The sequence below is a fragment of the Mirounga angustirostris genome, unplaced genomic scaffold, assembly GCF_029215605.1.
Source record: "Mirounga angustirostris isolate CCGP_5_RB_7025 unplaced genomic scaffold, mMirAng1.0.hap1 SCAF_4, whole genome shotgun sequence".
Taxonomy (NCBI): domain Eukaryota; kingdom Metazoa; phylum Chordata; class Mammalia; order Carnivora; family Phocidae; genus Mirounga; species Mirounga angustirostris.
Genome location: NW_026991712.1, coordinates 7,269,982 through 7,342,070, shown reverse-complemented (window position 1 = coordinate 7,342,070; position 72,089 = coordinate 7,269,982).

Genomic DNA, 72,089 nt, shown 5'->3' with positions numbered 1-72,089 from the left:
CCAGAGAGAACGTATTCTTCACAGGGCTTTAGAACCACGTAACTAAGTCAAAGTTTATTCCACTCTTCCTAAACCTGTATTTGGTATTACTCATTAAACTACCCTACATCCCATCAAATAAATGTTAGCTGTGGAAAAAGAAATCTCAGCAACCATATTGTTCACTTTTATTGATAAGGCCCAGAAAGGCAAATGATTACCCAAAGTAACCTCCAAAGAAATGGTACATTGGGCCAGAACCAATATTCTGGAAACTCTTCCGAAACCCGGGATAGAAGTTCTAGTTCAAGTATTAGGTTACTTTTTTTTTTTTCTAACAGACTCTCTTCCCCCTGCCAAGGAAGAATATCCCCCAGTTAACGATACTTTATGTAGGAAAATGAAATAGAATTCTTTCTATAGATGGAATTACAGATGCATCTTAATGCATCTTAATGCATTGTCTTATCGATAAATGATAGATAATTCCCACGTATATATGCACACCCCCCCCACCACCACCAAAAGAGAAAGTAAATAATACCCAGTATTTGAATGCTTTCTTACAGAAATAAATATTAGATATAAAGGTTGAAATCCAAAGTATGGTAGGGAAGAAAAAGGTTAACAGCTGGTCTTTTAGCCATCCTTTTTACCAGGGAGAAATGAATAAAGAAAAAAATAAAAAGAAGAAAGAAATACAAGGTCAAATCTTGTAAATATGTTACTGGTGGAATGATAACAGAATTCTTATCAATGGAATTCTTCCAGTAGGATGCACTCAGTCAGTTTGGGTTGCTTATTGTGAACAAAATTTATAGATGAAATTTATAGATTTCTGGACCATAGTCTGCTGGAAGATGTCAGTCTCAGAAAGGTAATAGAGTATAAGATGGAGCTACTTCAGGCTGAAAAGGTTTCTCCCTTGGGAAAGTGATGGCCCACATGCATCACTTAGAGACCCCATAAGTTAAGTCAGTGGTAGCCTGACGGGATGAGGAAGAACCCCAGAAGCAGTGTTGATGGTCCTGTACTTCCCATGCTTGGTTTGTGTGGCACAATCACCTATATTGTCTGAATTATTGGTGAAGTTTGATAAGATCTCTGATTTTCAGAGTCTGATTTGACAATGTGACCCATTGGTGTCATCTTAATAGCACATATGGTACAAAGCAAAAAAAAAAAAAATGGTCACAAATTCTTGCCTTCCCTACATGTCCCTGTCCCCTTCCCCACCTCATAGTGTATTCTGCCTCTGGGCTCAGGCACGTGACTTCTCTTGGCCAACAAGGTGTTAGCCAATGTGACACAAGAGAGGCTTGAAAAGCACAAGGCAGTAGCTATTATTCTCTCTTGCTGCTGTTGGAACTCTGTGCCATGTGGAACCTGGACCACTTCGCTGGAGGATGAGAGACCATGTGGGTGAGAGACAAGATACCTTAGCGGAGGCCCTAGCCCAGTGAGCCCCGGCAGCTGGTGGGACGTGCCAGCTGACTACAGATGTGTGAGTCCAGATGAGCCCAGATGAATCGTTGCCCTACAGAGTCATGAGATAAATAAATGTTTGGTTTTTTAATGCACTTGCCTTTTGGGGTGTTTTGTTGCACAGAAAACGTTAATTGACACAATATATTCAAAACCCACTGTGATCAGACTCAAGGCTTCTTTCCACCCCTTCCCTGCCCCTACTGCTCATTCTTCCTTTCGTAGTCTGAGAGTAGGGCTCACAGACTGGTGGCTTAGGGGCAACCCAAATGTGTTTCATGTACAACCGATCTTCTGCCAAGATTCACTGGAAAGACCATACTTACTGTTTATCTGCAGTGTACCTCTGATGTTTAAGTGTCCTTGACATACCAACTTTCAACATCAGCCCTGGTCCTGTGAACACAAAGTGTAAATCAGGAGATTTTTCCATGGAAATCTGAATTCCTAGTACTCTAAAACATTTTGGTAGGGTACCTGGGTGTCTCAGTCTGTTAAGTGTCTGACTCTTGATTTCAGCTCAAGTTATGATCTCAGAGTCCTGGGATCAAGCCTCGCTTCAGACTCCATGCTCAGCAGGAAGTCTGCTTCTTTCCTTCTCCCACTGCCCCTCCCCCTGTAGTCTCTCAGTCTCTCTAATATAAATAAATAAATATTTTTAAAAATGTTTGAAGAAATAAAGATGTGGGAATATTGGGCTAAGATTGGGCTAAAGAGAACTAGATTTGAGAAGTGACTTCTGTTCAGAGGGGTATGTGTTGCCAGTTCACCAATGTCCCCATCACTCCTGGGTGTACTACGCACACCCTGTTTCTCTTAGTATATGTCACCTGATTGGCCTTAGAGGAATCTGATTGCATGTAGGTCACACTGGCTGATCCCCAGCTTTAGGGTATAATCATGAACTCTCATCTTTTCCCACATTCTGGTCTCCTTGCCTCAGTGTTCATCTCCTTAGATGCCTCCTGAACATTTGCAAATTCTTCGCACCCAACTCAAATGCCTCCTGTTCTGTGAAGCCTTTCATGTGACTCTAGTTAAAGTTGGTCCACCTTCCTCTGTTCCTGGGAAGACTTTGCACATAATCTCTACTAGCAGCCTCATCCTCACATCCATCATGATCGGTGTTTAAAGAGCTGTCCATACAACTAGAACGTGGCCTCCTTAAACACCAAACTGACCTCTTCCCATCTTTATCCTTTAGATTTGGCATAGAGCAGCGCCCCTTTATCCTGTGATGAATGAAGGAGTCAGCCAACTAGACATTCTGGCTGAACTTCAGAGAATAAATTTGATGCAATTTGTGTTTTGTGTAAAATCAAACTTGCAATTCTATTTTTGGAATATTCTCTGAAGATTGCTTTATAATCACCAACATTCTGTTCTGCTTTTAAGGAGCCTCTTTGGCTTTAGGGCTAGTAGCTTATAAAGGAAATAAAAAAGTTGTTTGAAGTTTAAGAAAATCTGAGCCACACAGATTTGAAGAAGTGTAGTGGAAGGAACCAAAAGGATATGGACAACAGAGTGGTCAGTAGAAGCTCTTAGCTTCCTGATAAGAGAGCATCCACATTGACCAGTGAGATGATCTAGTATCAGCCGCAACAGGCTGGACTATACTTGGATCACAATCCCCAAATTGAAGTGTGTCAACAGCAAATGTTTGTTGCTTTACTTGTGCTACTTGAGCACCATGGGTGGGCAGAGAGTGGCCTCTTCATCTTGATCACTCAGGGAGTGAGGCTGGTAGAGGCGCCAACTCAACACATGCTTCCACGGTTACTCAGGCAGAATATGGAGAACTTGCGGTCTACACATTGGGTGTTAAAGCCACCATCTGGAAGCAACACACATCATTTCTACTCCCATTTCATTGGCCAGAGCAGGTCCCATTGCCAGGCCTTCTTCCCCAGGGCATGGAAGAGCAAGACTTCCTGCGTCAGGAAAGGGCAAGTAGAAGCATCTGCAAACCAACAAGTGACTGCCACAATCAGTGATTTTGCAGAAGGACCTTCAGGTTTCAAAATCTACTGTCATCACCTACCTCATGGTGACCTCTGCCACCGAAGTTAGAATTTAACATCAATCCATTGGATCCAGGTACTTCTCCACAGATGTTTCATAAAACAAGTGTCCTTTGTTTCAAACGGCCAAACATAAGACAGTAAATAAAAGGAAGGGCCAGAAGTCAGCCTCAAGATTATGCCCACTCTCCAAGATGTGTCAACGGGGCATGGCAGTGGGGTGGAGAAGCGGTTGTGTTTTGTGGGAACGTTGGGTGCTATGAGGGACAGATTGGGCACGTGGAACTCGGCAGAGGGCAGTTGAGAAGGAGGTGTGGAATCAAGGAGCAAGTGTGCCCAAGCAGGATCTCGAAGGGTCCACGGGTGTCTGCCCAATGGACAAGGGCAGGGCAGGGCAACAGTGGGGGGCACGATGAGTTCTGGAGAGACAGCACAGGGTGGCTGTCCTGGAAATGAATGATTTGCACATTATAATACAGGTATGACCTTGAATAAATGCTGTCCTCTCTCTGACCTTAGTCCCCCTTTATAAAATGAAGAGGCCAGAATCAAAATCCCATTTTTAAAACTAGAACTCAACAATCAGTTCCTAAAATTCATCTACCGAGTAAATTAGTGAGAACCGCTGAGACTATTTAGAAGAAGAAATGCCATAAGATCAGCTTGCCCTATCAGAAATAAAATCACATTCTAGAGATAAAGGAATTAATTTTTTCTCAAAGACTGACATTGCCCAAAGACCAGACAAATCAGTTAGAAAACCAATTAAATTTAAATTTAAATTAAACTGAAAACTTGGGTCTTTTCACAAAATCACTGATTGTGGTAGTCACTTGTTCATTCACAAATATTTCCACTTCTCTTGTTCCCGACACAATGAAAAAATACATATAGAAGAACAGCCTTATTGCCTTAGGTTGAATGTTTTCCTAAGGAAAATCAAAACTTCTGACACCATAAAGAAAAGACCAACATACTTGTTTGTAAAACACTTCTTTCATTTCTTTTTTTGTGAGAGACAACATAACAAATTCAAGAGAGAAGTGAAAGAGTAAGAAAAATATTGCAATGTATATAAATGATTAATAATCAGAACATACAAAGAACTCTTTATAATCATTAAGAATCTTTGTCGGAAAAATAGGCAAAGAATATAGAAGGACAAATAACACACGACATATAAAAAGCTAATAAACACATGAAACACAAAATATCAATGGGATATAGGTTGAAATAAAAAAGGTATAATTTATATTAAGCTAGTAGAAAAAATCTAGCTAATTAAATCTAATGTTGGTTAAGTTGTTTGAAAAATGGATATTCTCATTCAATGTCAGGAAATTCAAGCTGGTTGGGAGCATGTTCTGTGAAGCCAGACCACCTGGGACCCCATCGTACTCTGTGACTTCAGGCAAGTGACTTACCCTCTTTGTGCCCTATTTTGCTTTGTTGTAACAGTGTCTTCATTATAGAATTTTGTGAATTAAATGTAATCATCCATAGAAAATTCTGAGAGCGGCTCTTGGTAGATAGCAAGTGTTCAGTGATAATTAGCTTTTATTTTTCCACTCTCAGTGAGAATATCAAAATTAGAAATTCATGTGCATTTTCATTTATAGGCTTTGGTCCTACAGAAATAACTACCTAGGAGCATACATTTCTTTTTCCAAGAATATCCATTTCCATACTTTGAAAACAACTTAGGTGTTAGTTATAAGGATAGGCGTCACATAAATTAATGTTGCCTCCCTTTTATAGAATTCTATGCAACTGTTTACAAAGAGTAAGCTAGATCCCTATTTACTGAGATGGAGAGATCACTAAATATATATTATTATATCAAAAACAATGTAAGTCCGAGAATAATTTGAATGGTACTATCTCTGGAAATCATTTAAAAACATAATATTTGTAAATACCTTGACAATTTTTGGTAAGGAATTACACCAGACATTTGTAGTAGCTATTTTTGGGTTAGGGAGTGGATTGAAAGATCGTAAAGGCTGATTTAAAATTTTTATTTCAGTAGTATTTATATTTATCTGTAACAACTACATATTTCTTTAGGCACTTTAAAAATAATATTTTAAAATCAAATGCTGGACCAAGCTATGTATATGACAACTAGACAAACTTCTAATCAAAATATTCTGGTCCTCTAAGTTTATCCTCCAGGAGATGGGGAGCCATTGATGGTTCTTGAGGAGGAGACTGACCTGGTCACAGCTACAAGAATTCTTGAATAAATAGCGTCTTGTCTTGTTCAGCCTTATTTTCCTCACTTACTCTTCCCAGTGCCTACATACGCCCTTCTTTTCTGCCAGAGTCTGTGGTTTTCCTTTAATTTTCTCTTGGCCAAGCACTCAACCCTCAAGTTGTTTTCCCTCTGGTTTCCTCTTTACAGACAAAAATTGGTTTCTGAAACCGTTTCTTCTCTGCTGCCATTGAGCCTCTGGAGAGGTCACTTAAAGTGGGTGGGTTTTATTTCTCGCTCACCCAACGCAGTGGGAAATACTGGGCCAAGAGTCAGGAGTGCAGGCTTCTAGCCCTGGTGTGGTACTGGCCTTGGGATCGGACCTCTCTGAGCTCCATTTTCACACTAACGATGTGGAGAGGTCAAAGCAGGGATCCTCTAAAGTCTTGTTCACCTAAGAGCCCATGGCTGTTACAGTACCTTGGAGCTCAACTGACCACAGAGAAAGACCTATGATCTGGTGCCTCCATGCCTTTGCCTGTCTTAACACCCTACCTGGAATGCAACTCCCCTCGTCCTTCACCCAGCTTATTCCTTCATCTACTCATTCCTTCATCTAGTTATTCAACAAAAATTGAGCACCTACTAAGTGCTAGGCACCACCGGAGGCATCAAGAATGCAACAATGAATAAGATGGATATAACCTCCAAATAGCTTGCATTATAGTGGAGGGGACAGGCATTACTCAAATAACCACGGAATAAAATACATATTTATGACATGTATTTGGTACTGTGAAGGAACATAAATGGTGCTAAGAGGGAGAAGTAAAGTCTTCTAGACTGGGGATCAGGAATCATTTCTTGGAGGAGATGCCCCTGGAGGGAATACCTTCCAGGCAAAGGAGGGAAAGAGCTTCCCTTGTCTGAGGAAGAGGAAGAGGGCTTTTTGGTTGGAGTACAATGAACACAGAGATGATGGGCCAGGGAGGTAGGGAAGTGGATTAGATTAGTGACCCTAACACTACCATACTAACCAGAGCTTGAGGCTACTATAGACATCATGGAGGGGTGCCTCCATGATCTTTTTAAAAGATAGAGTGACTTGTCCAAGGTCAAGTGGCTGGGTTGGGGATGGGGAGCCAATTCATCTAACCAGAAGCTCTAGAAAGGTGGAACATTCCCACAACCTGTGTCTTCCCATTCACCCCTGTTCTGCCCTCCCTCCACATCTGTCCATCCAGGGAGAATGTTTTCTGGAGAACTGGCTTTGGAGTTAAACACATCTACGCTGATCTCCTTGCATCCAGCCTTACTCCTTCCTTGCATTAGCAAGGCTTTTGCTACAATAATGCATAACTAACAACTCTCCAATGCCAGATGTGTTCAAAGCACAATTTTATTTCAGGCCCACAAGTGTCAGGTTGGCTTTTGTTCAGTTGATCTCAGCCAGGCTCAGCTAGGCTTGACTGATGCCAGGCTTCAGGTTGGTTCAGAGGACAAACGGCTTTATTACAGAACACAGGCTGAAAGAGACCACCTGAGCATGCTCCTTTCACAGAAGAGGATGAAAGCTCAAGAGGTAACAGACACATGTAAGCTCATTTATGTGGCACATACAAAGCTGCTCACATTAGACTCGCCAAAGCAAATGGGTCAGTCGGCCAGAGGTATATATTCCACCTTCTCTGGAATGGCAGTTCTCTTTTTTTTTAAAGATTAAAAAAAAAATTTTTTTAAGTAATCTCTACATCCAACGTGGGGCTTGAACCCACAACCTTGAGATCAAGAGTCACATGCTTCACTGACTGAGCCATCCAGGTGCCCCTGGAATGGTCATTCTTAACTAGGAAGGCAGGGTGGGTGATGTCACCTCCTAGGGCCACTTTGCAAAGTCTGAGATATTTCTGGTTCTCACAACTGGGACAGGGACCAGGGTAAGCGGTAGTATTACTGGCATCTAGTGGGTAGAGATCAAGGATGCTGTGTAACTTCCTGCCATACACAAGATGCCCCCACAGCAAAGAATGATCCAATGCAAAATGCCGAAGCTTGAAGTTAAGAAACCCCACCCTAGAGGGAGACACGGCAAGATGGCGTAACAAAGGCTGTCGATACAGAATTCTAGTACAGGGAGAAAGTGAAGAGTCTGGGACAATAATCAGATGGCCACACCCTCAGCCAGAGCAAACCTCACATTTTCTTTCATTCCTCTGCTTCAAAACCTTTAGTGGCTCCCTGTGACTCAAGCTTCGGAGCCAGATGTTCGGGTCCCATGATGAGCTTGTCTACTTCACCAACCTCACCTCTTGTTAGTCTCTTTCTTCCCTGATTTTACAGAAAAAGTCATTTTTTGATTAAAAAAAAGGCGGCTCATATCTTCACACAAGCTGCTCTCAGGCTCTGATGCTGTCCCTCTTCTTTGCCTATACCCATCTTGCCCTTGTCCTTCACATTTCAGAGGTCTGCTCCCCTCCTAAGCCCTTCACATCTCCTTCAGGTAGATTTGCCCTCCCCTTCAATTTTTTTGGTGCACCCATTAGTTAGTGCATCATGGGGATCTTTTTTTTTTTTTTTCCCCTTCGCCACCTCCCAGGTGAGACTGTGAGCTCCAGGCAGAAGAGAATCTTGCCTTATAGTTCTCTCCAGCAATGGGCACAGAGTAAGCTCTTCAAGAAAATGAAAGGTGAGATTTTACAACCCAGGACAAAGGGCAGTGAGAACACAGGGGACGAGGTGTACTCAGAGCATGCTCCCTGGATTTGTAAATTCCTTAAGGACATGGAATTTGGTGCCCAGCACTGTGCTCTGCATAGATTGTTGATCTCAAAATATTAAATGAAGATCTTCAGATAGGAGTTGCTTCTATCAGTCATTTACACCTTAGTATGAAGTTGACTTATGATTGCCTGCCTCTCAGGGTTGTTGGCATCTTAAATTTCTCTCCTTGTGGAATTAAAAAGCTTGTTCAGGATCAAACATCAATAACTAGGAGAGAGAAAAGGAGATGGGGAGTCTGGAGGATAGGCTAACAGGGAGTCAGCTTCTAGGAAAAGACCAACTTAGCCCCTGGGCCCAAGCTTCAGGCCAATAGTTTCTTTGCCTGTGCATTCGACTCATTCTGTGATCCTCTGGGAGACCAAGGATCTTAGCAAGACAGTTTTCTCACACTGCTACTCCATTCTCGGCCTCCCAGAGGCAGTTTATTTAGTTGTTTATGTGCCAAGACACACAGCCCTTATTTGGAGGGAAGTGTGAACAAACAGACCTGAGGCAATTTCTTTTCTCCACTGCCTCCCGACTAGAACAACTGTCACTCCTTCCTTCCTCCCTCCCCCTCCCTGCAGCATGCTTTAGTGCTGAGAACCAAGTGGAGCTCACAATTCTGGATTTAGTCCTAGTTTCACTAGCTCTGTGACACTCTGCCTTGGTTTCTTCATCTGTGAAAATGGGCAGATTCCCTGTTCCATCTCCCCTGTGCAGCCAGTGGTGATAAGTGTATCAACCCACATAGTGAACTTGGTTGATGCTTTACAACTTGGTTGACAGCAGGCACTGCTATGGAAATACCCCAGACAAAGTTTGTGGAAAACATTAAATGAAACAATGTGGAATCGTGACAGAGGTGTGGCACGTTATTTCAGAAGACATCGTGTCTGGACCTGCACCTTCCTGATCCATGGGGTTGGGTTAGCGTCCGGGAAAGCACTGTGGCATGGGGATGGCACGCATGCTTATGCGTCCCTCCAGTCCCAGGGTACTGTAGCAGACATCACTAATCAAACCCAGATGCCATCTCGGTGTTTTCCTCAACACAGGGCACCTGGATCCACTCACAGTCAGAAGCTGTGGGAAGATCCAGTGTGGCTTTGGAGTCAAGCCAATGTGGTTTGCAACCTGGTTCTTAAGTAATAAGCTCAACATTCTCCTTAAATCTCAGTGTCCCTCCACATCTGTGTAAAGAATATGTGTTTACCTATCTCACAGGCTTCCTGTGATAAATACATTACACTAAATATTATAGAAGTCATTATATAACACATAGTAGGTGCCTAATAAATACTCCTTTTCTACCCCTTCCCTTCCAGTTCTAAGCAGACCCTTTCTCTGATCCTCAGTTCTACCATCTATAAAATACTATTCTTAGTGCCATTTTACAAGCTTGTTTTGGATTCAGAGTGCTGCCTGTAGATCATATTGAGGTAGGAGATCTCAAATCAGACTGCGGCCCTCACGGTCCCCTCTCCAGAGCTAGACCACTTGGCTTTCAGCTGAAGGCCCACCCTGCCTCAGTTTCCCTCCATCCTCTCGCCAGTTTTGAGAATCAGGGAATTTGGGGAAGGATCATTATCCTCAAGCTAACCAAAGTGCTAGATCTTGGTATGAAGTGTGTGTGCCTTGAAGGGTGGGGGAAATGGGGGCCAGGGCCCAAGTGTACCTCAGAACTCCTGGGAGCCTGTCCTTCCCTCATTCCCCAGGCCTGTTAGGAAATAAGTGTCCCCACTGCATGTCCCTTTGGGAGGGAAGACCACAGAAGAGGCCAGCAGTGCCCCACCTACTCCCCATTCCAGTGATTCCCTCCATATGGTGGATTGCACTAGGGTCTGGCCAAAGTGGATGCCGAGAGGCTCCTAGAACCAGCATTTAAGGAGGCCCTCACTCTTGGGGCGTGCAAGGCCAACCGTGCAATGAGAATGAGGACTTCCTTCAATGGAGCACACTCAACTTGCTGCTCACTACGTGCGAATCCTGGGAAGGGATTCAGTAAGAGTATCATCTACCACATGGAGTCAGACCCTCTGTGTTCAAACTCCAACAGTACCACTTGAGTGTGGAACTTTGCATAACTTCACTACAATGTTTTCCTCACCAGTAAATTAGAGATAGTAAGTAATAGTGGTGCTGGGAGGATTCAATGAAGGACTGCATTAATGATAACCCAGGATGCGTTAGTAAGAATAAAAGCACAATTTTTATGAGACTGTGCAACATTGAAAGTCACAGAGATCCTAGGAGATACAAAAGAGATCAAGTTCCTACCAGGCGCAGAAATTTGAATGCATGTTTTTCCTAACCTGAGCCTCAAAACCACTTTCTATAGCACTATGAACCCACTTTACATGTTAGGAAACTGAGGCCACAGAGGATGAGGACCTTGCCCCAGGATGCTCAGTTGATATGAAGAGTTTACAGTATTTAAACCCATGTCCCCAAAATTCCAAATTTTTTGCTCTTCCCTTCCACCCTGAAGTCATCTCTAACTTGAAACCCATAGACTAAATGAGTGATTCCTTCAACCACCCATTCGTTAGATCACACACATGGCTTCTTACACACACGCCTGCCAGCACACTGCTGTCTGATTAGAGTCAGCTGGGAATCTGTATTTTTAACAAGCAGTCCTGGGATTGGCATGAGCTGCCAGGTTTGGGCACCATGGGAGGCTGGGTGACCTCAAAGGTCCCTTCCACCTCCAATTTTCTAAGTATAGCCTCAGGAGGAAGCGAGAGTAAAAGTGGTTATCAAATTGCAAGAATAAAGTGCCTTGCTAAGAAAAGACTGGCGCTTTCTAAGGGACATATAATTAAAGCTCAATAGATTAAAATTCCTTTAAGAAATGAGCAATACAAAGATTAAGGCACATCTGATACCGCTTCTTGAAGGGCTGCTCAAAGATTTATAGGCAGAGGATAAATCAGCTCTGGCAAGAGAGAAGAGAATGCACCTTATCAGTCCTATCTCACAGAGGAAGGGAAAGTGTGCAGAGAAGGAGAGCTGGTGATCATCAAGCAAGGCACCAGAAGGATTCTGCAAATATATTCCCCACAAAGAAAAAGAAAATCCCCTTGAAGTGAGCAGGGCAGTCTTGGTTGTCAATCAGGAGTCGAGTGACTTGGCATGTCAAATCCCTTTCTTGGGCATTTTTTTTTTTTTTAATCACACACAGAAAATGAGCAAAGGAACTTGGAGTAATTAGGAGGTAATGAAGTTGTCAGAATAAGCTATTGACCAAAGAGCAGACAAGGGAATAGATGAAAAATTTAAACGTTTCTAATTTAGCTGATCTGGAAGCTATGCATCCTTTGTCCATATGGGAATTAGCCTTAGTGCCTAATGAATGAGTTCTTCTGGGCAGAGTGGGGAGCATCTCAGAAGACAAAGGAAGAAGGAACTGAAATCAAAGTCCAAAATGGTAGTAGTGATTGTAATAGAAATGATAATTAATCCCTTACATTTTTATCTGGCTTTACAAGGCACTTGAATGTATATAATCTCATTCAATTTGTACAGAAACCTGAGGGAGAATGAAGCACTCACAGACATAAGTATGGAGATTCCAGGTCAGAGAACATAACGCCTTGCCTAAGGCCACACACTTTACCCTTAGTAGTACAGCATGGAGACTTGAATTCTGGTCCTTCCAGCCCAAAGCAAGTGTTCTTTCCATTACAAATTAACCTGGGGGGAGTCTGGCGGGTAATTGGAGTAAACAACATGATAGGCCAGTTAAACTTGATCTATATAAAGTGGCCAGACCCTCTTTCCTTTCTTCCTGAGTCCTTCCTTTCCCGTTCACTGGTCCCTTCTTCCCTCTCTTTGTTGTTCAGAAGATTTAACTGGGGAAGTGCTCTCTCTAAGAAGAACCTGGCCTTCTTCTGTCTATGCTGGCGAGTGCTGCTAGTGGGGGACAGGACACCAAGAAAAAAGCCATGTATTCAGTACAGGTGGTATGTTTGCCCACAGTCTCTTTCAGTCTCAAAATCGCTCAGCAAGATAGATATTGGGGCTCACAGTTAAATGTCTGACTCTTGGTTTCAGCTCAGGTCATGGTCTCATGGGTTGTGGGATTGAGCCCTGCACTGGGCTCCTCGCTCAGCCAGGGTGAGTGGGGCACGCGAGGGGGGAGTCTGTCTTAAAGATTCTCTCCCTCTGCCCCTCCCCCCATTCGTGCTTGCTCTCTCTCTCTCTAAAAATAAATAAATACATCTTTAAAAAAAGAGATACATATGATTATACCCTCTCTTGGGTATGCACACTAGGACCCCAAGGACTAGGCAACAGGCCCTAAGACAGCTGCCCAGTGGTACAGCCCCAGTGGGACATCCAATACCCACATCCATCATGTTCTTTTCCTTATTATTTCCATTTGTCAGACCGTCCTGACAGGCCGCAAAGATTACAGTTCAGCCTGGAAAGGAAAGGCTCGGGGGAGGAATAGGGTTCCAGTTGCAGGTCCTCAAAGAGCACCAGGATGTTGTTTGCCCAGGCTCTTGGCTTGTCCTGTGATGGGAGTCTCCAGAAATCTATGCTCAATGCTCTCATCTGCTGGGTCCACACCCCTCCCCACTCATCTTGTCTGTGTTGCTATGAACTGACTTTTGTCACCCCCCCATTTACATGCTGAAGATCTAACCCAAATGCGTTAGTATCTAGAGATGGGGTCTTTGGGAGGTAATTAGGGTTAGATGAGGTCATGGGGGGAGCAGGATGGGATTAGTGCCCTTGTAAGAAGAGACAGGAGAGCTCCCTGTCCCCCTCTCTTGTTCTCCGTGTGGCACAGAGAAGAGGTCATGTGAAGACACAGTGAGATGATAGCTGCCTACAAACCAGGAAGAGAATTTGCACCAGAGATATTAGGTATAATAACTGAATTGATAATATACACACCCATTGAAATGGCTCAAAAAAAATAGTATTGAGTGTTAGTGAAGATGCACCACACCTGGAAACTTCATATTTGCGGGAATTTATACATGTGGAAATGTTAGACTTATGGGAATTTTGCATGTGGGATGCAAGATAGCCCCACCATTTTGGAAAACAGTGTGGCAGTTTCTTATAAATATATACTCTCCGTATGACCCAGCAATCCTATTCTTAGATATTTACCCAAGAAAAATAAAGACCTAGGTTCACACAAACCCTGCATGTGAATATTTATGGTAGTTTATTCATAAATACCCAAATCTAGAAATAAATCAACTATTCTTCACCTGGTGAACGAACGAACAGACCATGGTGCATCCTAACAGTGGATTAACACTCAGCAGTAAAATGGAGCCAGCGACCTACCCCAGTGGCATGCTCACTGCTCAGTGGAGACCACAGGCATCAGGGCGCTTTGTGAGCATCACAGCACAAACGTGTGTGTTGTCTCTTATTTTCAGCGTGACGAGCATTCTGAACTAGACCAAGACAGTGGGGGAGGTGGTCCTCCAGGGAGAAGGAGGGCGTTAGTCCCTGAAGAAGCAGATAAACCACAAATACCCACTCTGGAGAGCTCCTCAGAACTGGGGGAGGAGAAGGCTGGAGGTGAGACCTTGATGGAGGTACCACACCTGAGTGGCAGGAGCCAGTATTGGCATGCTTCTGCTTCTGAAAGTCACTCTGACAGCAGGGGAGGATGGACTTTGGGGCCAGGAGGGTAAAGGGAAAGTGGGAATCCAGGCTTTCCTAATTGTCCTTGTGAGTCACACCCAATGAAAGCCTGGACTAAGGCAAGTCCAGGAGTTGGGAAGGACAGAAAGGATTTAAAGTACTTCGGTGTAAGATACTATGGACTTGAAGACCAGTCGGTTGTAGTGGGTGAGGGCAGGGGCCATGTTTGCAGGTCACAGTTACTCATGAGATCCATGGGAAGTGCTGTGCTTCTCCGGGGCTGGGTCTGCTGAGCTGCCATTGGGAAACATTGAGGAAGGCGATCTACCTGCCCTACCCACTTCTAACCCGTGGCCCCGGTCCATTTTGTTCACAGACTTACTGAGACTTTCCTGTATATTTATTTTTGTATTTGTTTTTTGTCTCCCATCCTATCAGACCCGTGTCTGAATTGAAAAGTCATGAGAACAGGGCACATGTTGGCTTTGTTTAGGGCCACAGACCCAGAGTAGTACCTGCCACGTGGAAGACACCTGACAGTTGTCACAAATATCTGCTCTTTTTTTATCCCAAGAAAAAGATCTCAGTAAAGTACCACTAACTTTAAAAGCAAGGCAGGGAAAGCACTAGATAGACTTTTACTGCCATACAAACTCAGTGTCCAAGAGCCACAGAATTCTAGAACCGTATCTTCATGGTTTGCAAGTTATTCAAGTGTCATTTTTGCACCTACAACCCTGACAGCTGTCACAGGAAACCCAGCTCCTGTGGAGCCCACAGGCTTCATGCACCATCAGCAAGGTCCCTCCAAGATGTCCACTCTCCCCCCAGCTCACCATCCATGATGCCTTTGTATATCTGTGGCCCAGCTCAGCATGGATGGAGACCCTTGGGCCCCAGGGAAGCTTGGTGGAGATACCACCTAGAGGACAGTAGAGGAGAGCCTGTAGGGAGCAGAGTATGTGCCCAGATGAGCCCTGAGCAGGACCCAGGGAGGCAGGAGGGGAACCAGGAGGGTGTGAGAGGCCCACACCCCCTGCTCCCTGCTCGTGGGTGGGAGCTCCACCAGCACCACCTGCTCTGAGATGGCAGCTGGACTCCTTCCCGCAAACGGACACCAGGCACAGTTACTGCAGGACGGGGAAGAACATAAGAGACATCTCACGCAGGTGGTGTTCTGAGTAACTTTTCAGTCCTAAAGCCCTGTCTTCAGGTGCTCCTTGAACCTCATTCCTCCTGTGATCTCTTCCTACACCTTAACTCAGCCACTCACACCCACGGCATCCGCTAGAACTTCACTTGCCCATGATCTTCCTGCATCTATGCCAGCCGCTGACCGCCTTGCAGCTCATTCCCAAATGCCCCGTCACAGCCACCTTTCTGCAGAAGGAACTCCGGTCCATGTGAACCCATTTCCCACCTCACTGATTTCCTCCTGTGCCTTCTTTCCCAGCTGAAATTCCACATCGATCATTGTAATTCCTCTTGCACGCATTTTAGATTTCTTTGTCTCTCTCTCTCTCTTTCACTTGCTTCACTGTATTCACTTGGAAGAAGTGTAACTGGTAAAATGCCGCTTCCCTAGCCCCCCTCACACGCACTGTATGGGGGCTGCCTGGAGACAAACCCACAGACGCACTGACTGGTCTCGTTTAAATCCGTGGACTCCAGGTGGCCCTCTATGGATGCCAGGGAACCACAGGAAACTTCCCCAGTCTTTGTATTCGCCCCTCCTAGCCAATCACTTCTCACCTTCTCTCTGCCTCAAGCCCATAGCACCTCCCCGTCCTCGCTCTCAGGGGACAGCATGCTCCCTGTTCACTGGGAATAGTGAGGTTAGGAAGAACTTCCCCAGACACCCCCTGCTCCCACATCTGTCACTTCAACCCCATCTGCCCACACATGAGCACCTGCTCCCCCACCCTACATTCCCCCTGGGCTGGTCCTGGTCCCATTGGCCCCCACATTCTTTTCAGGCACATCCACTGCTGTGCTTTCCATAGAGGGGGGCTGCCCTAGAAATTGACTCAATGGCTTCCATGTAAGTCTGGTCAGGAGGAGGCCCCGGCAGGAGGCTGAAGTGTGGTGGGAGGGAGACACAGGGTAGACCCACCTCTTCCCCTCTGCCTGGGTGGGTCCCTCCAGGGTCTGTGTCTCCTCTGTGATTCAGCTGCCACAACCCAGGCCCTGGGTAACTCTGACATCGCCGGTTCACCGCAGACCAGGCCATCTTCCATCTCCTCTCTGAGTCCCTCCATCTGGGGGCTTCCTGCTGTGGCTCAACCAGAGGCTACCTCAGCATCATCTACTTATCATCTCACCTCTTCCATCATCTGTGTAACTAACTCCCTGCAGCAAACTCCTAATGTTGTAAGTATGTAAAGTGGTCTCTGTTTTCATGGCTAAACCCTGAATGATTCAGTTCTTGTAACCAGAAGATGTTCATTTTCTACCCTCTGCAACAGGCATCTTACTGAAGTATCTGAATAAGTAGATCATAATCTGAAGTTGTTCTCAAAAATAATTCTACTTTTTAAAAATTAATTTTTTTTTTTAGACACAGAACACATGCAATTGAAGAGTTCATTGAAGTGTGTGTGTGTGTGTGGGGGGGGTGGTGAGGTTGGGAAGGGCCGAGGGAGAGAGAGTATCTTAAGCCGACTCCATGCTCAATGTGGAGCCTGACTTGGGGCTCGATCTCATGACCCTGAGATCATGACAGGAGCCAAAATCAAGAGTCAGACTCTCAATGGACTGAGCCACCCAGGTGCCCCAAAACTCATTCCACTTTTTGAATCAGCTGAAGAAATAACCAGCTATGGTATAAATAGAAACGCCCATTCTTTGATGTCACCAGTAGTGGGATCAATTTCTGTCATTCTTCTAGGGATGAGATATATGCTTTGAACCAATGACAAATGACTGGCGTTGTTTCTCCTATAACCAGAACACATAGATTTGCGAAGCAAGGGATGGAATTGGGAGTGGCCCTCTCACTATTATACTGTATGACCTACTCCCAGGGTTTTTGATTCCATTCCCCTCAATCACTGGCTCTGTTGGTCTAGAGATCTTCTTCTTCTTCTTCTTTTTTAAGATTTTATTTATTTACTTATTTATTTATTTGAGAGAGATTGAGTGGGGGGAGGGAGAGAATCTCAAGCAGACTCCCCTCTGAGCATGAAGCCCATCGCGGGGCTCAACCTCACAATCCTGATATCATGACCTGAGCTGAAACCAAGAGTGGGGGGCTTAACTGTGCAGGCATCCCTGGTCTTGAGGTCTTAATTCCCATTAATTCCCAGGAAGGGAAGTCTTCCAGGAGACATAACACTGTTCTCATTAAACTGGACATTGAGACTACCAAATGGCTGTTTGAAGTTCCTCTTGCCACTAAACCAACAGGCTGAGAAGGGGGTCCCTATACTGGATGGGTGGTGGATCCTGACTGGGTATTTGTCACAAAATGGGGGCAGGGAGAACGACAACTTGTACTCAGGAGATTCATTGGGATGCTTCTTTGAGCTTCCTTTTCCAGTAGCAAAAGTCATTAGCAACCAATAAGGGAACATTTGCTAAAGACTCAACCCCTCCGGAATGAAAGTTTGGGTCCACCATCCCCAGAAAAGAGCCAGCCAAAGAGTTCATTGAAGGCAAGGGACACACAGAATGGGTGAGTTGAAGAAGGAAGTTATAAATGTCAACAACATTATAACAACATTATAAATGTCAACAACAGCCTTGTGACCAATTATGGAAACAAGAACCCAAGTAGCTATGCGTATCTTTGTTAGGTATATAATAAGCAGTGATTACTTTTCCCTTCTCTTTTCCCCATGATTTTGTATAAAGACAATGTTTGATGCTTCACCTTATAACTTAGATCTTAGGTCCCCAGACCAGGAAGAGCCATGTCCAGACCTGGTGGCCTTGATGGGGATTTGATGACTGATAGAATTTTGTGTCTCCCCTTTATTAGGGAGAAGATGAGAGTGCCTCCTTGTTAAATAAAATATTCTGCTTCTGCATTTTCCATGAGGGGAAAATGCTATCACAGCATAGTGAAAACCAGGTAGAAATGAGAAAATGGGTGCTGAGTAGGAGATGGATTGTTTTGGTCTAAAACCTGCCCTCAGAGACAGTGAATGTCATGACTTTGGTTACAAAGTGGTTCTCTAGTGAATCACTCCTACACCTTGCATGGCTCCCTCCCTTTGAATATAACCAACAGAAGGTAGCAGGTGTGATAGGGTGCAAATTTTAGGGATAAGCCTGGCATTTCTGTCTTCACCTCGGGGAATCCAGCTGCCACGGAAGAAGTCTGTCTGTCTTGAGACCACCATGCTATGAGAAAGTCCAAGTTACCCACCCAGGGAGGCCTCGTGGAGGAAAACCAAGAAATCCAGTGACCAGGAGACCCAAGGTCCCCCAGGCAGACAGTGTTAGCCTGTTCCCAGCTGGCGTCCAGCACCAGCGTGCCAGCCATACCGTGAGCCAGCTCAGTGTGGCTCCTCTAGCTGCCAGTCCCAGCTGCCACTTGCTGGCTCAGCTGTAGCCTGTGCTGGTCAGGCTCTGCCCAAGTGGTAGAAAAATGAGCAAGTACTACGGGTGTGTTTCCAGCCACAGAACTTGGGGATGGTTTGTTCTACAGCAAGAGATCACTGGAACACCCTGTCAGGCACTGTTCAGAGGAGGACTCACCCCTGCAGGCGATATTGTTCGAGTAGAGTTTGGCTAATGGAAGCCATTGGCAAGAGATTGAGGGGCAGAAGGAAGGGAGAAGCCCCGAGGGGGTCTCTGGCACAGGACGCTTCTCCTCTGTGGTTCTAGCTCTTTCCAGAGGGATCTTCTGCACTTGCAGTTTTGCCCGGTGAGCGCAGCCCCTGTGATCCATTACACTGTGTCCCTTCGGTCCTTCCAGCCTGGGAGTGGGCGTGGCCTCCTGTTGTTGCTGCTCATGGGCCCTGTGCTCCTAGCTCTCCCAGCAGCTGTGTGATTAATGCCCACGTTAAATCTCTCTGTGGAAAATCACTAATTTCTGTTCTCTTATTAGATTTTGATGGATACATCATGGGTTACAATAAACTCTCTGTGTCCTCTTCTACATGCTCATTCTTTTGCTAAGCTCTCGAGGCTCCACGGGAGTACAAACACAACTATCCCTGATCACTGACCCCTCTCACCACTTTGATCCATTAGGCACTCTGTCCTGTACTCTCCACTGTGCCTCAGGGCCTTTGTACTAGCTATTCTTGCCACCTGCCCAATCCTCTTTTCTCACATGTGTGGGGTCCATCCTCTCCCCTCCCTCCTTGAATCTTTCACTCAGAAATCACCTTCTCACAGAGGCTCCCCTCAGTTCCCACATAAAAAATCACCCCCGGATGGCCTGGCACTCTCAGTCCCCCTTATCCTGTTTCTTTTTCCTTTTCCTATAGAGCTTATCCTCTTTGAATATACTTTGTTATTTTGTTATTTATCATGTTTACTTTCCATTGTGTCCTTCTATAACAGCTTCCATGAAGGCAGAAGCCTACTTTTCTCTAGTCTCTGCTTTATACCAAGTGCCTTGAACAGGGTCGGCACGTGGTGGGTATTGAGTAAACATTTGCTGAATAAACAGATGAATATCGTATGCAGAATCTCAATGTCCAAAGCACAAAAAGCTGAACCTCTCTGGTGGCGCAAGCAGAAAGGGCCTAAGTCCCCGGACTGCTCACGCCCTCCTGACCCGGCAATATTCTCTTTCGGATCTAAGGAACGGAACTTAAACCCACAGCCACAGTGGCAGGGACCCCTGACAGCCTCAAATTGCTTTGCTGACTTACCTAGTGTGGGCTCCTAACTTGTTATTGATCTGTTACAAAGTTTGTTTGACAAAGACTGCCATCCCCAGAGAAGATTTGGTGGGAAAATAGAAACAGAGAAAGAGGCAGTCTCTTTTCTTCTTATTTCTCAGACTGTTTTAATGTGCTCCTGAATGCTGTGAATTTCCAGGAGAGACTTCAAGTATTTCCCAAACTTATTTGACTATGGAATCCTTTTTCTATGGAACTTTTGGTAAGACACACTTTGGAAAATACAGAGAGCTACTGGCTCTGGAGGTATCAGCCTCCAACCTGTTCCTATGATAATTTTAATCACCATAAATATTTCACTCATAACTCTTCTCTCGATTTCTAGTACAGTTAGTCACTCTGCATTAATATCAAACCTTCATTCACAGGATCTTAATTATTAACCATTAATTATAAAATGATTAACTCTAGGTAAACCTTAGCCCACGTTAATTACATTTCAGTCCTGAGCAGGGGTCAAGATAGTAGACATGTGAGTTGAACACTCCGTTGGGATTCCCACAACCTGGACCTGTCCTGGCTTTATCTCAAGTGTGTGATTTGGGACCAAGTAATGAACCTCCCGAGCCTCGGTTTCTTTTTTGTTAACAGAGCTGCTTCGATCCAGTCTGGGTGTTTAAGCTACTAAGGTTCCTCAGATCTATGGCAACAAGGGTAGGAAGCACATCTTTCCCCATCCCCACCCCGAGTAACTCTGCGGCCTTTATCTTGGTGATAGCACCTGACATGCATTGTTCACTCGCTGTCTGCCAGGCTCTGTCCTCATGGTCCCTGCCCCAATGCCCACAAACACCAGTGGCAAATGCTCCAAAGATATCAAATAGTAATGAGGTGGAGACTGACTACAGATGCTTTATTCTACGACATTTCTAGCTTCAACATTCTCTCCATAACAACACCTTTACACGCACAAGCACACCAAATGTGTGTGCATTGTATGCACGTGTGTGTATGAGAGTGTGTCAGTGTGTATCAGGACTGAAAAACAATATGTTGCAAGAGCTTAAAATGAGATCAAGAGACGAGGCAGGCAAGCTGAAGGAGCTGAGTGAGAGAAAAGGTTATTTTCTCCTAAGGAAGGTTGTCAAGTCAGCAGCTCGCGGGTGTCCTCTCCTCAGTCAAAGTATTTCCATCTATAATGAGAAGCAGGTTCCCAAAGGTTGAGAGTGAGTCAACAGCCCAGAGGTAGGATGTCAGTTGGATCTGCTCCATTGTTTAGAGATCAGTCTGGAAAAGAGGCAAGAATGTTTCCTTCTCTCAACACTGCCTGGAGTCCCTGAGAAATCAGATACTAGTTTGATGTCCTCACACTCTTGGTCTGGTCCTTCCATGGGGGACAGCTAATGGCTGAGCCCGTGTCTCAGTGGAGGAGAAACTGAGCACTTGAATTGAGGCAATGCAACCTTCAGTATTTCTGAGTCTTGAGGACTCTCTGAATCCTGTAAGTGACAAATCAGATACATCTAGAGACAAGCATCCAGCACTGTAAACTTGCAGTCATCTGGAGATTATGAGGGATGCTTCCAGAAATGTTAAATCGAAGGGTGTAGATGAAATGGCCTCATATAGATACTTACTCAAATTCCCTTTTCAAAAACCTGGTGAAGTTCTGGCCAAGGAAGAAGGTAACCAAGATTGGAGATAAGGGTAAGCTGTCTTCCCTGAGCAGCAAGACTTGAGGAGAGATTCTGAGCTAAAATTCTTAAAATGTGCCATAAATCAAAGCCAGGGAAATCAATCTCAGTATAAGAGACAAGTGCAGGGTCATGAATCTGAACCCTATGCCAAATGGGGATGGGGAAAATATTACAAACACATCGAGGAGGGTCCTTTAGACAAGACCTGCCCCCCCTCTCCCACTAATTCCCCTCATGACATTTGGCAAGTCCTTTGCACAAACTGGGTTTCAGTTTGCCCATTTGTAAAGAGTTGGTATGAGAAAAATGTGGTTGATTCTTACATTTGTCCTCTTGTTGCAAAGACAGGCATTGTTGTTCAGTCAAAGCAGTCTTTCCATCACGCCCAGATGGTAGCCTTCCTCAATGCTGGGCTCCAAGGAACCATGACAGAGATGGGCTGGGCCTCCCTGAATCACTAATATCAAAAATTCCTTCCAGTGCAAACGTGCTTTTGAATTCTACGAAAAACAGACTTCTTCGTGTGGAAGCATTTTGGTCATTGCATTTTCCTCTCACTATATTACTGCCACCTCCACAGGGTTCCTTCCAGCTTCAAAGTGCTACCCTGAAAGTCCTCACCATGCACCATCCATCTCAAGATATTTGCACCTGAAGGTCACCTGTGACCTGAAGTCCTCCGTGCTGAGAGCAATCTTCCTGATGAAGAATGCATTATGAAGACAAAGTTAGAAGTGCTGGCAGGCATCTTAATGACTAAATCTCGGCCGCTTTTACAACCAAACACGTTTTTAATTGGACTTCTTTAGAGACTACCTCCTTGGTAGTGTCTTGAGGAATGTTTTTGCCTGGCATCCTTGTGTGAAGGGCACTTCTCAACTTTCAGTGCTAATTATCCTCTGGAGGAAAGAGGAGAGAAACCCTGGCCAGCAGCTGGTTCCATAATCTAGGTCAACTCTCTGGAGTTGGTCTTTTGTTATTTCAATTTCCTTAAGCTCGTTATCAGAAGGAACCTATAAACTCTTGATTAACTGGGCTCTGACTGAACAGAACACTCAATTTCCAGTAAACTTTCCAAAGCCCTCTTCTCAAAGGGCGAGAGGCAAATGACAGCAAAACAAGTTGATATGAAAGAACTCAGAACAACAAAAGATGCCTAAGGAAAAAGCATATATGACCTTATGGTATTTGTTGTATTATTGTGTAATTTTTTTGGTTTTAGTTGTTGAAAACATCAGCCATGTTTTCTCCCATGCTCTGGTGGTTCAGGAGTTCAGGCCAGGCTCAGAGGAGATGGTTCATCCCTGCTCCACATGCTGTTGGCCCAGCAACTTGACTGGGGCTGGAGCATCCAAGATGGCCTCTCTCACATGTCTGGGGCCTTGGTCTGGCTATTAGCTGGGAGCCTTGTTTCATCTCTACCAGGCATCTCTTTCTCTCTAGATGGTCTGTCATGAATCAGGAATCTAGAGCAAGCCTTTTTACATGGTGGCCTGCTTCTAATTTTAAAGCTTGCATTTGGAAGCTCTCTGAAGCATCGGTCTAAGGAGGACCACCAAGAAGTTGTGGGCAGTGGTAAGGAAAGGTAAGGAAAAAGACTCTGGTTCTTACTCCTACCAGTGGAATCTGATGACTCCCACCTCTCAGGCTTCTTTTGGTTCAGAGATTCAGAGTAACTAGGGTGCTCAAACTGAGAAGACAGTGGGTAACCTTCATGAATTTGTTTTCTTGGTGTATTGTTAGAAGAGAAATCTCAGTGTGCCTCAGTGTGAGCTCTCTAAACTTCCCTTCAGTACATAGCATCGTGGAGTGTAAACCATACGTCAGTTGGAAGCCCATCCTTCAAGTCCACTGCCCACACAGACTGTCTCACAGTTTATCTCATTACCCACCTGGCTACAGATTTCAACAGCTGTTCACTTCCCCCCAAAGAATCCACTTGTACCAAAGCATTAGTGAGCAATGTGGATTCACTGACAATTACGGAATAGAGAGCATTTACGTAGCACCACCCTCAGCAAAATTCAGAAAATATATACATCCCCTGTTAGACATTTCTCTTTCCCAAATTCCACTCTCCTCCACAGGATCCCTGAAGGTTCCCTCCCTCCCCTGCCTTCTCCCACTCCACCTAGGCTCCTAGGGTCCTCTCACATCTCTGCCACATGTAACCAGGTCCTTCAAATTTATCTTGCCTCTGCCATCCAGACAGTGCACCTCTTTTCTCTTAAATCCTTTACCTTTCTCAGTAAAGATTTCTTTTTTCTTTCTGTTTTGAGAGCTCAGGCCATGAAAACCGCAGAAAAGTGGAGACTGTTCTGATCCAATTCTACTCACCTGTCCCACGATCGGTGCCACCACCATCAGCATGACCAAAACAACAACATGACATGACACTGGAAGTCATTTTGGTGGCCCAGGTCTGTTCATTTCCTCAATGATTTTGGAGAGCCCTACACTCTGTCAGACTTCGTGCTAGTCGCTCATACAAAGGCCAATAGCATGTGTCTACATGGATCTCACATTCTGGTGCATGAAAACAGATGGTTTAAAAGCACACATAAACAAAGAAATGCATAAATGGACTTCAGTGGTAGGAAAGAACTAGAACACAGTGACAAGAAGTAGAAGAAACTTTCTTAGATAAGGGGGTTAGGAAGGGCTTCAGGCAGATGGGCTGTTTAAGCTGAGATCCGAAGGATGGAAAGAAGCATCCCTTCTCTTGCCAAACTCTTTCTTGCCTTCATCTCGTCATCTTCTTGCTCTCAATGGAACAAGCCCAAGGAACGTTCAGTAACAAGACATCAGCCTGAAAGCCTTTAAACTGGCAAAGACCTTGGCGTGCGCTAGGGAGAGTGGAATAATGTAGGCCAGGTGTGCCTTCCAGGGTTTAGTCAGGGCAATAGAGCCCCAGCCAGTGGCATGGAAATAAGGATTTGTTGTAGGATTCAGACCTTATACACATGTGGGAGGCGCTGGGGAGTGGTCATCTAGAAGGAGGGAATCAGAGGACCAGAGAAACAATCATGGTAGCACAGGCAAGGTGGACACATCAGAGCTTGTGGGAAAGCCCAAATCATGAGCATGCCAGGAACTCTGAATGGGGAGCTCGGGAGAGGTATCTGGGATCTGCTCTCTCTGGGGAGCAGCTGAATTACTATGACTGCTACCCCTATGGAGTCACAGCCCAGTGCCTGTGTTGAGGTCAGCAGCTGGGCAGATGAGCTGGTTGCTGAGGAGTTGAGGACAGGGGGACTGCTGGCCTTCCATGTGCTTGTTCATTGCCAGGGACGACCACGACAGCCTCCTGAGAGTAATAACTGCTTTCCTTCCACCCGCAACGTCCTCTCTGTGCATGTCTAAACCAGAACCACATAGCAAAGGGGATTCTGGGAAACCCAACTCCCGCTACTCCAGGTTAGGGTTTAGATTTTCTACTCATGGGGAGGAAAGCACATTGGCCTTTAGGACTCCAGAGCCTCTCATGGGAAACAAAACTCCTTCTCTGCCATGTACCTGACCTCCCTGTTGTCTCTCTGCTACCACATTCCTTTTATATTTGATTGTTACTAGCAAAGTTCCTAAGCCTCAAATCCCTCAAGTGTTCTTTTTCTGGGAGACAACTAGCATATCACACATTCTCCTCTTGGGTGTTTAAGTTCTCTCTGCAGTCACAGAGGCCAGTCCATGCACCAACCCTTCAGGCTCAGAGCTCAGGGGATTGGAAAGGACAGACTTTGTAGATTTGAGTCAGGACACCAATGTACTACCCTCTAGGTGGTAAGCAGGGGCAAGTTACCTGTCTGAGCCATAATTCATCCACCTGTGCAAGGATATAGCAATCTCTACCTCATAGAATTGTTGAGGGGATTAAATTTGAAAATGTGTTTTAAGTAAATGGCATATATGCAAAATGTTTTATTCATAGCAAGTGCTCAGTTTAAGTTAATTCACCTTTTTTTCCCTCTTCTGCATTGCCTGGGCTAACGCTGATACAACTTTGGGGTTAGTCATGGCCCCATTGACATCACTTATTCCTATTTCTCTTTATCACACGCCACAAATATTGCAGCCATTATTAAGCTTCTAAACAGGATAAACCAACTCTTTCATTTTTCACTCTTCCCCAGTATGGCAACACTACAATTAGCTCCCTCAACCTTAAACAGGTGTCATAATCATGGTACCTAACTCAGGTTTCTTGCAAGGACTGAAGAGATGATGTGTGAAAAGAACACAGCCTGGCCCATGGGAGGAACTCAGTGAATGTTAATTATTGTTACTACTACAATTGCTATCACCAGGTGCATCCTTGTCTCAAAGGTATTGGGTCAAGTCCCTGAGATGTAGGTGGGGGTACCCAGCACAATGATGGACTCAAAAGTGTCCCTCTCCTCACACAATGAGTCAAATCATGAGATAAGTCCAAATACCTTAGCTGTTTCCTTTAGGAGAACTCTAAGCCCACTAGGGCATCCCCAAGAGCTCATGAAGTGGACTTCATTGTGTTTCCCTCTGACCTGAAACTCTGGATCCTGTTGCCTAGGGCAGATTGGCAATTTCAAGCTCCATTAATGACTCGTCCCAAGAGTCCACTATGTCCTCATGTAAAAAATCCAGAAATGTTAGCCAAAGAGACAGACCCATCATTGTTCCTTCCTAGGATTCTCTGAGATGTTTATAATCACCTTTCCAAATGCATATGTCTTGTTTCAACAATAGCAATAACGATGTCCAATATTTATTGAGCATTTACTATATGGCCGACACTGTGTTCAGTGCATTAGATTCATTGTGTCTTTTATCTTCACACTGGCCAATGAGATAGAAGCTATTATATCAGTTCTATAGAGGATGAGACTGGGATGTGTATGTATACATTATTCAAATACTGGCTACTTGGCAGTCTGCAATAACCCAGAACCCTTTGTGCTACATGCATACTACATACAAATAAAAATGATGGATAACATATAATAATTTCAAAAGCAAAAACACATGGGCATAGCTTAGTTTTCAACTTAAGAAAATCATCAAGTGCCAGAAACAAAGAGAGAATTGAAAGCCAGAGTGGTTAAGTGTAAAATCTCATACTGTGGCAGTCCTGGTGGGTAGGAGATAATACTGGATCTAGAAAAATGCCCATATGTTTGTGGGATTGGGTTCCAATCTCATCCAGGCACAAAAGGTAAGTCCTGGAGGCCAGAGATGAAACATATGAATGAAGCATAAGGAGACCTACTGCACAGAATGACAACATCCGTCATTTAACTGGTAGGGTTTGTAGAAGTAGGATACAGAGGGGTTGGGGGAAAGGCAGTATTTAAAAGATATAACTGTGAACTTTCCAGAGTGGATAAGACATAAATTCCCAGAACATAAGTCCTGAGCAAGAAGGGTTAGATAACCTTCTCAAGACCCTGTAACCAGTGAGCAGAGGAGTCATTCAGATTGACTCAATCTGAATGCAAAGCCCTTCATTTTAACTAGCACCCCCATGCTGCAAGCAAATCTTTGGTATTCTCCTTGAGGGCTTAAATCATGACAAATTCATGGTACCTTACTGCTGTAACAAATCTCAAGTTCTGTCTGGTCCAAACCAATGACAATCACGAAGCTGTCAACCTAGTATTTCCTAAAACATGTTTCAAAAAACATTTGTACCATAAGATGTTGTTTTGGGATTGGTGAAGGGTAGGAGTGAGGAAGATTCTCTGTTCAAATAAGTTTGGAAAACACTATATATGCTACTTGTTTTTGTATAGGCATAGCAAATATCAATGTATTAAACTTTCTGATAAGTCTGGAATAAGGACATCTGTTTGACTCCAGAACTCTTTTTTCCCCAAATACCAAGAACTATTGACCTTCAGAAGACTGTTTCAACACTGTGTAATATTGAAAACAAGTAATTATTCAACTTTGTTTGAATACTTCCATTATTAAGAGATTCATTATGAGCCAAGGCAGTCCTCTATTTTTAGACAGCTTTTATCGACAGAAAATTCTCTTTTATATTGAAAGGAAATGTTTCGTCCTCTACCCATTGGTACTAATTCTACCCCTTAAGGTTACAAAGAAAATGTCTTGACCTGGTTAATTTATGCTACAGTAACAAACGGCTCCCAGATGTCAGTGGTTTACAACAAACATTTTTTCTTGCTCATGTACCTATCAGTTCCAGTTGAGCTGAGTCTCTGCTCTTTGCTCTTTTTCATTTCAGGGCTGAAGGAGCACACTCCATCTTGGTTCTGGGGCCAAGGAGAGGGTGTGATGGAGGACTCACACAGGGGTCTTACAGCTCAGGTGTGCAATCACCCCTTTTTCTCACATTTTGTTGATTAAAGCAAATCACATGACCCAGCTGATTATCAAAGAGGCTAAAAGGTATGATCCTTCTATGGAGAGGATAGCCAATACTGGGGAACTATAATACAATCAATACCATATAGTCAAATCTGTCTGTCAGAAATACTTGAAGATAGTTACTAAATAGGTGTTGGTATCAATTCCAATATGTATGAAGGGGTTCCCCTACACCAACAAGAAATTCTTGGGACACCAGCTGGGTGTCCTACAATTCAACTCAGTTCTGACACTCTACCCAGAGATGGCATCAGATTCTACAGGTTGAAAGCTCAGTCCTACAAGACTGCCCTCCCACCCCCCACCAACTTCAGGCACCTATTCCAAGTCCAGATTGTTACCTGTACTTCTGACCAACTGGCTGTACATTACAGGTTTCCAAGACCTCTCCTCAGGTTTGATTAATTTTCTAGAGTGGCTCACAGAACTCAGAGAAACATTTGACTTACTAGATTACGGGTTTATTATAAAAGGATATAACTCAGGAGCAACCAGATGGAAGAGACGCATAGGGTAAGACATGGGGAAAAGGGTGTGGAACTTCCATGCTCTCTCAGAGTTCATCATTCACCCCAAATTTCCATGTGTTCACCAACCCTGAAGCTCTCAGATCCCCCTCCTTTTGGGTTTTTATGGAGGCTTCTTACATAGGCATGATTGATTAGATCATTGGCCATTGGCAATTGAACTCCATCTCTAGCTCCTCTGCCCTCCCTGGAGGTGGGGTTGGGGGAAGACTGAAAGTTCCAACCCTCAAATCTCAGGGTTGGTTCCCCTGTCAGCCAACCCTCATCCTTAAATTACCTAAGGGCTTTCCAAAGGTCACCTCCTTAACATAACAAAGGACAACTTTATCTTACAGGAAATTCAAGGGTTTCAGGCGCTGTGAGCCAGAAATGGGGAGGAAGACCACATATATATTTCTTATTATAAACCACAGTATCCCAGCTACCATGTGCTCTACAGCCTGCTCACCCCCAGCTTCTCCAATTTCCAATTCCTTCTTTGTTCCTCCGTGACATGGTTCTGAGTCTCTTGGGATCTCCCTTCCCTGAATATGTTCCAGCTCATAATAACAATTATTATAATAATAATTATAATTAATAATAATTATTACAATTATAATTAATAAGAACAACTGGTAAATATAAATATAAATATAAATATAAATACTTATAAATATAAGTCTGCTCCACTATTTACCAGCATCATTTCATAATCCTCCCTGGGGACAGATATTATACTTAACGTACAAATGGGCAGATGGGGAAACTGAGGCTCAGAAAGTTTAATTAATTTAACCAAATTCACACAGCTGATTCCTTACAGAGGCTGTTTGACTATAAAGCTCAGCTCTTAACCTCTAATGAACATGCTGCCTCCCTGTGTAGCTCTGTTTCCCTAGATGCATATGAGAAGCTGAGGATGGGCTGACTCCTTTCTAGTCTTAAGAACATATGCTGTGGGGAGCAATGTCCAAAAGTGAGATAGAAATTCTATGATTCAACATTGAAGCAAGAACAAGAATATGTTGGCACATCTTTCAGAATCCCATGTCCTCCAAGCACCTGGAGGTCTATTTGTGCATTTAATGTACATCAAAACCATCTGTTCATACTGGGTGCAATAATCAACAGAGTAATTTATGGACGTGATCTGGATCACAAATGGAAAAAATATTTTGCTTTATATGTAACTCTGATTTTTTTACAAATGACCACATTGAGGGCTATGTTGAGAAGGATCCTGAGGGATCCTTAAGAAAGAGTGGCATAATCAATAAGCAATGTCTTCTAAAAGAAAGTAAGAAGGAAGCTGTGCTATGCATACTAAGCATCTATAATTCCAGTCCTAGAGAATACCACCCATATGATCCAGGGAATAGAGTTTCTTGGAAAAATAGTGAAGTGATATTTAATTTTATAAAAAGGAAGGAGAAGATGAGTATTATTTTAGCACCTACCATTGGGCATATGCTTTAATTCACTTACTCCTAGTGACACCGTGCAAATGGGTACTAGTGTCCCCATTTCACAGTCAAGAAGATGAAGGCTCAGAGATGTCAACCAACTCCTCCTAGGAGCCACAGCCAGTAAATGGTAGAAACAGGATCCAGTTTTATGTCTGAAGGACTCCTGATGCTACCCCATGACATGCCACCTTCTAAAATGCTCAGAGCACAATAAAATGTCCCACTAGTTCAACACATTGTTATGCCAAAACATGGCCCAATTCCAGTCTATCCGCCACATTTCTGTTCCTGTCTTTCTGCCTTCTCACTGGCTGAAGACTCACTCCTCTCAGAACACAAATGGCTTCGAGACAAGATACTTGGTGTTGGACCAGATCGTGCTTCCTAAAGGTGCAGGTTTGCATCACAACTCTACATAAATGCTCTTGGCACTGACAGCAGGAGGCGGGCAGGAGTGTGGCTCCACCATGTGACAAATATAGAGCTGCTGTCCTGAAAACTCTAACAAGAGACTAACCCTCAAGGGAGATGCCATGCAATAAATAATTTTTGCCATAACACATTCCTTCCCTTTGCATAAATTTAACACCCGCTCTCTGTACAATATGTGATCTTCCTGCTAACTCCCCATAGACAGAAATAGCTCTGGTAAGATGTGATAAAGACAAGTGACAGAAAGGAAGGGAGACACGACACATTGGAGAGCCGGGCTTTACTGCCGGCTCTTCTACAATGGATCTTACTATTTGCATTCTTCATGATGGACAATATACAAAGGATGACTACAATGGGGCAGTAGCTTGGGACTGTAAGATGCCAGTTCCTTGTTTCCTCTGCCTAATGCTGCTTGGCTGCCAGTCTCTGCCTTCCTTCCTCTCCCCACAGCAATGGCCATAGACCACTTCCCTTACCCTAAACCTGCAGCCCAGGCACCAGCCTCAAGAGCCAAATACAGCCTCCAGTGGAACAGTTCTAAGAGAATGTAGCAAAACTCATATATTCAGCTAGTATATCTCTGGATTTTTGGCTCAGTTAAGATTGTTGTGGAACTTTGGGGCCTGGGTGGCTCAGTTGGTTAAGCGACTGCCTTCGGCTCAGGTCATGATCCTGGAGTCCCGGGATCGAGTCCCGCATCGGGCTCCCTGCTCGGCAGGGAGTCTGCTTCTCCCTCTGATCCTCCTCCCTCTCATGCTCTCTGTCTCTCATTCTCTCTCTCTCAAATAAATAAATAAATTCTTTAAAAAAAAAAAAAAAGATTGTTGTGGAACTTTGAAGGGACCCTACAAATATATGTGAGGCCGTTTTTTTTCTGGAGATCAGACCACTAACACAAAAAGTCTGCCTTAGATGTTTCAAAGCCACCTAAACATTTCCCCCCCATAGCTTATTCCCCCCAAAGAGGACTTTTCAGTACCTGGAAAATCTTGAATTGTTGGGTAGTGCCCTATGTTACATTTGATTGAAACAGCCTGCATAATCTTGGTGTTCCCATCTCTAAGGAGGAAGCACACTGAAAAAAATCCCATGTTCCTGTAGACAGAGGCACCCTGATTAGGTAAGGGCATCTGCTCAGGATTCCCCAATTTCCATAATTTTGGTAATGGCACACTTTCCCTTGCATTGCTCTTCTCCCTTCCATGTCAGTTTGTTGGGATTGCCAATTACAGTAACTCACCATTCTCCACCTCCAAGCTTCTGTGTGGCCACATGATCTACAGACTCCATCCCTGAAAATCAGACAGGGAACACTCCAAGGGACAGATATGTCACTAAAGTAAGAGTAATCAAATAATAGGCATGGAATTGGACAGAAGGTTTTTCAATTTCAAGTGACCAAATTGCCTACCCAAACTTGTTTAAGCAGAAAATACAATATATGGGTCTATGTAAATTAGAAGCTAAGAGTAGATGTGCTCCAGAAACAGTTATATCAAGGACTTCAAATGATGTCACCAGATAGAGGCCTCTCTCCATTGGCTCTTTGCTTTCCTTCAGCCCCATGTCTGGGTTTTTGCATTTCTCTGTGTTGGTTTCACTGTCAGGCACCCTCTCCTGATGTGTTGGCAAAGGTACCCACTAGTAGTTCCGGACTTGGGCTCTGTCACACTGGCAATCTGGAGGAAGTAGAGCACTTCTCTCTCAATGGATGCAGCCCCAAGACTGACTCTCATTTGCTACGGGTAGATTCCTAACCCCAGTCAAATAGCTTAAGCTATTTTTAGGTAGAGTTGCATCATAGGTACCTGGACGAGATGGACTACTACTAAGATTCCTTTCTGATGAGCTATTGACTTAGACTTCGATATATCAAGAAGGAGATAAGGCTACCAGAAGATACACCAAAATATAAATAGTTGAATATGGGGAGATGATACACAAGACATAACTCAGCTCCAGCTCACTTTTCTTACCTCTCTAGACAAAGGCACCAGCTGCCTAATATGGGAAGTGTGAGAGGGTCTGTCAAATGTCACACTTGCCTGGCATGGTGCATGCCTCTCTATGGTGACCACATGGACTTGTGGTTCAAACATTTTGCAGAAGTTTACTCCTGAGCACTGAGCTTGATATCACATTGCCTCCTACCTCAACGCTGGTCAAAGAACTCTCCTGGATACTGCTTTCTTTGTCTCAATGACCTAAGAACAGCCATAAATATTGAGTGGTACATTAATAAGTGAGTCCCTGCTGCATTCCTATGACCTGGGTCCCCATTCTCATCACTCAATTCCTGTCTAGGTCTAGCTTATATGTTCTAGTTATAGTTTTGGCTGCTGGACTTGTATATCAGTTCCTTTAGGACTTCATTTCCCTAGAAATTGAAGCTGTGTCTTTGGATGCCCCAGCTAGTAATGAGAAGGCTGTGGTGTGCTGACATTCCTGCAGGGTGGTCATAATCTGCCACATTGATAAAGGTCATCGAGTCCTAGACTCAGTTATTAAACTGCCTGCTTGACATCTCCACTGATGTTACCTCTAGCTCAACATGCCCAGAATTCATTCCACCAAATCTCTTGTTCCCACGCTGCTCTTCCACCAATGCTCCTGGTTTCAGTAGATGGCATCACTGCCTTTCCATTTGTCCAATCCAGAAATGCAGAGGTCATCCCTGACTCTCCCTGGCTCTTTGCCTTGCTTGATTCTGTGACACAGTCAGCCACCCTGTCCTATTGATCCTATTCCCTTTAATTTGTCGAGACCATCACTCTTCCCCTTCCCTACTTCTAGCACCTCGGCCCAAGCCCCCAGCATCTTTTAGCCTGACCACAGGTCTCTCTGTTTCCATTCTTGCCCTGCTTTCCACATTGCAACCAGAGCGTTCATTTCAAACCACAAAAGTGGAGTGTGTCTATTCCACACACAGTGCCTTCTGGTCATTCCTTTTGCCTCAGCCCCTATTCATCCTCTAGGTCTTAGATTAAATGCAACTTCCTCAGGTCAATTTTCCTCGACTACTTCCATAGCATACTATATTTACTCTTTACAGTGTTGACCAGAATGGTAATGCCTCAATTATTTGTGCTACTATGTATTTCATATCTGCCCTCCCAGGTAAATTAAATTCTATAGGAGGTGAGTTCTCTATCTGGTTTTCTTCCCACCTCCCAAGACCCTAGTTCCTCACATAGTTAATGCTTATTAGATAGTTAATGAGTATACCAAGTCTTCTTTTTTTTTAAGATTTTGTTTATTTATTTGGGTGGGGGCACAAGTAGGGGGGAGGGGCAGAGGGAGAGGGAGAAGCAGACTCCCCACTGAACAAGGAGCCTGACAACACAGGGCTTGATCCCAGGACCCTGAGATCATGACCTGAACCAAAGGCAGATGCTTAATGGACTGAGCCACCCATCTTCTTTATCCAGGAATATTACTCAACCAACAGAAAGAATGAACACTTACCATTTACTTTGATGTAGATGGAACTGGATTGTATTATGCTGAGTGAAATAAGTCAATCAGAGAAAGACAATTATCATATAGTTTCACTCATATGTGGAATATAAGAAACAGCACAGAGGATCATAGGGGAAGGAAGGGCAAACTGAATGGGAAGCCATCAGAGAGGGAGAAAAACCACTACAGACTCAACTATAGGAAACAAACCGAAGGCTGCTGGAGGGGAGATGGGTGGGGAGATGGGATAACTGGGTGATGGGCATTACAGAGGGCATGTGATGTGATGAACACTGGGTGTTATACGCAACTGATGAATTACTGAACACTACATCTGAAACTAATGATGTACTCTATGTTGGCTAATTGAATTTAAATAAAAAATAGTTAACACACAAACTTATGAATGAATATCACAGTCCATTCAAGCAGCGTCACAGCAGATCTTAAATAGTCTTCATTCTGGAATGCTGCAAAAAGAAATCTCTGTTTTGAAGGTAGGACTAGATAACCCTTAAAGCTCCTTCCAAGTAACCATTTTTTATTCTTTCTGAGAGTCTCATTGTCCTAATGCTAAATGCTAGTCATCACTGCTCAGATACAAGAGGTAATCTTAGTATTTACTAAATTAACCCATCATGGGAGGTACCATTAGCTGTTACAGCATGTCTTTAAGTCATCTTATTTCTATTCTATTTTCAAGCCCTTTCTTCCAAATATGGGAGAAGGGACAAAATTCTATTGGCCTGATTTATCATAGTCTAAAAAAAATTTAAACCTACCAGCCCAATAAATTAGAGGATGGTTTTAGGCCTTACAGAAGGATCCACCAGAGAGGTTCCTTGGAACAGCAAGCTCTCCAAAGGCATTTAAAATTGGATTTGATTTACAAAAATTTGATCTGCACATAACTATTCAGGAACATATCGATTGTTCAAAGTGAGGTACATGGGGACATAACTACCTTTAATCTTTTATAACAAAGGCAGCAATTAAAATTGCTTTTGCTAAGCAATTTTTGAAATGGAAGGTTCAATATCTTTGCTGGCTTCCACTCCCCAGAAGACTCCCTCTCTCCCCACGCACTCTTCTCCTCCTAATTAAATGAGGTAACCATTTTGGATTCTCTGTAGAATGCAGTTTCTGACAGAATCATACTCCTATCTTATGGTTACGGAAAAAGTCATGCTGGGGGCTTAATTTCATTTCCATCCCTCTTTGTTAATACAGGCCTTCCTATTCTCACTTCTTGGAAGCATTGTTAGGGAGGGATCGATTTGTTGGTTATTAAAAAATGGTCAATTACGGTGGTATTAGCTGGCCCTGTATTCCCCAATCACAGTGTCGTTTTCATCCCACGGAAAAGTTTGCCCTTTGTGTGTGCCTGTTTGTTTGCTTTATTTGGCGTGTGGTGTAGAGTGCCTAATAAGGAATCCTGATGGCAGTTTGCTCCATCTCCAGATTGAATTTCTTTATAGATCAGCCTCAGTAATTCATTTCCCAACTGCTTCTAATCAATACAGCTTGACGCGCTTAAGGTTAGAGAAACTCACAAAACCGTGCTACTGATTGGGCATCTTGATGCATCTTCTTCATAAAGGCTCTCTTTGATAGTGATCTGTCCAGCTGATCCACAACCTCCTAGTGGAGTTAGGGCCTGCGCTCTACCCGGGCCCCAAAGCTGCCGTTGTCTTGTTTTCTTTGATTCTGGGAAGCCAGAGGCCAGAGAGGGTTTTATGAAAACAGCATAGTATGAAGGGGAGATGAGTAGGGGCGCCTATGTTGTCCTGGGGACTTGCTGTTGAGCCTCAGTGAGTGGCTCAGTCATTCTGATTCCACTTCAGCATCTACAGAATAAGGCAGCTAGACCTGTTGATGTCTGTCTGGGGTCTTGTCGACCTCTGAAGAGCTAAGACCTCTGGGTGGAGACAGAAAGACCTGCTGTATTCCCAGGCACCTGTCTCACTTCTCAGCACTGCACCCTGAAATGACCACCATTTGGATAAAGGGATGGAAACCACTGTTTCTAGATCATGAAAAAAAAAAATGCTTGCCCTCTGCCACAGGATTCCAAGCCCGGCTCTCATACCTCCTAGCTGTGTGGCCTTGGCCAAGTCATATCATCATTCCTGGGCTGTTTCCGTACCTGTAAAAGGGGCACATGCAATCCTGCCCTTTATCCATTCAGGGGATGCTGTGAAGGTCAGAGAAGGTCATAGGCGTGAGAAGCACTTTGGAAAGTAAAGTAGAATGCATAAGAGGGACTGTTGATCAGGTGGCCATCGCATTGCCAGAGAGAACAGGCTTGTACACCACCCTAGAACTTCATAAATCTGGCTTCTTCCTGCACTCACTCTCCCAGCCCCCTCACTATAGTTTTAGTTCATGCCAGGCCAGAAATCATGGCTTGTTTCCAAGTTACCTGAGTGCAGAGACTCATTACTGTAGGCGATGACACCATCCTCAGGGAGTGATGCAGAGATTCAGCCAAGTAAGCTCAGCCAGCCTGTCTACCCCACCAGGCAAAAGCCCTAATACCACCAGTCAAATGGCCAGTCATCCAACCAAACTGCTCCAGGTACAGGATCAACAGTGAGGATGGACTGGTCCCACACCCTTTCAGATCAATGGTGGCATTCATAAACCATTCAGTGAAGTTCTAGCATAAGGCCCTTTTATGCCTTTTTCCTAAGACCCTACTGAGGTTGATTTTTTTTTCTCAGATGAAATATCTGTAGATCCTAGGGCCTGGAACTTCAGTTAATTTCAGCCATCATTTCTTTTAAATATCTGTAGTGTCCTGAATCCTTACTTGGAGCCAAGTTTTATACTGATCACATTATACAGATGATTTAATTTATTCTCCACAACATCTCTGTGTAGTAGGTATTTGCTTGGTAAAATGTTTGAATTAATGAATGAATGATTACAGTTAAATAATGAGCGTATGTTGAGTGCTTTCTACACGCTAGGCATCATGTTAGTCACTAGAGATTCAGAAATGAGCAAAATGGGCAAGGCAGCTGTCTTCATTGAACTTATAGTCTAAGTATTGTGATCCTCATTTGTAAATAAAGAAACTGAAACACAGAAGACGAATTAACTTGCCCAAGATCACACAGCAATATAATGTCAGGTCAAACATCAAAAGTAAGTCTGGCACTGCCCCATAGTGGAATAACTAGTACAAGCTTACCTTCTGGCCCCAAACAATAATAAAACCGTACATATAAATAAATAAATAAAAACGGTACAAATAAATGAAGCAAGTGCTTTTGGGCGTTGGACATCAAACAGCATAGGACTGTGATCCTTTGCTAAAGAGATCACACAAGATGAGCTTCATGTTTGACCCGGCTCTCTGCTTTGGAAATTCTAAAAACTGAAAATTATAATACTTAAATAAAATATATGAAATGATTTAATATATTAGAGATGGTAGAAAAAAGGATCAATATGCTTAAGATTGATCAACAGAAGTGATACGGTCTGAATACGGCGGGGGGAAGCTTGGGAAAGGGGACAGAGCCTCAGGGGCATGTGGGGTAACATCAGTGTTTAACATGTGTATAACTGAGGTCCCCAGATGGGAGGATAGAGAGAACGTAGCAGAGAAAATATTCAAGGAAAAATGGCTCAAATGTGCCAAATTTGATGAAAATATCAACTCCTATAGATCCAAAAAGCTCAGAAAACCTGGAACAGGATAAATACAAAGATGCCATAGAATAGAAGGGAGAGAATAACAGATCTTAAGGACATCAGAGAGCTAAAACATCCCATAACTTAGAGGAAATGGACAAATTTCTTGAAAAGCATGATTTAATGCAAGTTACATATGATTCTGAGAAATTGAAAATTTTATTCTAAAATTTATATGGAAATGCAAAGACCTAGAAAACAAAATAATCTTAGAAAGGAGAACTTGGAGGACTCACACTCTCTGATTTCCAGATTGACTATAAGACTACAGCAGTCAATACAGTGTAGTATTGGCCTAAGTATAGACAAATAAATCAATACAACAGAATTAGAGAATCCAGAGATAGACCTACACATTTGGACATTCGGATTGATTGATTTTCCAAAAAAAAAGCATGCTAGCAGTTTAACAAAAAAAGGAAATTTTATTCAACAAATGAGGGAAAAAAAGGATTCCAATACTTGCCTAATCAAACACAAAAAAATAATTTAAGAAAGATCATGGCCATACATGTAAAAGCCAGTACTATTAGTCTTCTTTAAGAAAAAGGAGAATATATTCAAACTTTAGCATTGCAAAGATTTCTTAGAAAAGACACAAAAGTAACTAACCCCCAAAGAAAAAAAAATAGATAAATTAGACTTTACCAAAATTAGAGATTTCTAGTAAGAAAGAAAGAAGAAAGCAAGCAAGCAAGCAAGCAAGAAAGCAAGCAAGCAAGCCAGCCTGTTAAGAAAATGAACAGGCAAGCCACAGACTGGGAGAAATTATTCACAGTGTGAATATCTGACAAAAGACCCAAATCTGTAATATAAAAAAATCCCTTTAAGTCAATATTTTTTTAAGTATCATAAAAATAGGCAAAAGACTTGAACAGACACTTCACAAAAGAAGATGTATTAATGCGTAATGAGCTTATATTATATCCGCATCCTTAGTCATTGGGGAAATGCAAATTAAAACCACAGTGAAAAGCCACTACAGATCTACTAGAATGGTTAAAACTTAAATAATAACACCAAATGTTGGCTAGACTATAAAGCCACCAGAACCCTCACATACTGCAGGCAGGAATGTGATGATACAAATGCTTTGGAAAACTGGCAATTTCTTACAAAGTTATACATCTATCCTAGGACCCAGCAAATTTGTTCATAGGTTTTTTACTCAAGATAAATGAAAATATACATCCAGGAAAAGGCTTGTCTAAATGTTTGTAACAGCTTAGTTTAAAAGCCCAAATCTGGAAATGACCCATCGATAGAAGAATGTGTAAGTATATGATAATATATTATATTCTATATATTATATTATTTCTATGAAATACTAATTATTAATAAATGCTATGTATTGTTATCCACAGCAACATGAATGAATTTTAAGAACATCATACCAAGTGAAAGTAACCACACAGAATACATTCTGTATGATTCATTTACATGAAATTCGAGGGCAGGCAAAGTTAATCCATGGTGACTGACATCAGAATACTGGTTATCTCAGGGACAGTGGGGATTACATGGGAAGGGTCATGAGAGAAATTTCTGGAGTGGTAAAAGTATTCTTCATTATTACTGGTGTTTTTTTGTCATATGGGAGAATGCATTGGTTAAGACTTAATGGACTATACCATTAAAAATTCTGCTTACTTCCCTGTATATAAATATTACTGTATTTAAAATAATCCAGTCTGTCTGACTCCACTGGCCACATGTTTTTCTGCTCTACTATGCTGAATATCAGGCAAAAAGTTAGCAACTGGGAATTTTACTACCCTGAAATGAGTCAGCACATTGTGGAATAGAGAATGGATTCCTCTGTCAGATGAGCAATAGTGAGCATATTGTTTATAAACTGTGAAGGTTACAGAAATATTTGTATTTATTATTTAAAAAAATATTATTATAAACTGTTAAAGCAGTGCCACATCCTCGGGACTTTGGAAAAGTGGTCATTTGTATTATCTATTGCTGCATAGGAAATTACTCTAAAACTAAGTGGCTTAAAACAACAAATGTTATTTCCTCACATTTTCTGTGGGTCAGGAATTTGGGAATGGTTTAGCTAGGTGGTTCTAGCTCTGGGTGTCTCAGAAGGTAGCAGTTATGTCCCGAGTGGTGGTACAGTTATCTGAAGGCTGGAGGATCCTCTTCCAAATTCTTTCCATGTTTGTTGACTAGCCTTTGTCCCTCACCAGCTATTAGGAGGAGGGCTTAGTTCCTTGCCAAGTGAGCCTCTTCAAACTGCTGGGAGGCCACACAACATGGCAGTTGGCTTCCCCCAGAGCAAGTGGTCCAAGAGAAAGAGCATAAGACCAAAATGGAAGTCACTCTGTCTGCTATACCCTAACCTCCGAAGTGATCTGCCATCACTTTTGCAGGGTTCCGTTGGTCACCCAGACCAACCCTGGTACAAGTGGGAGGGGCTGTGCCAGGGCAAACACGGGAAGGCAGGATCGTTGGGGGCCATCTTAGAGGCTGGCTGTCACAGTAATTTTTATCCCTGCTCAGTAGATGTGTGATTTAGAACAAATCAGTTATTCAAGTCCCAGTTTCTTAATCTATGAAATGGGAAGGACTAATTATTTTTGCCTGAGGGGATTATATTAGCAATGTTTGAAGTTTCTTAGGAGGGAACCTGGAATGGAGTAAATTTTCATTAATGTTATCCTAAAATATAAATAAGTTAGTGTAGGCATGTCTAGTATCACTCTTCTGGCCAGATAACCTATTTAACATTTCTCTCTGATTGTATGTCTGGATCAGCTCTTAGAGATGGCACCTTCTTCTAATGTGGACCCTTGAAGCTGGTAAATTCTATAATCAAAATAAAATCATACTTAGTGGCTCCTTCCCATCTCTGCTTTATTTACTCCATGTGTGTGGTATCTTTTACCTTCTCTTTTCCCATTAGACTTTGAGCTCTCTTGAAGGAACCCTGTGCTTTAATCTTCTTTGAACATTCCCAAAGTCACTGTTTGAACATTATATTGATTTTCACATTGTCAGTGCTCTAACACTGTTTGCTGGCTACAGATATTTTCCAAAGCAGAATACCCAGGAGGTGAAAGTGACTGTCATAGATATATTAATTGATTATTGTCCCAAAAATGATATAAAATAAGCTACCCACAAACTCAAAGCCATACAACAACCACTTACTCTTTTGCGCATAGGTCCACAGGTCAGTGGAGTATTAGTTGATCTTGGCTGGGCTGGACTGGGTGCCTCTGCTTCAGGCTGCAAGTCAGCTGGGCTTGGCTTCTCACTGCAAGTTAGGCTGAGGTCTGTGCCACTTGGGTTTCTGTCGGGGACCAAGGATCAGGGGAAATGCCCACTCAGGAGACACTCTTCTCAGGCAATGGTAGAAGCACACAAGAGCAAATGGAATCAGGCATTGCATTTCATTGCATTTTCTTGCTTCATGAATGCAACCATTTCATTGGCCAAAGCAGGTCACATGGCTGAGCCCAAAGTCAAGGGGAATGGAAGTATTTATTCTGCTTCCAGTGGAAAGAACTGTAAAGTCACATGGAAAAGGGCATGAACAAAAGGATGAAAATCGGGGCTAGTAGATCTGCCATATAGAATACAAAGTTGTGAGAACTATCCAAGAGCCAAGCATTGCTAGGGAGAGTTGACTTTTCTGAGAATATTTAGTATTGTTTCTTCACATCTAGGACTGCAAAACACTTGTAAAGTAGGAGTGAAACTGGAAATTGCATGAGAGTCTCACTGCATGAGAGTGATGTGATTCAAAGTGTGTGGACTTTTGAAATTCAACTCTACTTTCCTCCACTTACTTCTTAGGGGCCCTTCCACAGCTCTTTTAGCTTCTCTGAGCCTCTTTTTCCTTAGATGTAAAGTAGAGATGAAAAAAAAAAATCTACCCATGTTTCTGTGAAAATCAAACTAAATTAACAAATGTGTTTCATGTTTGTTTCCCCATCTGTCCTACTGGAGTGGCAGGGAGGGTAGTGGGAGCTTTGGCTTTCCAGCAAGTTTCTGAGACCTGAACTCAGTCAGGGAAGGACTCAGCTTTCCTGACTGAAAAAAAGGTAATGATAGGCAATTTTCACCACATCTCCACATCTCCCACTTGTTGCTTAAAGACAGACAAGCGATCAATTGTCACTTATTTTGGGTTCTAAAACACTAAGTTATTACCATAGAAACATAATTATGAACAATTAAGTAGAAGTGTTTTCTGAAATGCTTTTGAATTAAAGTTCTAAATTTCTTTTTACAAATTTACTCAATTCATATAAGCATAAGTCAAAAACTGTAGCACACATCTTATTTTCTTCCAAATCAAATCAGTGAGTTATTTGTGGTAATTTTATCAAAAAGAAATGAATGAAATCCTCTCTAACCTTATTCTGAATGTGTAATTTCCAGCTTTTTCCTTACAAAGTGGCATCTAGCCTACTGAAGCAATCTGTAGTTTAACCTTGTTTTGCTTTTGCATCCAGTAAAGGTCTGTGAGCAGGTTGACAGCTGTTGAGAAGGATCTTCCATCAGCACTAGAATATATCTGGGCTTCCTTTGCTGGAGAATGCCAGAAACGAATCTTTTAAGGTTTGCAAGAGACCCATTGGCTCTTCTCTCGTATGTCCTTCTTCCTCACACTCTACAACCAGTCTACCACCAAACCAAAAATATATCCTACACCCAAAATACATTTCAAATCCATCTGCACAACCCAGTTATCAGTGGCAGGGTTGGAATGATATGTTCTCAGATGTCTCCCTGTGTCTGCTCTTGATCACCATCCCAAGTCATTGTCACATAGCAACCACAATGGTCTTTGAGAAACCTAGAATCATACCCTTCTCCCTCCTGAAGAAAGCCTTCCTATGCCTTCTTATTGTAATTAAGATAAAGGCCCAAATTTGTTGGGAAGCCATCAAGGGTCCAGTTGGGCCTGCATGGTCTTGCCCTGGCCTACATCTCAACTTCTTCTCTACTTACTTAACCCCTCTGTATTGAACTTTCTTCCAGCTCTTTGGTATTCTAGCTCTTTCCTTTTCAGGATGTTTGCATGTGTTGTTCCCTCCATCTGGAACACACCTGCTTCATTCTTCACATGTTTGGTTCCTTCCCATCTGTCATCTCAGCTTAAATGTCAGCTCCACAAAGTGGTCCCCTTGATTCCCAGGAGCTGTCCTACTGTCCTCTGCTACCGTCTCATTCACTTCCTTCATAGTGCTCATCCCAGTTCATTATTATAATTGTGTTTGTGCTTTGACTGTTTAACGTCTGACTCATCCACTGGATGTAAGCCCCATAAGGATAGGGTGATATCTGAGCTTTGTTCACCAGGCATAATGGTGCATATTGTTCTGTGCCTGACCCTGAAAGGTGCTCAATAATTACTTCTTAAGTGGATGAATGAATGAATGAATGAATTATTCAATAAAGGAGGCGAAGTCATCAATATTTACCAAGAAACCTAAAATATCTCTAAAGCCCCATCATATGACTCTCACTAGAGCATTGTCCATGGAAGCCAGAGGGTGTCTCCTAGAGGAAAATGCACCAGCTTAAGGGCAAGAATGCCTAGAACCTGGATCAATTTCTTGTCTGACCCTCCATAAATATTTTTTTGAAGTTTTTCTGAAGCACAGTTTGTTTGTAGTTAAAATGAGAGTTTGCAACCAAATGTTTAAGCATAGGGGCCGTGGTCCACTATGGATATGCATTTTATTTTATTTTAGAGTAGTTAGTTTTTGTCTAATTTAAAAATGTTCTTAGCTCCAAAAAGATTAAAAAGCATTGGATTAGGTTAACCCTAAAGTCCCATATACCTCTGACAATCTGTGTTTCTACAAAAGGAAGATTAGTCAACATTAGGTATGGCGGTATGTAACAGAGACCCAACATATCAGTGTCTTAAACAACATGGAGGCCTACTTCTTTCTCTCTCTCTTTTACCTCTGGAAGTGAGCATTCTAAGGCCAGTAAGCATTCCAAGCTGCCAGAGACTCAGGCTCCTATCTTGTCGCTCCACCATCCCTTGGGAACAGCCCTTGTCCAAATGGAAATTCCACCACATGGATGGGTGGATATTCCAGCCAGCAGGACTAAGGTAGAGGAGAGGTAAGTAAGGGGAATGTCTCCTATTATTTTTAAAGATTTAATTTATTTATTTGACAGAGAGAGAGAGAGCACAAGCAGGAAGAGCAACAGGCAGAGGGAGAGGGAGAAGCAGGCTCCTCGCTGAGCAGGGAGCCCAATGTGGGGCTTGATCCCAGACCTTGGGATCATGACCTGAGCCAAAGGCAGACGCTTAACTGACGGAGCTACCCAAGTACCCTAATACCTCCTATTTTTTTTACCTCCTTTTTTTTTTTTAAGATTTATTAATTTATTTTAGAGAGAGAGAGTGCGAGTGAGCAGGGGGAGGGGTGGAGGGAGAGGGAGGGAGAGAATCTTGAAGCAGACTCCACACTAAGCTCAGAGCCTGATACAGGGCTCCATCCCAGGACCCTGAGTTTGTGACCTGAGGTGAAACCAAGAGTCAGCCCCTCAACCGACTGGGCTACCCAGGCGCCCCTTACGTCCTATTTTCAAGGACAGAAGGGGAAAAGTTACATAGCACTGTTGCTAACTTCCCATTAGCTATATCTGTCTGTAAGAGATGCTAAGAGATGCAGATTTTACTCGGGTGGCCATGTGCTCAGCTAAAAATCTGAAGAAGACCAAGGCAATAAAGAGTCTTTGCCACAATCAGAGATTCTACATGAGTCCTAAGTAAAGAGATGTGGCAGAGATGCTCACTATCACAAGAGATACGCTGTGCCAAAAGGGATTAGGCATGCAGGCTGCCCTGCATCAGTGACCATGAGATTTACAGAACTTGGAACATCTCACAGAATCTCAGGTTGCAAGAGAACTTCAGTTGTATAATCAAGCCCTTTTTGTCTGCATAATTCCTAGAGCATCCATCATGGTTTCTTCCTGAATGCACTTTATTTATAGATAGAATGAATAGTTAGTGAGCACCTCCGTCAAGTACCTAGTTGCAGGCACTGCATCAAACTATCTATGCAGGGAGTGCACTGTCTAGTGGGGAGGCAGAAAACACACGTTCCCACCGTGGTCTCCATCAGCTCTCATGGGACACATTAGGAGGAGAAAGAAGTGGACCTTACTCAATTTTCTTAGGAACCTTACAGTTCAAGAAGGGTCTTCTGGAGGAGGGCCTGAACTAAATTTTGAAGGATGAGCAACAGGCACAGTGCCTGGCATGGAGGAAGGAAAGGAGGCATTCATATCATCTCTGAGGGATGATTAGGAAGGAAAGAGGTAAGGGGGAAAACGGTGGGGGGGAGGGGGAGGGGAGGAAGCTTGGAAGAGATGGGAAGACGGAAGTTATTGCGCTGAGAAAAATAGCTAGAGGTTTTCAGATTGCTGATCTGTTAACAATTGAAACTGATCTTAGGCTAAAAATATACATTCTATATAGTATTTTTATACTGAAAAAATGGTAATGTTTTATGAAGCAGGCAGGCTTTGTTTCTCTTTTTTTGCACCCTTTCCATGCACACCCCATGATGCCAAACATCTCACCCATTCTGTGCGTATTTGCATGTGCACCTCACTTCTGGATGGTCAGCACCAGGGGGCAGAGGTCCTGTCTGTTTATCTCTGTGGAGTCAGACTCCAGAGTGGCTGGCACGAAATTGCTTGGCAAATGAGAGAAGGAGCAGATGTGAGCCTGATGACAAGAGGCAGACAGCAACCAGAAAGATGTTTCAGATAACATGAAGCAGGAGGGGTTCATCTCTACAGGGGTTGTTATGCACACTGTGGGGGAGGGACCCTGACCCTGCTACTTCTTAGCTGTGGGACCTTGGGCAAGTCACTTAAACTCTCTGTGAGGTGGCTTTCTCATCTGGACAGTAGAAATAAAAATGCCTATGTCATAGGCTTGTGGGAAGGTTTTGAGTGAGACAAAATTATTATTTTTTAAAAAATTTATTTATTAGAGAGAGAGCATACAAGTTGGGGGGAGGGGGGAGGACAGAGGGAGAGGGAGAGAGAAACTCCAAGCAGACTCCCCACTGAGTGCAGAGCCTGATGCAGGGCTCGATCTCATGACCCTGAGATCACGACCGGAGCCAAAACCAAGAGAGGGATGATTAACCAACTACGCCACCCAGGTGCCCTGAAATTGTTTTTGTTTTGTTTTTGTTTCTTTTGGTTTTGTTTTTTAAGTAAGCTCTATGCCCAAATGGGGCTCGAACTCATGACTCAAGATCAAGAGTCGCATGCTCTACCGACTGAGCCAGCCAGACATCCCTGAAACAAAATTATTTGAAGGGGTTAGAATACTGCTCTGAACCTTAGGGATTGATTAATGTTAGCTATTGTTAAGGAACAGATGAGGAGGAGGGTGAGAGGTAGATGATAGACCCCTGGACAGACAGGTAACCTGTGTGACTGGCTGATTACAGTGTGTCTAACCCTCCTGCATGACAAGCGAGGGGCAGGGACACATCTTACCTGCAGGAGAAGGTGCTCTGTAACCAGAGTGAAGGGTACCAGTGGAAGGTGGGGTTGGCCAGGGGCAGGGGAGGCAGACCACATGGGGCCTTGGAAGTTGTGCTAAGATTGCATTTTTCCCTCAGGACCAGTCTAGGCTCCCGCAGTGAAATAAAAGGATAAAATAATGCCAGTTAGCCAAAGGTAAAACAGAAACTCAGCAGCAGTAAAATCTACGATGCGTGATACACAAGCTGTGAGTGTGCCAAGGACTCGGTCGCTTTCCTTAATCATATTCATTTGTTTCATCCTCATTATTATTCTCAGTTTACAGATTAATAAATCTTAGTCTCAGGGAAGTAAAACCATTGCTCGTAAGTGATATAATTAGGATTCAAATACATTAAAACAGGGGCGCCTGGGTGGCTCAGATGGTTAAGCATCTGCCTTCGGCTCAGGTCATGATCCGAGGGCCTGGGATTGAGCCCCACATCGGGCTCCCTGCTCAACGTGGAGCCTGCTTCTCCCTCTCCTTCTACTGCGCCTCCTGCTTGTTCTCTTTCGCTCTGTCAAATAAATAATTAAAATCTTAAAAAATATATATACATTAAAACAACTTCATTAAGTGGTTATTATGTGAACACTTATTTTGTGGCAGATACTCTACTAGATATGGGACCCAGCTGACTCCAGACCCGGCTGTCTTGCTCCAAAGTCCTCCCTCCTCATCATGGTTCACCCATGCAGAACCCAGTTGACAAACACCACATATTAAACTCCCAGGCCAATTTCTCCTCATCGTTCTGGTTCTTCTGTACTGCCTAAGTCTGCAATACTCGTGCTAGTGAGCGGCATAGTGGCGATTCCCCACAATCTGTCCCCAAAACCAGGACCCTAGTCACTACATCTTCATCACCAGAAAGCAACCAGATGTGGACAGAGGAGGCAGCCATCATTCTGACTGAGGAGTTCTCAATTTCAACCCTCAACTGGTCTTAACCCTTAACTTTTAAACTTCTTAACCCTTCATTGTTCTCTCACTCCTATGCTTGAAACCTGGACGTACAACATTGAAATCGAGAGGAGACTTCAAATTCCATGGTTTCTAGGAAGGGAAATAGATATTTACCTCACAGCCAATGGGAAGGGCAAATCCAGCTAACTGTGAACTGATCTTCTCTAATTTCTGAGCTGAGAAGCCTGGAGCCCAGAAGGTCATTATCTTTGTGTGTCTTTGAAGATGATGGAATTAATCCCAGGGATGGTGGTTTGCTTGACATCTGCACAGCTGTGGGTGCAGCATGAGCTGCTGGTGTAAGAGTAACTCCAGTTTGGTTCAGGTGGCTGGAAAGGTGACGGGACCAGAGAGGCTCAGGTATGGAGAAAGCCGTGGAGGAAAACAGAGATGGAGCTGTCCTTCTAGAACCAGATGTGGGACACAGAATGGAGACATGTTCAGGGCCTGGAGGGATGACTGAAGGAGGAAGCTCAAAAGACAGGTAGCAAGAACCCAGGCACTGGGGACAAAGAGAGAGGATCCAAGTCCTTGAGAACTGGCAAGAATAGTGAGACCGAATCCAGAGAGCAGGTGGGGCTCAAAATGAGGAATGAGACCTTGACAAGGCAGATGGGTCCCAGAGCCAGGACGGAGATGAGCATTAACTGGACACCACACTGGTTATCTTGGAATACACTAAGCACATAATCTTCACAATAGCATTATTGGGTAGGTATTCTAACCCCTTAGTTACAGATGTGGAAGTAGAGACTCAGAGAGGTAACTGACATAGCACATGGCTGAAACTGGAACCCGGATCTTTTGTTGACAGTAAACAGATCTCTCCACTACCTCAGTGGTTCTCAATCAGGGGTAATTTTGCACTCCCAGAGCTATTCGGTAATAACTGGAGAGATGTTTTGTGTCACATTTGGGGGTTTCTATTAGCATCTAGCAGGTAAAAGCTAGGGATGCTGCTAAACATCCTGCAGTGCACAGGACAGCTCCCTGCAAAGAAAGAACTATCCAGCCCCAAACGGAAACCCGTGCTGTGGTTGAGAAGCCTTGGTCTACACCGCCCATCTCAGAAACAAAGCATTTTGGAACAAGTGCTTTGTATTTGTAATTATGCATTCACTTACTCTTCCCACATTTATTGAGTGCCTTCGACCAACATCTATCTCCCCATTTCCCCCACCCTCTAGACCCTAGAAATTGTTATTCTACTCTCTGCTTTAGTGAGTTCTACGTTTGGAGATCCCATATATGAAAGAGATCATGCAGGATTTGTGTTTCTGTGTCTGGATTATCTCACTTAGTATGATGTTCCCCATGTTGTTGAAAATGACAGGATTTTCTACCTTTTTAAGGCTGAACAATATCTCATATATGAAAAGTCATATATATTTATATTTATATGGTTATTGCCAAAAAGACACAAGATAAATATTGGTGAGTATGTGGGATAAAGGAGGAAACCCTTGGACATTATTGGTGGGAATGTAAATTGGTGTAGCCATTGTGTAAAACAGTCTAGGAATTCCTCACAAAGTTAAAAATAGAACTATCATATGATCTGGCAATCTCATTATCTCACTTCTGGGCATATATCCAAAGTAAATGAAATCCAGGCACTGTTTTAGACTCTGCAGATACAGACTTGAATAGAACAGTTGAAGTCTTGTTGTCCTGAAATTTACATTCTAATGAGAATACTGACAATAAACACATCTGCCAGCAAGTAGGCAGCAACAAAGCCTTGGGACTAAGTGGGTTCATCAAGTGAGAGAGTGCACAGGGAGAAGAGGGACAACATAGTCCTGGGCCCTCGACTTTACAGACTGGAAAAGGAAACAAGATTGAGCAAAGGGCTAGAGAGGGAGTGGTCATGGTGAGGAGGAGAAGCAGAAGAGCATGGGTTTCCTGGGAATCCAAAGAAGAAAGTGTTTCAGCAAAAGGAAGGGGTGCTCTGCTGGGTCAGAAGTCATGATTGCAGATGACAGCCACACCACTGCCATCCAGCAAGATGGCCCACTAGGCTTCCAAGAATCTCCAGCTATCATCCAGAGGCTCAGTTTTTTCTCCTAAAAATGGGACCTCTGAATGCTATTGTAAGAATAAAATCAGTGAATGGATATGGACTCCCTTTATAAGTTGCTTTATGAATGAAAGCAGTCATCATTATGTCCTTGAGAAATCCTGTGTATCCAGAGTTTGGTTTCATGTTTTTTTGAAAGCGTAACAAGGTGAGGTTGCTGGCGAGAACAGAAGGAACTTTTCTGATGTGGCACATCTCATAAAGTGCATTAGAAACAACCCAATAAAGGGTGGAGGGAGGGATTTTTTCAAGCTCACTCTGAATGCTTTGGCCAAATTTTTCTTTTTTCTTTTTGTAGTTTATTTTAAACAGAGTCACTGAATGAACTATTGCCCTGTCATTGGAGTAGAGCCTATGTGGTCCATAACTGCTCCATTGTCATGCAGAAGGAGGTTTGAGGGTGTTTCTCCAAAGGATATTTAGGGGATTTGGGGAAAGGAAAAATAGGGAAATGAATGCTGAGTGGGCAGCCAAAAATATTCACTAAGGTGAAGATTCATTTCTTTAAATCTAGGAGGAAACTCACTTAAATAGGGATCCTCTGTTCTTAAAAATAGCAAGTGTTTGCATTGCGCTTTCCACGGGCGAGGCATTGTTCTAAGCACTTTACACATCTTGATGCATTTAATCTTTGCAACAACCTTATGAAGTGGCTGTGATGGAGATCCTCATTGTACAGATGGGAAAAGTGAGGTTAAGAAACTCCCAGAAGTCACCTACGCTCCTAAGGAGCCACGCTGGCGTGAATGCAGTCTGTGCTTGTCATCACTCTTCTGGGACCCCTCCTGCCTCTCCTCTACGTCCCTTCTCACAGTGGAGATGAGCCCACAGTGGGACAGAGCGGAGAAGGGGCTTGGCCAAGCTTGGTCCCCGGTTAGTGATAGAGCAAGGGCAAGCTTTCCGTTTCTCTGTCTCAGCCGTCAAAATGATTAAGCAGGCAACTTTTTTTTTTTAAGATTTTATTTATTTATTTGAGAGAGAGAGAATGAGAGACAGAGAGCATGAGAGGGAGGAGGGTCAGAGGGAGAAGCAGACTCCCTGCCGAGCAGGGAGCCCGATGCGGGACTTGATCCAGGGACTCCAGGATCATGACCTGAGCCGAAGGCAGTCGCTTAACCAACTGAGCCACCCAGGAGCCCCAAAGGCAACTTTTTAAAATGAAGATCTTGGGTGCCTGGGTGGCTCAGTTGGTTAAGCGACTGCCTTTGGCTCAGGTCATGATCCTGGAGTCCTGGGATCAAGTCCCACATCGGGCTCCCTGCTCGGCAGGGAGTCTGCTTCGTCCTCTGACCCTATCCCCTCTCATGTGTTCTCTCTCTCTCAAATAAATAAATAAAATCTTTAAAAAAATAAATAAAATGAAGATCTTAGGGATTGTTAGGAAACATATACAGATGTCTGTGGTTGGCCGGAGAGGGGAGGAATGGAGGTAGGGGCAGCACCTGCCTCACAATCACTGGTTGCTGCGAAATCCTCGGCCCCCACAAGGCTCATGTCTGCCTTTACCATCCCTTGTCCATGGGTTCCCAACTTCTGTGGGTGAAACCATGTGGACTGGCCATTCCTTGGAGACACTGTCAGCATGGCTTTGCTCTGTTCCAAAGGCTGAGCACCCATGGGAAGTGAATGTGTCTGCCTCCAGCCATTCTGTGCATTAAGATTCCTTGAGTACAGCTTCTTGGCCAATGCTGAGGAAATCAGCCACTGGACCAGACAGCCAGATAAGTGTGTTTCTCTCTGGAATCCACACAAGCTACAAAAGAATTAACGAGGACGAATTAAGGGTTGTCAGATCTTAGGGAAGTCAAGCTATTTTCTACCCAGGAATAATCTGTTAAGATCATAGAAATCCGGACAAATAGCTGGAAAGCACATCTCAGGGAACAATTTTGGACCAGTGAGCAATACAAAATGATTGTCTGGCTAAGCCTTGTCCATCTCTATCACCTCTGATCCTATTTTTGGCAGGTCTCTGTAGAACCATCTAGTCAATATTATCTCTCAGCCGGGCCCTACCTTGCTTGGGTCTGCCCCGGAGGAGTTAGTACTCTTTCCTTCCTCTGATTCCCCTCCCCTCCCATCCAGCCCCGGGAAACTCCAACCTGAGTTCTGTCCTGAGCAAGGCATTTCATTTCTGAGTGACTCTGGTTCATAATAAACAAAGAAGGATACGCACGTCGATGCTAAGGCTGATGGGAAGTAGAGGCAAATGTGGCATTGTTTCTGTGTCTTTGATCTTTAAAGCATGTTTTTCTGATTGATCTTAGAACTTACACTTTTCACCTAGCCAAGAGAGGGTTATTTCTTTTATACATTCTTTGTGTTTAACTATTGAACAAGGAACATTAGCAGACTCCCTTGCGTAATAATAAAAAAAAATTATTGTAGAACATTTGCCAAAATATGCATATGGATGGATGGGTGGGTGAATGGGCGGATAGAAGAATGGTGGGTGGGTGTAGTAATGTACATATGGTGAACCCAAGGTTTAGAAAAACACTGAAGGCTTATTCTGAAGCAGAGAAAAATTATTGGAAGGTCACTAGAATGATTTTTAAGTGCCTGCCATGTGGCAGGCACTATGTGGTCAGCTCTGAAAATGCTCAGGTGGGCCTAGATTCTAACGCATTGGCTAACTTCCCACCCCAACTACTATCTCACATCTCCCCCAGCCCAGTAAATGACAAGTGCCTGATCATCCGTGGTTAGATACTACCTTACATTGGATATGGTGCCTTGTCTAACACTTACTCATTCAACAAATGTTTATTGAGTGTATATTATGTGCCAGGTCATGTGCACAGAGCAGTTAAAGAAAAGATAAATAAGCAAATAACAGTAACAGTTATAAAGAGAGATAAGGCTGGATAAGTAGAGCAGGTGAGCCGTAGCTATTCATTAAGTAAATAGTTACGAGCAATGACTACACAGGAGATGCAGAAGGAAGTAGGAGCTCATCTGGATTTCCAGAGGCTCAGTGGCTGGGAAGAGAGAGGACCAAGGGCTGTGCCATCCAAATCAGGGCACACAGAAAGGAGTGCTCACATCTATGGAGGGCAAGAAAATGGCTTACCAAGTTAAGAAGGTCTTTGAGATGCAGGGGACAATTAAGCTGAGTCTTGAATTTGTTCTCTCAGCAGACAAGGATGGGGGCTATATTCCAGATTGAAGGACATTCTAATCTAGAGCCTCGAAACTCAAAGTGTGGTCTATAGGCCAGCTGCATCAGCAGCCTAGTAGAAATTAGGCATCTCAGGCTGACCCCAGGACTACTGAATCAGAATCTTCCGTTCACCCAGATGCTCAGATGATCCTGATGCAAATTTAAGTGTGAGAAGCACTTTCCCCAACCAGTGGCTTTCAAACTTGATTGCACATTAAAATCACCTAGGGGAACTTTAAAAATATCCTGATGCCCAGGCATGGCTTCCACCAATTATGCCAGAATCCCTGACATCAGACTTCATCAAGTTTTAAATTCCCGGGGTGAAAGCCCCACCTTATGAAATTTCTTCTCACCCTCCTGACCTGTGGGCTTTATCCTCAGTAAATACTCAACCTGTCACACAAAGGGAATAATTTGTGAAATAAGAATTTTTAACCTAACTTTGCAGATATGGCTCTCTTGGTCATAAGCCCCTCCCCACCCCCCCATCCCCCCACCCCGCCGGAAAGCTTAATCGGAACAAAGAGAACTTGCCACTGATAAGTAGGAGAGGATGTGAAATGGATCTCCCTGCTGGTGACAAGCTGGCAGCCCTGGCCTCCTGCAGATGGCTGGCTGTCGCAGACATGGAGCCACATATCTGACACATACGTGTTGGGCTCAGTGTTCCTTCCTGAGCCAGAGCAGACGGATTTGGGAAGAGAGGACAGCGGGTCTTCAGAGAGAAGGAGAGCACGCTGTCCCGAGTTCTCATCGACAACAGGCTCTGTTCTTGAGGAGCAGCCAAAATGCTGATTTCTCACCAAAATTGAGTCATACTGAAAAAAAAGCAAGAAGTGGAGCCAAGATACAAACTTTTCTCAAAGAACTTTCTTCCCAGACCTCCAGGCTGGTGCCATGTGCCTGTGTGTTTCCTTTGAGCCATTCCTCCCTACACTCCCATCCCCTGGCCCTGAATCTATGGGGGAGGGGGAGCAGAAGATACCCCAGACTGGAGTTTCTGAGCCTTCCATGAGACCCCTGAAACTGGCAGTAATTGCTGTTATACTTTGAAAAAGTGACACAAATCTCTGAATTTCATCCCTTGGAACATTGTAAAAATAACTTTTCTCACCAATTTACACCCTGAGCTCATACTCCTGTCCCCTCCCTCCCCCGTTATCAAGGATGAGGACCACAGATTCAGGTTCTTTCAAGGATACTATAACAGAGGTGATCAAGGGAAGAGTCAAAGGCCAGGAATTCCAGATTCTTCATAGGGTTTGTCATGAGTCAACCTCTCTATCTCCATCTCCCTCCAATACCTGGTCCCTTATTCTCACTCCACTCCAGCGGGTCTCATGCCCTGTCATGGACCCACCTGTGTCTGTCTCAGTGGCTCATGAAGCTATGTCTCCAGTCTGGGCTGAAGCTCCTGATTCAGGCAATTTGATGTCTTCAAATTCAAATTGTCCTCAAGTAAACACTGTGGGGTCCCTGTTCCATATGTACCCACGTGTCCGTGCACACAGAGACACACACGTGTACCTGCACATACACACTCACACTCAACAGACCTGGAGCTTCCTCCAGGGTGCCCCGGCTTGGAGGAAGTCACCACTATTCATCATCCACTTATTCCTCCTCAAAGCCTGGCCTTCAATTGTGCCTTTTTTCCTTTTCCCTGGCAGCTTCTTGATCGCCAGCTTCTACTGATGCTGCAGAAGAAGTGCCCTCCCCGCCCCCGCACTTCTGTGCCTTCTCTGGGCTGTGAGCCTAACCCAGACCTCTGTCCTCTGTCATCCAGAGCACTGTCCAGCCACTGGCCCCGTCCTGAGCCTTCCCAGCACTCCCTTCTCACAGCAGCAAAACAATGGATCTGGAATACAAATCTGATCCTGTCACTTCAGGACATTTTAGTGGGTTCCCAATGAGCCTAGAATGAAGCCCATGCTTCTCAGCCTGCCTTCAAGGAAGACCCTTTGGGAACAGTCCCCACATGTCCCTGCAGCCTCGATTTCCATCGGGCCCTCCTCACAGTCAGCATAGCCAACTTCTTCAGTTTCGCAAACACTCCATGCTCTTCCTCACCTCTGCTGCTGTGGGGACACTTGTATCTTCCTTTCTCTCAACACCTCTGTTCCTGGACATTTTCCCATCTTTTAGGCTGTAGTTTGGCCCCCTGCAGGAAGTCTGACCTGCAGAGATTGGGTTGGGTGTCCCTGCTCATTGCTCTCACACTCACACTCGCTGAGTCTCCCTGGATGTAGAACTTAGCAGACACCTGCTGTGTGTCGACTGGAGCCCAGACCAGGCAGTCTTCTCCCCAAGAAAAGGATCCTTGTCTATCCACCCAGAGTTCTGTCCTCAGCATCAGAGCAGACATCCATAATTGTCTGAGGAATGACTGCTGGCTCCTGCCATTCTCTTGATCCCACACAAGGCAGAAGTCTAGTCAACCTTTTGCATCGCGTCAACCCTACTGCTGTTACGTCGTTAGTTCACACTCTCACCTCCTTCCAATCTCACCCTTATTACCAGGCCCTCCCAAAATGGTTTCCCACCTTCCTACCCAAAAGGCATCCTGCTATCTCTGTGCCTCTTCTGAAAATGCAGAGTTGATCATTTCTCTTCCTTGGTTAAATTTTTTCATAGATACCATTGTTCTCAGGGTAAAATCTGATCACTTCAACACAGCACAGAATTCATGGTCACATCCTCAGCTTTATGGATCACTGTTTTCCCACTGGCATCATGCCTCATTGGCAGGTTACCTTGAACCCCTCAATGATTTCCAAATACTCCAGAGTTTCCTTATGCCTTTGAAAATACATCTCTTTCTGCCTAAGATGATCTCTGCCCTTCCTTCCTTCTCTGTCCTGCCGGGGAAACACTTCCCTGTCTTTGAAGATTGATGTATTTGTTAAACAAATAGTTACCAACCATCTACTATATGTCAAGGTGTATACCAGGCACCAGTTTATTGATCAACATTGCACAATGTTGAACAAGACAAACATACGTATTCCCACCTCCCCACCCCCCTACCCCCCCTACCCCCCCGCCAAGAGTTCAGAATCTGCTGGGGAGCAAGGTGTGCTCATGCTTCCCTTCCTAAATGAGGACTTTCCTGACAACCACCGCTTCCCCTGCTTCTTTATGCTCCACTCTGCCTGTACACACACACACACACACACACACTCACACACCCTTATACCTTTGTGTTTACATAGCTGTCAGACCATACACAACAGGGACCGTGCCTGATTCATCTTCTGTCTTTAGCACCTGAGCACAATGTCTGGCACATGGTAAGTATTCAGTAAGTGTTTGTGGGATGAATGAATAAGAAATTAATGATTTCGTGGTTTTTACCAGTAATTGAGGCTTTTAGGAAATGGGGCACAAAACAGGTAAGTGTAATAGTGGAGATGGACCAAAAAATGATGCAGAGTGGTGGTGTTCCATGGAAGAATGAGACAAGTTGGACATCCCAGTGGAAATAGTTCCACAGCCAAAGGGCAGAAGAATGGTACTCATCAGTGAGCAATGGCTCTACCATGGGGGACTTGAGGCTCCCCGTACCAAAATAGGGATTTTCCTACTGAACTCTCAATATGTCACCCCCATCTCTCCCATATTTCTATTTGGGGCTTGCCCACTGCTGGTATGGTTCTCATCAAAAGCTACACAGCTGAGTGGTAGAGCTTGGATTCAAGCAAGTTCTAGCCTGACCCCACGCCTCTGCTCTTAACCATGTCTCGGAAGTTCCGTAGCCAACCTCAAAGTAGATGACTCCAAACCTCTAATTTCCACCTGGAAAATATTTTGATTCTTGTACCTGTAAGCTTTGTCCTATGATTGAACGCATCCCTTAGTTGACCCTGGTCCAAGAATTTGTTGGTGTTTTGTCAATAGAGGCTTGATGCCTTCTTGGTCTCCATTTACCTTATATGCCTGGGAATTGAAGCAGATGGTGCAACTGGAGTTTATCATTCTAACCTCCTTTCCCATAAGTGAGCCCACATATGACCACAGGAGAGATCAGGAGGAAAGTGGAGAACCTGATCTGCAGCAGTGTTGTGAATGGATATAGAGAAAATGACAGGTGCACTGCTTTATTGATGCAAGCTGCATTATTTGCAGTGTCTAGAAAACTGACAGTTTCTTAAGTGATTTCTATATTGCAGAAATTTGAGGAATAAATATTAAAGGAGATGATATCTCAGAGCATGTTTCTTCCTGAGAGTCGCTCACCATGGAGATGACATGGTTAGCCCAACATTTATGAGAGTCAGGTGGTACCCTGCCCAGGTGGCTGAGGTTTGATCCAAGACTCCACTTACACTCAAATGCCCTTTCCTTGTCTCCTTCAGAAACACGAGGGCACTTCAAGGGATGCCTTAGAGATCAAGGAAGTGATTGACTGACTGATGTGATTTACCCCTTAATTTTCCCTGCAGTTTTTCCATGAAGCCTAAAATATTGTCATTAGAAGCATACCTTGAGTTAGAAGACAGCATTGTAAAATGGAAAGATTATGGTGTCAGTATGCAAAATCACATTTGGTGAATGCATAATATCCCATTGAATATTTCTGTTATTAGACATAAAGATAATTTCCATTTTTCACTATTTTCAAGCTGCACTAATTTAGTACTTTTATATATACATATCTCTGTCAAAGTCTATTATTATTTACTTAGGAGAATGTTCCAGAATATTCTACCAGGTCAAAAGTCCTGAAGTTGGTGGAGATGTATATTGGTAAAATTTTTGAAAAATAATTTTCCAACCTATATGATAAAAAAAAATTTTAAATACTTCTCATATAGGTTGCTGTTAAACCATGTATCCCTGTCCCTTACCTGTGCCATCAGTTTTTTGTGTCTCTATTCATAAGGGTTACCCTTATTTCCCCATTAAATGTAATCCTGCTAGTGTGAGTCCATAATTACAGTCTGATGCTGTCCCTTAGAATTTTGCTACAGCTGTCAAACAACTGATCTATCCCTCTCAATACTGGGTCAAAAGTAAGTACATCTTCTGAGCCTCTGATCATAGTTGGAACACAGCACATGAAGCTTCTGTCTAGGTTGGAATTAATGCATTAACACTCATGAGCATAGATGTTCATCCAGCTCAAATCTATGTCAGTGCATTATGGGTCCTGGACCGCTCATAAGGATGTCCTTGAAGATGGTGATGATCATCCCCCTCACACCATTTCAGCAACAGTGTCAGCGATGGAGAAGTACCTGACATAGGGCAATTATGTTGACCCCTGGGGATTGTCACTTCTTCTATGTCCCCCTCCCAAAATTGTAGAATACTAGGTCATCGAATGTTTCTGGACAGGCATTGATGTCCACTAGGAGGATGTGATATTTAAACTTAAGGCATGAATAACAAGGAAGGTCAGTGAGATGAATATCAGGAAAAGAGCAGTGTCGAGGACTTACAGTCTCCCAGGCACAGGACTGAGGTACTGAGGGAAGAATTTGACAGAGAATTGCAAACAGGCCTTAAAGCTGTGGCAGGTGGAGCTGAGAGAGATACCAGCTGGCCGGAGCTGACAAGGAAGGAGGGTAGAAGCAGCAAGCAGTGGGTGGATGCTGTTTTTATGACATTTTCTTCAAGTGGTTTTGCTTTCTGTTCTAAGATTTTGTCCTTCAATCCAACTTAGAATTTGCCTTCCCATTACTGATGATGTGATATGTCATATATTTGTTTATTCCCTTCTAGTTTATGCCAAAAGAATTCTTACCTACTCCAAACATGGGGGAGTATTTGTGTATATATGCATGTGTTCTTTAAGCACATGGGATGCCACTCAAGGTTGGGGTGGGAAATGACTTGCATGTCAGTTAGGGAGTATTTCAGGAGACCAAGGCTGCCCCTGCACCTCTCTGTGTGACAGAGAGATATGGAAGAGTCATGGGGACTTTGCCCAGTTTGGTCAAAACATGCCTCCTGTTACTAAGGAACAAGGGCTTGGGAGTCAGGAGATGGGGTCCGAATCCCAGCTCAGCTACTATGTGACTTTGGTTAACTTCCTTTACCTCCACAGTTCTCCATTTCCTCATCTATCAAACAAAGATTCTCTAAACAAGCCAAACAAACCTCCACCATTATGCCCGTCCTGGCCAATGAAAGCAAGCCCTCTGCTCTAGCTGATATGGGAGTCATCCACCTGAAATTCTGCTCCCCCCTTTTTCTGCCCCTATCTAATCCTGATGAGACCCCACTAGAATTTTCCCTGGTTCTGAGCTCTGCTATTCTTGCTCTGTCCCAGATGACTGCTCTTCTACCCCCTGGTTTATCCATCCTCTTGATCTTCCCAAGGAGATGGACCAACTCTTCGGAGCTAAGGTACAGATACTTCTCTGGCAGAATGCAGCAGGACAAAGGTGGTTTGAGCAGATGTGCAGGCATGTAAGTCAGAAAGTTTTCATATATTTCCTGAATTCTTTTTGTTTCTTTGCCCCTTGCCCACCTTACAATTTATTGGAGGCTTTGGGAACATTCCTTGTGGCTCAGCTGAACTCTGAGATCAAAACTGGAGTTTTATCCAGGCATAAACTAGAGCACTGAAGACAAAACTGTCCCTTGGGACAGGTGTTGGGACACTTGCTCTGAATCTTTGCGTTTCTACTTGAGGCATCGTTCTGACCCTTCCCCAACCCCAAACGCGTCCCCAAGGGAACTCAGGAGGGGAAGGCAGTGCTCTGATGAGTGAGATGGGGAGATGTCACTGAGCCCCCTGGCAGCCTCAAGAGACCCACATCTTCTGCTTACCCATGTGATAAATTCAGCAAAGTAGCCAGCGCCTCCACCCCTGCAGTGGGGAGGCCCAAAGGCTGAGCTGGCCACATTCAATGTGGCGGAGGAGGGCCGGTGGGAAGCTCAGTTCATGGTGGCTCACCCAAGCCAGTTCAGTTATAGAGCTGATATTTTATTTCCATTTCTCTACTCCTATGTGTCATTTCTCAATTTATTCCAAACGCTGAGGGTACATAGCTGTTATTTATTGCCCCCTGAAAGTCTCACATGTTAAAGGGTTTGCCTTGAACCCTCAGAAATCGGCATTGCAATCGGCATTTGGAACCCAGAATAGCGCGGAGAGACGTTGTTTCCAGCTTGGCCACAGTGCTTTGAGAAGCCCTTGTCCTGCAGGGGTTTTGCCTGTGGTCTGTAGCATTTCTACCGTGACTGCTTGAGGGTCTGTTAAACAACACCATGCCCAGACCACAGGTGAGCCTGCTCCTTGGGTTTGCTGTCTGATTCTGACTTGAGCAAGTACCACTGAGGCAAGCATCAGCTTACAGGAGGAAGAGTTTTTTAAGCCCAGGGAAGGTCTAATCAGAACGGCAGAGTTTCAGTTTATGGTCTTTTTAGTTGGAAGTAGGAGGAATAATTTTCTGCTTCTTTTACTGTGTTTCTCAGGGAGGACTGTAAGCCAGGACTTAAAATTGAAAAGCGGCTACATTCCGCGTGGGCTCAGAGGCACCAGGGTATGAAGGTTAGACTGTAAAATGGGCCTGAGTGGATCAACCTCCTGTGCTTAGAACCCTGACACTGACACAGTGGGTCAGGCCACGACCTGAGGGTTCAGGGACCCTGGCTGCCACTCCATCCAGCACAAGGTGTGGATGGCATCAGGGACAGGGAAAGTTGCAGGGTCCCACATGACATGACAGATTTGGGTCCATTTCCCATGTTGAATGAGAAAACAATGTCGTGAGTTTTACAAATCAGATGGACAAGAAAGATGTTTAAAAGTTCCGTGTCTAGAGCTCTCTTTCTAAATTATGTTTTGCCTCAAAAACTGCAGAAGAATTAAACTGGCTAAAAATGTGCTTCACATGGGATCAGGGTGATAAAGCCTGGGGAGAAGGCTGGTTTCCTTTGTAGGGGCTGAGATTTGGGTCCAGACAGCCGAGAAGATAAGTAAGATCCTAGAGGACGAGCTGGACAGGTGTGGAAAGGAAGCAAAGATAGACCCGTGCCCACCCATCCTTAGAGATGGAGCCAACAGGAAAGAAATATTTTAGTGGCTGGATCATAAAATAATAATGGGGGCCAAATGAATCTAATAGAGTGAGAAAGAGTCAGGAACTGGGAGAGCAGATTAGGGTGATACCTCCAGGCCCAGAAAATATGTAGAAGTTCAATCTCAAAGCCACAGGTAGACACCGTAATTGGAACACCTGGACAACCCCTCTTTGGACTCCAGGAGCGCGTGTGACTATTTGGCCTGGTCACACACACCTAGACAGATTTGAAAGGGTTTACCTGAGAAGGTTGGCAGTATCACGTAAGCCCCAAGGGAAGCAGTGTAGAAAAATGTGCTCTGAGCAGGCACACTCGAATAATCTATGGACTTGGAACCCATGGAAGACAGGGGAACAGGCGAGTAATAAGAGATGACTTCGAGGGGCACCTGGGTGGCTCAGTTGGTTAAGCATCTGCCTTTGGCCCGGGTCATGATCTCAGCATCTGGGGATCAATCCCCACGTCAGGGGGGGGTCCCTGCTCAGTGGGGAGTCTGCTTTTCCCTTTCCCTCCGCCACTCTCCCTGCTTGCTCTCTCTCTCTCTCTCAAATAAATAAATAAAATCTAAAAAAAAAAAGAGAGAGAGATGAAGTCGAGGCTTGAGCCAGAGGTTGGCCTGATGGAGGAACAATTCCTAGGGGAGGATGTATAGCTGAGAGGGACGCAGGTGGTCAAGATTTGCACAGAGGTTTCTGGAAGGGGCAGCTCTTCTTGATGTCTTGCTGTGCTATACTCACACAGTAAAATCTAGACTGTGTTAGAAAAACAAATTCTCTTGTCAGTAAGACAGCAAATGAAAAGAAGAAAGAAGGGACTCAGCCAAGGGGGCAGAAAAGGAAAGGAGCCTATTTAAGAAACAAGTTAAAATGTTAAAGACTCAATTATCATATGGTTTCACTTATTTGTGGAACATAAGGAATAGCATGGAGGACATTAGGAGAAGGAAGGGAAAACTGAAGGGGGGGACCCGGAGGGAGAGATGAACCCTGAGAGACTGTGGACTCTGAGAAACAAACTGGGGGTTCTAGAGGGGAGGGGGGTGGGGGGATGGGTTAGCCCGGTGATGGGTATTAAGGAGGGCACGTACTGCATGGAGCACTGGGTGTTATACGCAAACAATGGATCGTGGATCACCACATCAAAAATTAATGATGTATTGTATGGTAACTAACATAATAAAAAAAAATGTTAAAGACTCAGCTAAGGGATTCTGAAATTAGTTACAAACAAAGGGAAAGTGCACCACCAGGGGCACATGCCATGACTGCAGGGAAATACACGATGGAGGCAACCCTTCAGCTGCTGCTGAGTCCTACCAATTTCCCAGGCCCCAGTAATTGCAGAGCCAGGGGAAAGCAAAGCTCTGGGGACGAGGCCAGGGAACAGTGATCAGAATTCACAAGGCCGGCAGTGTCGGAACTCCAGAAGTCTTGAGTGCATCTCCAGCTCGGGAATCTGCTGAGGATGTTTCTCCAGCTGCAACAAAAAGCCAGCTTCACAGACAAAAATGAAGCCATAGCCACAGGCAGGGGCAACAGCTACTGAAGCTCGGGCACATGGCACTGGACTCACTGGACTCGCTCATCATGGCACCAGGGGCCGGAGGGAGGCAGGATCACCCCAGCACTGGCAGGGGGCATGGACTTCAAGAGGGTCTGAATGCAGCCTGAGGAAGGGGAGAGTCTCAGGTGGTCATGTATAAAAAAACAGTCCAACATAAGGTCACCGCCACAATGTCTCAACTTTACAAGGAGACAAAAATAGCTCAATGGCCAACTCCTGAGAGAGAAGAGAGTGTGTATGAGGAGATGTGGTTAAGAAGCCACCAAAATTAACCTCCTGATGTGAGAGTGCTTCATTCACAGTTGACAGATCCAGACGATTTAGACTAGTTGGCTTCCAGAAACCAAGTATTTCTCTGCCTGCCCAGAGATGCTCCTGAGAAGCTTCTCATCTTTGATGACTGTGGCATTGGTCTGGATTAGGAACTGGGCCCTGGGGGCTAGTACAGGGGATGAGGTTTCTAGACTGGTTGTCTGGACGTTGGGTGAGAAAGCCTGGCATTGGTATTATTGTTCTGTTAACTCTTTTTTTTTTTTTAAGATTTTATTTATTTATTTGACAGAGAGATAGAGAGACAGCACAAGTAGGCAGAGGGAGAGGGAGAAGCAGGCTTCCCGCTGAGCAGGGAGCCCGGTGCGGGGCTCGATCCCAGGACCCTGGGATCGTGACCTGAGCCGAAGGCAGCCACTTAGCTGACTGAGCCACCCAGGCGCCCCTGTTCTGTTAACTCTTTAGACTCCTTAAATGGGAAGACACATTTAGAAAGACTCTAGGGTTTGAATTAATTTTGGCAGAAACTGTAATCATTCTATGAAAGGCCTTGCCCAGCAAGCCCAGGCAGGTTGGCACCACGAGGTCAATGTCCAAGTTGTCTTCCTTAGAGGATCCTTATGTTGACCACTTACTCAGCACAGGACCCCTGGGTGTTTCTGTTGGACAACACACTGGATGTAAACGGGGTTTGGAGTGAGAAATAGGCTGTGATTGTGTAGCCTAGAATTCAGGGAACTACATTTTGGGTCTTTTTTGGCAAAGGTTAAATAGTCACCAGCAGTCCCAGGAGGAAGAAGGAAATGGGTAAGGATATGGAGGGAGCTTATAAAGGTGAGGGCAGAATTTCCCGGATCTCTTCCTCCAAATGAGAGCTGCACTCCTGGCTGAGCATCCCAATAAATGAGGAGGACACATAGCCCCAGGAGGGTCAAGGGGGATGCTTTTCCTGTCACCTTGACCTTCCACTTTCAACTCCTCAGTGTGATTGCCCAAAAGAGGAAGAGACACTTGCCTGAGATACTCCAGTTCAGTTCACAGGGACATGAAGGAGGAGGCTTAGTTTGCTCACACAGATGACATCCATCCTCAAACCCTGACTTTGTCATAATAAAACTCATATTATTTTGTAATTTCCCAATTTGCAAAATATCATAAACTGGCTGGAAAGGTTACTGCCTCCTTGGACCCCAGGAGCAGCTTGGTGGATATCAGGGATAGTTTCAAAAATTATGGAGGGCCAACAGGGAAAGTTAACTCCACGGATGCTGCTTGATCTACCTGCTTCCAAACCAGAGACTGCTTTTCTTTTCCTAAAACTTTGGAAGCTCTGTGCTTTGATAGGTTGAGAGTCATTTCTCTGACACAGTATAATATTGTGTAATAATTTAATTTTGCGTCTGATAGAAGGCTGCATCCTTTATCGGCACCATCCTATAAAATCCTTACACAAATCCTATGAGGAGCTTCTATTTTTATCCCCATTTTTCAGATAAGGAAACTGGCTCAGAAAGATGAAGTGACTTATCAGGGACTACAGTAACAGCAGGTTTCAGGGCTGGGATTCAACCCTAGCTCAGTCTGAAATAGATCACAGACCATTACCTAGCCCCCAAAATGTGAGTTTTAACACTGAGAAGAGTGAAGGTTGAGGCTCCACTGTAGTGCTCAAAGCAGTTCCCCTAGGACTTTTCAACCACTACTGGAAGGATGCTGATGTCTGAAATTAAGAACAATGGAGCGACCCCATGTTGCCAAGGGCCTGGATAAATATGAGCTCAGATACACAGTTGTAGAAATTGAGGCACAACCTCGACAAAGCTCAATCCACTGATGTGTAGGTATTTGTTCAATGCAATTAATGATACCAGGGAACAAAGATACTTGTACAAAGCCATTCTCCAAAACATCATTTGTCACAGTAAAATAATAATTTAAACAACATACATATCCATGTCTAGGAGGACCAATTAAATGTATTAGTAAATCATCTGATGTGTTGGGCCATGACCATTGACAATGGTCATACAGATTTGTATGCATTGACTCATGCATATGAGTCAAATATGTTAACTGAAAATGGCAAGTTACATGAGAGTATGCATAATAGAAACTATTTCTATGAAAAAATTTTTTCTTTCTTTCTCTCTTTCTCTTCTTTTTTTTTCTTTTTCTTTCTTTCTTCTTTTTTTTTTGAGAGAGAAAGAGAGAGCATGCGAGTGGTAGAGAGGGAGAGGGAGAGAGAATCTCAAGTAGATTCCCTGCTCAGCATGGGGCCCAACATGGGGTTCAATCTCACGATGCTGATATCATAACCTGAGCCAAAGTCAAGAATCAGATGCTTAACTGACTGAGTCACCCAGGTGCCCTGAAAAAAAATTCTAAGGCTGGGGCGTCTGGGTGGCTCAGTCATTAAGCGTCTGCCTTTGGCTCAGGTCATGATCCCAGGGTCCTGGGATCGAACCCCACATCAGGTTCCCTGCTCAGGGGGAAGTCTGCTTCTCCCTCTCCCACTCCCCCTGCTTGTGTTTCCTCTCTCGCTGTGTCTCTCTCTGTCAAATAAATAAAATCTTAAAAAAAAAAAATTCTAAGGTGTAAGTGAGTCTACACAGGAAAAGGCTGAATGGCTATGCCAATCAAATCTTTGCAGAGAAACAGTCTAGCCTAGTGGTCAGGAGAGGACCTGGCTCCCATTCTTGGCTCCTGCCTGAGACCTTGGGCAAGACCCTGAACCCTCTCAGCCTCAGCATCCTCATCTGGAAAGTGGAGATTATGATGATTATTTTATGGCGTTGACTTGAGGATGAAAGATGAGGCAGAATATCTTTGTATTTTGCAGATATATGCTATGTGCATCTATAATCTAATGCATGTCAAGTCTCAGCATAAAGCACGTCATAGGCTGGGCACTTGGTCAGTGGTGCCGATTTTGATATTTATGTGGTTATTTTGTATGGTGTAAGTAACTAAACCCAAACTTAGTGGCCATTACCATTTTATTAGGTCTCACAAATTCAGTGGGTCCCAAATTCGGGCAGGGCTGGGCTGTATCTTTGCTCTCTGTGGCACCACCTGAGGTCACTCCTGGTTCCTGGCTGCTGGATGCACTCCTTTGGAACATCCAAAATAACTTCCCTCACAGTCTGGCATCTTGATATGTGTGACTAGAAGGCTGGGCTCAGCCGTGACTTACCTGAAGCATCAATACATGGCCTCTCCAGCATGATGCCCTCAGGGGATTGGACTTTTCACGTGGGGGCCGGCTTTCCCCAGAACCAGTGTCCCAAGAGAAACTGGTGCAAGCTGCTTGGTCTTTTCCAGTTTATCCACAGAACTCACACAGCTTCGCTTTCAGGGACTCTGTTGGGTGACGCTGTAATAAGCCCTTTCTGATTCAAGGGGAGGGGACATAGACCCTCCTGGGTCAAGGATAGTACTGTCAAAGTCTCATCGCAGACAGACATGCGGAATTCAAGATGTTGTTGCCGCCATTTTTGGAAAAATGTATCTAAGGCAGAACCTACACCCGGATATCTTAGTATTTTGCAGATACATAATATGTGCATCTATAATCTAATGCATATCTCTATAAACAGAGCTATAGGCACTTTTATATAACTAAATACTTGAGCACACAAATGGATGTGTACAAAGACATGTCTAAATTCTGCATTAGCATTGCTTCAGTTGAGGAACAGGCCTGATGCATGTGAAGTGTGGAGTATTTGCGCAGGAAAGCACTGGAAAGAGGAAGGAGTTGCTCACTTGTGGTATATATGGCATAGGTTTTACCCTTTACAATAAGATGATGTATTTCATTTTGCTTTCTCTGTTGCTATGGTATCTGTCACTTTATTTATAACTGTGTCTGCTCCGCTGCATCCATGTACTTGAGAGGCTTTTCTGCTCTGAGGAGGAGCTGCAGCAAGCATAGGAGGCACCCTGGGGCAGGGGTGGCAGAGATGGAGGTCAGGGTGTTCCTGCTCATTCTCTTTCACTACCCTGTCCAGTCCCTAACAGCACCCAGACAGAGGGGCCTAACCTGCATCCCGCACCCCCCAACTGCTCCTGCACCTCAGCCCTGACATCTGCCCTGGGCTCTATGGGACCTTGCCGGCCATGTAAACCTGGGCAAGTTGCTCAGGGTGTCTGAGCCTCCCTGACCCTCCCGTCCCCTTTGTAGAACAAGAAGACTAAAGCAGACTTTACGAAGGCCCATTCTCAATCTGCCACTGTCCACGGCTCTTTCAGTTTCTGGAAAACCCTGAGCCCGGTCCACCTGACTTTCATGTACCTGGCTTCCTCTGCTGGTTAGACTCTCCTCTGCTCCCCTTCGTCTTTGAATATCCCCTCCTCTGAGAAGCCTTCCTTGGTTTGCCCATTTGCAGCAGATACATGTGGTGCTCATGGGCTCACATCACCTCAGATCAGTCACCTCCATCATTTGTTTGCACATTGGCTTCCAGAGTGTGCTTTCATTACCCACAGCCAGCATCTGAGTCTCTTCAGTGGCAGGCTGCCCTTGGTCTCCCAGAAGCTGCTTTGCCAGAAATCAAGGGGAGCTGAAAGTGCCTGGGCATTTATACTCCCCAGGCACAGCCCTTAACAGTGGAGAAGGGTGCTAGAGTGTAAATACTGCAGCTCTTCTGTTGCTGATCTGGAAAGCTATGCCCTACACTGTCTCCAGAGCTCCCCTGTTGATGGAGCCACTGTCCCTTCTTTGCGACTTTGCTTGATTTCACCCACTTGCTTGGTTTCCTTGCCGTCCTGTCCCACTGCCCCCTTCCCCACTCCACCACCAGGTTGCCCTGGGAATACTTCATAATAGAAATGCTCCTCTCAGGGTCAGCGTTTGGAACACCCACCAGGAATCACTTGGGAAATGAGATCCCGCTACAGGATTGCCTAACTCTGCGTCCTGTTTGTTTTCCAGGATGGCACGGATCCCAACCCATAAACACCTATTGTTTGCTTTGTAAACAATACTTTGTAAATACTTTGTAAATCTCTCTCAGAAGTGTGTTCCCAAAAGACAGGGACTATTTCTGTCATGTGCACTATTTTGTGTCATCATATAGTTCTTGGAATAGGAAATGTGCTCAAAAAAAATTTTTAGATGAGTCATTGAATGATTATCCCCTTATACAAATGCCCACATTGGTGTCTTCCCCTTTGCTCTTGGTGTTACTTAAGATACCCTCACTATTGTGCCTCCATTCAAATTCTTTCACTTATTATAACCAGTAAATAAATGCTTGAAAAATACACAATCTCACTATTTATCAAATTAAATTAACATTAGACCAAATATATAAAGAGCTCTCACAATTAAAAAAAACAAAAACAAATAATCCAATTAAAAATGAGTAAGTAGACGTTTCTCCAAAGATACACAAGTGTTAAATAAGCACATGAAAAGATGCTTAATATCATTAGTCATCAGGAATATGCAAATCAAACCACAGTGAAATATCACTTCACACCCACTAGTACGGCTAGAATAAAAAAATCAATAATAATGTGTTGTCAAGGATGTTGAGAAATTGGTACCCTCAGATGCTGTGGTGAGAAAGGAAAATGGTACAGCCACTTTGAAAAGGAGCTTGGCAGTTCCTCAAAGGGTGAAACAGAGGTACCATCTTACCCAGCAACTGTACTCCTAGGTGTCTACCCAAAAGACATGAAAACATGCCCACACAAAAACTTGTACACAAATATTCATGGCAACATTATTCACAATAGCCAAAAGGTGGAAGCAACCCAAATGCCCATCAACTGATGAACATAACATGGTATATCCATACAATGGATTATTATTTGATCATAAAAAGGAAAGAAGTGCTAAAAATGCTACATCGTGATGGTCCCTGAAAACATGTCAATTGAAAGCAGCCACTCATAAAGACCCACATTATATAACTCAATTTATACGAAATGTCCATAATAGGTAAATCTAGATAGAGAGTAGATTTGTGGTTTCCTAGAGCCGGAGGGTGTGAGGGGTTGGAAAATGATTCTTAAAGAGTACAGAGTTTCTTTTGGGGGCCATGAAATGTCCTGAAATTGACTTTGGTGGTGGTTACACAACTCGGGGAATATACTGAAAACCAGGGAGTTGTAAACTTTAAATGGTTAAGTTGTTTAGCATTTGAATTGTATCTCAATAAAAGCAGTTACCAAACAAACTTACAGGAGACAAAGTGACTATTTTAACTTCTTAACTTAGTTAAGCTATAATAGTCCTGGTGAGTGAGACAGTGACCAGCTCAGTACCGTCATAGCTGGATGGTGACACTGCCATGCATTATAACCCTTTTGGAAGGCACGCTGATACTATTTATCGAGAGTCACCAGAACATTCATACCCTTTGGCCCTGCTGTTCCACTTCCTAGAAATGCAATTTGAGGACTTACCCTGAAATTTAAAAAGCAGTGACATACATAACGATGTTCATCCAGATGCTGTTTGTTATAATGAATAATTGAAAAGAATCAAAATGTCTAACAATGAAGGAAGAGGTAAATGTAGCCATGTGTAAAGGGGATGCTGCTGTAAGGTCAGTAAGAAACACTGGAATGGGTAAAGGCCTGGTGTGCTGATCGCACCATGACCATGCATGTAAGGAAGCCTGCTGGGAGGCGGGCTTGGAGAATGTTCTACTCCACGCCTCCGAATTCTCTGTGACGTTGATGCATTCACTTTATATCAGTCCCAACGTTCATCTGATTCTCAGCCATAATAATCCCCCAGGTCACACAGCTCTTTCACTTTTCCGAATTCCTAGACGATTCGTGGTTTACATGACATGAGGTGGCCCACGTTTGAGAACAATCATACCAACAGCTGTCATTTACCGAACGCACTCCAGGAGTCAAACACTTCACGTGCAGTATTTTACCTACTCTTCTCAAGACCCTGAGAAGCATATAGGGACTCTTCTACTCCATTTCTGGATGAAGCAATTAGAGATGAGAAGGAAAGTGGCGCCTGGGTGGCTCAGTTGATTTAGCATCCAATTCTTGATTTTGGCTCAGGCCATGATCTCTTGGTTGTGGGACTGAGCCCGGAATTGGTCTCCCTGCTGGGCACGGAGTCGGCTTTGGATTCTCTGTCCTTCTGATCCCTCTCCCACTCACGCATGGTCTCTCATTCTCTCAAAAATAAATAAATAAATATATATAAAAAAAAAGATGAGAAGGAAAGGAACCCATGCAAGGTCCACCTGCTTGTTAGTGGCAGAGCTATGGTATGACCCAGGCCTCTCAGAACCTCTCCCTGTTGGCAGCTCACCAGGTGCCTACAGCATTTCTACAGGGGAGACTGCCACAGACACTCTTGGGGCCCCATCCATGTTCCCTCGAGACTCATCTTTCCCATGGGGGCTCCTTGTTTCCAGCATGTGGGACTCTGCCTGAGAGCTTCCCCTGGTCTGTGAGCATGGTCCACCGATGCAGAGGGCAGCCCGACAGGATCAAAGAGAAGCATCTCTGGAGCAGCATTCATCGGGGACAAGGGAGTTGGTGTGTAAATGCTCCAGCTTGCCCTCCTGGGGGACATTTCTGAGGCGTGTTCCACACTGAGCCACGGAGGTCCCTGGCGAGATTCAGTTTCAACTGCTCACTGCTGTAGCACCCATTGGATTCCTTCCTTTCCCCGTCTCTCCGCTCCATAAATGTTTCCTTGGATTAGCTCCCAAATGAAATGCTTGCATTACATCCTGTGTCAGGAGAACTTAACCTTAGACAAAGACATGAGGGATTTGAATCTGGTAGGAAGCTGGGTCCCAGAACTTTTACTTAGCATTTGTCGATAACTGGAGTGGTGTAGCTTCAGGGGAAGGCTGATGGCGATTGCAGGGTGGTGGGGGGGGGGGGGGGGGGGCAAGGCAGCCATAATGGCCTGCATGGCGTACCTATGTCTGGTAAATCTCTCCTGGTTCTCCTGCAAGCCAACCTCAGCTCCTGCACATGGAGTACCTTTAGAATAGGCTCAGGGCTTTCCGAGTCTTTGGGACCCCCAGCCCCTCAGCACCTGCTACATTTCTCACCACCCAGGAGCTACAGAACACATGGTCACTGACGACTGATTTCACATGCTGACCTGATTCAGATGGACTATGGGCTACCTCTAGGATGACAAAAGGCTGCAGGTTGAGAAAGCAAACCTGCAAGCCTCAAGGAGGCCCGTCTATAGGAGTGCAGGTTTCTTTCCCCAGCAAGCCTGGGTTGATGTCCTCCATCTGTCCCTTTCTAGTTATGTGTTGGAGCCTTCATGTTCCCCGATTGCACAATGGACACAGGGCAGCACTGACCACCCAGGGTGGGTCTGGGGGCTGAATGAGTGGCTGGTATGAAGGTGGTGCTCAGGATCAGTAGTTATCTATAACGTATAAATACACTCTGCTGCTGCCTGTTGCTGGAGCCCCCGCAGCTGTGGCCAGTCTTTGCTGGAGGGGAGTCTGAGCCTGAACTCTAGGCGCATCATGGAGGCTTGGACATATAAGTAACCTCTCACACCTGCCTTACCCCAGCGGGGCTTCCCTGGCCCCTCCGGTACCCAAGGCCTCCGTACACTCGGCTGCTACCTCGAAGCTCTGACATGAACTACGGGCTTCTCTTCCGAGTAGACAACAAAGCAGCAAAATCCACCAACAGCTCAGGGTCCTTCTGGGCTTCTCATGCCCCAAGGCCACTCAGTCAGCCTCCAGCCCCTTGTGCAGGTGACAGAGGCATGAGGTGCCATGGGCTGGTGTGGGGAAAGAGTCCCAAAGAAATGGGGATTCCCTAGTCAGAGGGCCCCAGCTCTGGCACAAGAAGGGACTAAAGGGGTACTTGGAGGAGGCTGGGACCTAGGTGATGGTCATCATTCACTAACTCTGCCAGCTTATGTGGTTCACTCTTCTTCCTCCCTCATCTGTAAAATGGGTACAGTAAGGGCTGGTTTCGTATCTTTCTGAGGATTCTATGAATCTTAGTTATGGTCCCAGCACAGCACCTGGCACAGGATAGGGGCTTGGGGCTCCTTGTCCTTCCCTATCAATGAGCCCCAATTTTGCCTTCAGGCAAAGTACAAGGACTTCCAGAAGGATGAGGATAGGGATCTGGAGTCCAGCAGGATCGGTAGCACAGAGCAAAACCTGGGGTTCGACCTTCTGTAGTAATTGTCCTCCTCTACCCCCCTGTTTGTCCACACCCTCCTTTTCTCTTTGGGAAGTGAGACCCCATGCTCCCAGAGGGCCTGTGGCCATGCCCTTGAGTGCGGCAGGGGACAGGCAGTTGTCTGAGGGCTCGCCCTTGCTGCTGTCCCAGGAGAGGCGGTGCGGAGGAGGGGAAGGGCGGGGGGCGCAGGGATATGGGAGGAGGGAAGCTTGCAGGGCCCGGGGCCAGCTCGACTCAGGAAGGTCCCTGGAGCTTGGCAGTTTCAGACTCTCCAAACAGGGACCTCCCAGACGGGACCACCAGGCCCCAGTGCCCACCATCCATAGGGACTGGGACTTGTGCTGCCACAGCAAGAACCAGCGTTTCACATGTTACATCCCAGAGGAGTGTGAAGGAGAAAAGGAGGGACAGTGTCACTGGCCCAGAACTCTTCAGGGGCTATCGGGAAAGGGCTGCACCCAGCGCCCCCTGTCCCCTGGGCTGCCTCTACCCACTCTCTCCTTCCTCGCCTGTTGATTTCCCTGCATCCCCTGGTCTGTTTGCCACCTGCTGATGGTAAAACCTCCTCATGTATCAATGTGCTCAGGATGGTGGCTTGGGAAGCAAATACTCCAGAGACTTCCACAATCTGTATACAGGGATGAGAAATCATCACAGGATTACAAGAATAGGTTTACTCTGCACTGCACCTAATGCGACGGGGAAGACCAGATAGAAAGTAATTTCCTTTACTGTCTGTGTGGTTTTGCCCTTTTATAATGGCAGCAAGAGTCACTGCTAGCCTGCCAGTGGCCCTTGCTCTTCCAACCGTAGACAGGTCTTTCAATG